The sequence below is a fragment of the Thunnus maccoyii genome, chromosome 6 (assembly GCF_910596095.1).
Source record: "Thunnus maccoyii chromosome 6, fThuMac1.1, whole genome shotgun sequence".
NCBI classification, from domain to species: domain Eukaryota; kingdom Metazoa; phylum Chordata; class Actinopteri; order Scombriformes; family Scombridae; genus Thunnus; species Thunnus maccoyii.
In genome coordinates this window covers 31,050,422-31,122,510 of record NC_056538.1, presented here as the reverse complement: position 1 = coordinate 31,122,510, position 72,089 = coordinate 31,050,422, and the positions used below count along the sequence as shown (strand labels likewise).

The following is a 72,089-nucleotide window of genomic DNA, read 5'->3' as shown; positions in this document are numbered from 1 at the left end:
CGAGCAGTTGAGAGGGAGCTGCTCTTGTGCATTGTTCTTTTTAGCGCTGCCATCGGAGTTTACGAGTTTATTTTTAGTGAAGGAAACACATTGAGAAATAATACAACAGCTATCTAAGTTTCCTGTATGATACATCTTTTTTATGAGCAGTGAACAGACAGATCAATGAAGAGAAACAAAATAAACATTGTTTATGACAACCTTGTTAGTAAAACTTACTACTGTATATTAATTGTGTTATATTGCTTAACATTTCCTCTATTTAAAGCGACAACCTGTTCTATTTAGCAGCATGATAAGATTATACGAGGTGAATAGCAGCAGTCTAGGTGTGCAGGCTGGTGGGATCAGAGTTGGCTCAGTGGATTCAAAACACAGAACGCTGATACTGCCACACAGCAGCCGCTCAGTGTCTGGCAGCACCTTTGAAGAGGAATGTCAACGCTATAAATAAGATGGTTTCTTAAAACTAGATCACCTATGTAGTAGAAACGTGCAGATATTTTTGAAATTGGTGCCCAATGACTAGAAAAAACCTAACGTAACGATAGCGCCACATCTCTGATTCCAACAGTATATCATGAAACTAGTTTTCTTCCAAATATACTGATATTGTCTGCTTTGCCCTATGGCTAGCAAGAAAACAACATGATGGACGTATTGTTTTGGTCCCTGAGTTCAGATACTTCCCTTCCCTGGCATTCTTCAAAAGCACCATGACAAAAAACAAGGAGTAGTTTGTAGTCCAATGCTGATCTTTAGAGACTTCTGCATCTGGATGAAGAGGAGTATTACCATACAGGCAGAGGACAGAGTAAAGTTTAATGTCATTCATATATATTCCCACATTAGAACTATAGGAATCAATGTGAAAATCTGTAAAGTTGCACTTTAAGTCCCTGCCAGCCAGTGTCAGCCGAAGATTGCTTATTAGAGGAGGAAGCACCACTCTGTCACACCACTCTAGGATCACAAGAGGGCTGGTGTTTTCTGCAGTGACTGATGACTCTGCTCTGATGAAACAAACTCAATGACTACATCTCAACAAGTGAACTGGCCCTGAAGCTGTAATGCATATCACACCTGTAATTTAACAACTTAATAGCTCTGAATATGGACCTCCAACATTTGGAGCAAGTACCTCATGAAATTGACCTGACAGCAGAAAATGCAACCCATTAATAAAATGTATGAAAGTAAATTAGGATACTGAAGATGATTTAGGAATTACAAGTAAAATATACAAAAAAATCTGAAATCTTCAGCTGTGGCAAGAAGCAAAAATCACCACTGCGTTCTAGGCTACTAATGGCCGCCATTTTGTTCGGTTCAGTGTATTTGTGCGTGTTTGTGTGTAGATGAGTAGATGACAATGAGTGTGTGTGTGTGTGGGAGCCTACAATATGTGTGTGTCCTGTGTCGGTGTGTGTGTGTGTGTGTTTGAGCAGTTGTGCAGCAGACAGCTGGCTGACAGAGACAAGAGAACAACAAGATAAGAGAGAAGAGGAATCACCTCGCCTTCACACAATAACACCTGACAACAACAACAGCAACCACTGCTCTCTCTCTCTCTCTCTCTCTCTCTCTCTCTCACACACACACACACACACACATAAGCAGTGTATTTGTCACTTCGCACCCTGTTATTCATTGTCTATGTCTATCTTTGTTAGGACTGTTGTTGTTGTTGTTGACAAGATAACAAAAGTCCACAGTGAACCTTTGCGTGGAGGCTGCTGTGTATCACTTTCACACAACAATTCAAATGTTATTTAATTAATAGTGATATCTTGTTGTAATCACGTTAAGCTAATGAGATTATGGTAGAGACAGTTGATGGCCTCATCTTGCACCAGTAGTATTGTCACTGTTAATCCTCGTCTTACACTGGATGCTCAGGATTATCAGGTATAAGTGGTGATAATAATCACCAACAACTTCCCAGACTTATGCAGACCTGAATCAGCTAAAGTATTATGCTCTCAATCCTGGTTTTATCGCACTTCAGTTAAATTCAGTTTACAAAACTGCGGTGACATTCTTCATATGGCAGTAATCAAGGAATCTATGAGAAGCAGGCAGATGAATGAATTGAATACAGATTCAAATGAGGGATGGATTAAAACAGCAAGACAGGTTGAGTAGAGTGAGTCCCAAGATAAAAGACCAAACAACGATGATATGTGGTACTTCAAATATCCTGCACAGTCTAAAGATTTTGAAATAAATATCAAACAACACTTGCATGTTCTGAACTCTCAACCACAGCTCAAAAATTACTTCGAAGACCCAGCTAAAGTAGCATAAAAGCATCCTGCTAACTTGAACAAAATGCTTGTAAAGATAATCTGCTTGGAATAATAATTTGTGTCTGATATGGGTTTTTTCCATTAAAATAAAAAAATAAAAAAATTACCACATCACAAATCATGCTTGTACCTTAAACTCAGATTTCAGGTGAGCACAGAAAAATATTCAACAGATGAACGTGAAAACATCCTTCTAGAGCCAAACTCTGCACATAAATCATTCTGCACAGTGAAGCTCAAACATCCAACTGACGTGACAAGTAGAAAAACACATTTTAGAGACGAGGGAGACTTTAATCCTAAACAGAACAACACCAAGTTTTGGCCATACAAAGATCTGACTAGGATCAATATTTTGCCTTTTTAAATCATTTTGAGGTTCAAAGTTGGTTTGCTGGTGTTACTTTTTTTTAATTGATGCTCGATTCAGATGCTCACATTGGTCCAAAGTTGGTCCAGGTGTTGCTAACTGGAGCTAATTCTTTGTCCACACATCCAAAATCTAGCAAAATCTCAAACAAAGCTGGCTAACATTTGGTTCTCCAGTGCCAGAACACAGCAGAGTGCATCCACACTCAACCTCAGTGGCCAGGCTACACAGGGAATGCTAAAACAATGGACTTGACTGGGTTTAGGACAGCTCAGAGGGGAAAAAATGGCTCAATGGACCAATACAAAGAACAGAATGGGAATATTGCTCCTTATCAATGACTTGGCATTGGTGGAAAAAACAGCTTTTAAACAGGCTTTCCCTGAAGACTTAACACATACACATCCTTGTGATTTTATTGAATGAAGCTGTCTTTAATATCTCAACACTTTCAGATGGAGGAACCCACCTAATACATGTGTAAAGACTCCAGGATCTATGGTGACCAGATAAACGTTGAGGCCATTGTCAAAATTATACTGTGTAATGACCTCCAAAAGTACAATATTGTCCGGATCAATATTGAGCATGAAGCATGACATTGGAACAGTACCATGCCATCAGAAGCCCATCCATCTGTGCAAAGCAGTACCACTTTGGAAATGGATTACTGATTATGGCAAAGCAGCTCTCATGAGGACTGAAACATTGTGCTGTGAAGAGCCGCATGCACATTTTTATTTTATTATGGCCTGTATTTTCTGCACCAGCAGAATGTGTTAAAGTTAAAATGTTCCCAGGATAACTATCTTTCTCTGCTTGGCCACAGGAAACTTCAGCTTAATTGGTGGCTGCATATGTGGATTTTTTTTTTTTTTTTTTGCTGCAGCTCCCAGGGATTAGTGCAAAAAAAAAAATAATTAGTGTTTCCACATCAGTTTGTATCCAGTGGATGAGACTGACAAATATGCAAATCTGAGAGTCACTGTACAGCGTTTCTGCTCATGAAACACAAGCATGTGGGAATTTGAGAAATTCCTGCTCACAAGTCTTGGATCAAAAATGCTTAAATGTTTTCTCTACATATCTGCAGCACGTTCACAATGTAGATACAAAATATAAACTGGGAAAATGATAAAATGTTTAATATAAAGATGGAATTAACTGTTATTATTTAGTTTCCAGCTCAGCACATAAACAGAAAAGGTTGGTTGAGGACAGAAAAGGCCAGAAGGAGAAACTTCTATTCCATTGTACCCATTACAGGATAATGAGTATAATTTAATTTCCAGTCCAGTAGATCAGTGGCTAATACCAGTGGAACAGGATTGTATTTAATGGAATTGTGAAACTAATTGCACAATCTAAAACTGGATTGTCTGACATGTTCAGAGGAGGAGCTTCACTCTTCTAACTGATTAAACTGTTTCAGCAGATTAATTATTTCTCTCAGTCTCCACTTTTCTCCAGACACTTATTCTCTCTCAGTCTGCTCAGTCCGTTTCTGTCACGGCAACATTTTTTTCGGCCCCCAGACTGTGTATATTCTGTTATAGAAATGACCACAAAAAGCTTCTTGGTGTGTTTGCTGATGTCGGCTAATAGAGTAAAATCTGGAAACTGATACAGGCAGAAAAGTTAAGTGCACTGCTGACAAATGATCTATTGAGTCTGTTTAGTCTGTGCTTTTATGCCGAGCAGCGTCTGTGTGCTATGAGGCTGTGAGCGTTACGGTTTTACTGTCTCCGGTAGATCTGCTCGTTCTCAAAGTCATGATGTTTGTTGATAGTTTCTAGCTGCATGCATGGAGGTGTCTTGTTGTAGCTCCGATCATTTTATTTTGACTGTTGTTCGGCACTTTGATAATGAGCTGAACTGATTTTACTTGTACAAATTAGCATCAATATTTACTCATATAAAACTGTGATCATGATCTTTCCCTAACCTCGGGGCTCGGTCTGATTGATTGACTGAAATTCTTTATCGACAATATAAAAGATATACTGTGGTGTCATTTTATAAGACTTATGATGTGTTGAGAGAGACACACAATGCAAATGATTACTGTTAAGATGATAAGCATTAAGTAGAATTATTATTATATTGTATGTATACATCACAGAAAAACTTGTGGCTTATATATGGGCACAGAATATGTTAAAAGTAATCATACCCTTTAAAAAAAAATAACCTCAAGAAAGGATCAAGAAATAAGAAATGGCAAGAGTAACTTGTAAGAAAGATAAAGCCAGGAGAGGATTTGGCCATAATGGTGTAAAGTGACCCTAAACAGTCATAAAAGGAAAAGAGCATGACTGGATAGAACAGATGATGGATATGCCTAGGCAGATTTTGGGTCTACAACAGATGATGTAAAGCAATTATAATGGTATGAATGGCTTGTATAAAGAGGTTGGACAAAAGGTGTGACCTATGGAGACCCAAATGGTATAAAAGACTACGCCCTAAGACCAGGAACTCATAACATAACATACATGGTGAGCCCTGTGTGCACTATATATTGTTCTCCTTTTTTGCCGGCATTAAAGTACATTTTGCTGCTCAGAACTCCTGATGATTCTTTTATTTTTTGAACGTCAAAGAGAAGTTTTGTCCTTGAGCCGATCTGAAACTTTTTTCAACTGAGACCCAAAAGATTTATTACGATAATATGACATATATGTTGTGGATATTTTGAGCGATGGTCAGCACTTCAGTGGAGAAAAGCGTAGACACGAGCCTTTGATGTCTTAAAGCTGAAAATGTTTATCGAAGCACTTGATCAAGGAGAAACTGAAATAGCGAACATTGAAGTCTTCTGCAACTCGGATGCTGTCTCTTTCCGTTCTGCCCCCTGAAGGTCTGACTCTTAGTCTTTAACCTCAACAGATCAGCATACAATATGAAAAATTAGTCTAATTGGTTCACTAGTTTCTAAACAAGGAATTGCGTTTTACCCGTGTCAGTTCAGGTCACCGTCAGCACATTCTGGTTTGAATGTCTGATTGTGTCAATAGAATCTATGCAACCACCTATCTGTGTTGTCTAGGAATGCCCCCTCCGACCTTGGTAACCATGGCAATGCTGATTTACCCTTTATTAGAGAGGTTTCTGCTTTTCCCAAAACATCACAGACAGCTGGAGTCTCAAGGAGAAGAGAGAAAACAGTGTGTGACCTAAAGGCCCAGGCTTGACCCAGTGTAACCCCTAAAGATGGAAAATTCCACAACAATATATAAATAAATAAATAATATAATATATGCACAGCCTCAGCCAGGAGGCATCATATCTTTGTACAGTAGTTGTCAAGAGATAAAGCAGCCCATGAGCTTATTTACATTTTGGTTATTTGAAATAAACAGCTCACCAGCTGGTCACCCCAATTTTTTTTTTAATTTCAGTGGATTCATTATTGTACATGAAATACATTTGTGTAAATGTTTTGTCTGCGGAGATTCTCAGTTATCCAGGTAATGGAATATCCAAAAAAAAGTTGAGTCAAGAGCAACTAGACTTGTTGACAAGTTCAACTTTGCATAAATCTAAATGAAATCGATGTGTTGCTGTGAGCAGCTTCGCCTTTCAAACAGCAGCAGTTCTCCTCAGTGTTTCAGGTGCTCGGCAGGTCGCTTGTTCCTGCATCTTGCAAAAGTTGCTTCTGTGGATTTCGGCGTCTCAGCTGCTTCTCTCTCTTCATGTTAATCTCAGACTGACTCCATGATGTTGAGATCAAGGCTCTGAGGGCTCCAGACCATCTGTTGCAGGACTCCTTGTTCTTCTTCTTCTGCTGAAGAAAGTTCTTTAAGACTCTGGATGTATGTTTGGGGTCGACGCCTCCCTGATGGTGTCGCATTATAGAAGCATATAAACATCTAAAGTGGCTAAAACTTTTGCACAGTACTGTATATTTACCTCAGAGCTTTAAACCATAATGCTGTATAGTTGAAAATGAAAATAGTTTCTACCTCATAAGGTTATATAAGCATGTTAGAAATATACAAGAAGAACTGACAGTTTGACACCGCTGTGACAGTTTACAGTTTTAACTGATGGTGCATTTTAAAAGCAAGAAAAAAAAGTGTCACACACTCTGGCTCCATATGTGTTTCTCTTTTATTTGACTTTTCCACTATATGCAGGAATATAAATAGCCATCTATTGATACTATGACTCAATCACCTGTAATTTACAGTTTGTTTCATGTATGTTAAAAACGTCCAAATCCACAATCAACCAGCTGTTGTGTTGTTCAGTTCACGTCTCATTTTGTTGTTTATGTTGCCTGCTGATGACTCTCTGTGTTATAGAAATTAATAATAATTAAAATAGTTCTGTTACTGTTAGAAAACTCTCTCTCTCACACACACACACACACACATGCGTATCCACTGGTGTCCAGTTTGTAGTCGTTCAAAGTGTTATATCTCCTGTCTGCAGGGGAGGTCACCTTTAAGATAGCAATTTAACAGCTTTGCACTAGAGCACACACACACACACACACACACACACACACACACACACACACACACACACACACGCATATTATACATCTATATACTGTATATATACACACACCCTGCAGCCCACCCGGTCACAGATAGAGGACTTGAACGAAAGAGACAGCAATGGATTGTTCTCAACTCTCACTATGGTTAGTAGGTCTGCCCTGTGTGTGTGTGTGTGTGTTGTGTGTGTGTGTGTGTGTGTGTGTGTGTGTGTGTGTGAGAGAGAGAGAGAGAGAGACTGGAAGAGAAAGAATAGAGAATTAGAGCTGTCACTAGTCCGATAACAACATTAAGGTGAGGAAGTGTGCTTATTACACACACACACACACACACACAGACCTACACACACACACACACACACACACACACACACACACACAGCCTCCTGACAGGAAAGGTGACTTTTGTCCAACAACAGAGAGATAGAGAGCAATAGAGGCCTAAAGAAGGAGAGAGAGAAGCAGCGAGGAGCGAGAAAGAATTCAATAAGTGAAAAAAAAGAAAGAGACGTGAAAAGGAAGAGAAGAAGAAGAAGAAGAAGAAGAAGAAGAAGTGGCAGCACGAGACATGACGGAGAGGGAGTGTGTTGAATTCAGAGAGGGAAAACGTGTGTGTTTATGTGTCAGGGGACGAAGGGTAAGGGGGGATGGGGGGGTTGCTTGTCATTTCTGACTGACAGGCCTCTTCAAAGCGTGCTGGATTAAATGGACAGATATATGGCAGGAGGGAAGGAGGAGCAGATGGGAGAGTGAAGTGGTTAAAAGTGGATAGAGGCAGAGAAGGAGGGAGGAAAAACGGGCACGGGGATGAATGAGAGGAAAGCTGAGGAGAGGAGAGAACTAAATATAAGCAGGGATGGAGAAATGAAAGGACAGATGGATGGATGGATGGATGGGAGGTTGGGAGGAGGAGAACATCAGGAGGAGGATGCACACAGGATGAAAAAAAGAAGTGATGGAGACAAGGGGTGATGGAAACTGTCAAATTTCCATGGATATGACTTAAATGTATTCCCGTTATAGAGAACTACAACACTCAAGCACACAAATCACCATGTTTATTTGCCTTGTAACCTCTAGAACCTAAAATAATCAAGCTATTACAAAATCTAACTTAACGAACCAGTAAATGATGTGTAACATGATCTTACAGTCAACAAATCCAATGAAAACACCAAAAACAACAATGAATTGCCTTCTAATCCCATTAACATGTATTATGTGTGTATCAGAGCCTGATACACCTTATTCCTATGTGCTGTAGACCTCACACACACACACACACACACACCAGCCCACTGCCACAAGTAGGCTGCTCACTAAAGCACTAAATGTGGATTCATCCACCGCTGAAAATAGTCCCCAAAAAATGTGCTATGACCTCCTCTTTGGAAAATGTTTTCCTGCTTTAGGATATTATTAATGAAACACAAGCAGTGTTTAAAGTTTTACTTCGTCAATAGAAACCAATGGACTTGGAGCTGAGAGACATGGCAGGAAGTCCAGAAGTATTGAGAGATGGGTTAATGCACTGTTGGTTATGGTTTACACACTACACTATAACTACAGAGTGCTCTTAAAAAGTAGAACGACTTCAGGATGTAAAACTCTACTTCTTCAAAATTATCAAAATGTCTGAACGTTATCATAGAGATGTTTTTATCTTATAATGATTTTTAGAGAATATCTCTGGGATAATTAGGGCTTTTGATAAAGGACGACTTCACCAATAAAATCACTAACTGTGCTACTTTCAGCAGTAATTGCTCATTGGAAAGGAAAACTGAGTACGGTGGGTCAAAGTTGAAACAGGAAGTCAGTCTGTAAACTGTGATGTGATATTACTGCTTACTGTTTAACTACTTTAAGATATAACTTTGGTTTAAAGTGGTTTTTTAGTGTTTAGATATGGATTTATTGATAGTTTCTTATGCTCCTAGTTAAAAGAAATGGTTTGATGACATGGTATTGGTTATAAGACAGAACTATTTACAACAGAAGAAAAGGTTTATTTGCCATGAAGAAGTCCTTCCCAGCATGACTCAGCTGTAAGTGATGAGGAACAAAATCCACAGTCCTGATATGAGGCTTCAGAAGTCTGAGTCATCCAAATCGAGTTGGTTTATTTTGCAGAGTTACAGCGTTTTTCAAACAAAATGTTGTTCCATGCAGAGCTATGTGGAGGTTATAAACACAAACAGGGAATAACGTACTGAAAAGATTGTAAATTTGGAAGAGGGCCATGAGTTTGAAGGGCTTATCAGACACCATAATACTGAACAGTAGCTGCTGTGGTAGAGTAGTAGAGTGACTCATTTCCAATATTGTTTAAAGTCATTTTGCTGACGTGTTTCATGTTTTGCAAGCATATTGAAATCACATCTTTATCTCTTTAAACTTTTACATTTAAAGAGCAGTTGACTTTTAAGTCACCTGCCAATAAATATAAGCATGAATATACTTTTATGAGTGAATTTCACACTTAAGAGACACAAGCTGCTCCGGCAAAAAATAGACCATTCATGTAAAAATAGCAGAGTATGAGGTCAGAGACAGACAGTGTGCAGTATGGAGAGGGGAGTTATCTCTTTTAACGTGCATATACGCATATGAATAGTGTCTTTAAAATCTGAACCCGTCCTTTAAAATACAAACACCGGTTTAAGAAAAGGAGCTTGTGTTAGAGCCTGTTTGTCCTCTGATACTTCAATAGGAAGAGAAAATTGATGCATTGTACGCCTTCCTTTAGCTTCGACAGCTTTAACTCAGCTCAGCTTCAGGCACCATATGTTAAAAATATGTCAACTTTTAGCAAATACAGACAAACCATTTAAAGGCTTTTCAATCAGAAGTCTGGCCAACACTTTGTTTATATTGGCTCATTTTATTGAGTACTGTTAAAACTTAAAATGAAGGTCTGTAAAAGTCAAACAGGCTTTTTCTTTCTTTCTTTAATGTTCTTTGACCCTCAGAACAAGATGACTTTAGACTGGAAGAAAGGTTCTATTAAGCATCTCGAACTGAGAACTGGGGAATTAATACCCAGGAGTGTTTAAGAATTCATCCTTGAACTGATCTTCAAACACGGTCAGATGATTCAAACTTCAAACACCTGCAAGCTCCGCTGTAATCTGCAAGATGCCGAAACCTGCCACACACACACACACATACACATACACACACTCGCAGCTATTCATGCCATTATTCAATATTACTCTGAGATTAGCAAAAGCCTTTTTTTTTATATTCAGCAGAGCACTCAAGGCAGCACAGGACATTTAAAGTGACAAAGGGCACTTAAAGCAGCTCAGGGAATAAGTCCACAAAAAGGCAATTAATGCAGCAAAGTGCAATCCAGAACAGACAGAGCAATTAAGCCTACACACTCACGTGCCTTTAACTCCTCAGAAGTTCCTATTTAAAGTTGATGATCCATTATAAATTCTGTGAAAATGCTTCAGCTGTCAGTCTTGTGCATCCCCAAATTGAAGATAGCTGTTTGTTTTAGTAGAAATGCTGCTGAAACTCCTGTGAAGTGAACATAGTAAACAAGGCCACAGCAAAGTCACACCGATGAACACTACCAAAAAGAAACTTTTGGTACAAAGTGTGAGACCAACACTCGTCACTTTCCAAAAAAGTTGCAGAGTCAGGCTTTTGAAAAATGTTGGTCATCAAAACTCTTTCTGATCTAATTCTGGTGATTTATTGACAAACTTCTCTCAGCTCAATGAGAATTTTCTCATCAACACATCAATCCCTCCATCTGTTTTACCTAGAAATGAACCTTCTCTGCTCTTAATATTTTAGCAAAACACCAGATCTGAGAACGCAATATGTAAAAGCTCAAAATCTTTAGAATATCTCCGAAAATGCTCAAGACTTCTGCAGAGCCCCTCAGTACACTCATTAAACATACACACCAAAAATGTGTGATATGAATTACATAATATTATTTATTTATTTAAGTTAAGCCTGAACAAAAAAAATTAAGTCGTGGTCAACTTACCCAATGTTTGATTTATTTTTTAGCTTTTTGTGATTGAAAGTTGAAATAGAAAGTGTTGTTGAAAGTTTCAGTATCAGAAAAAGCTAGTGAGTGGAACTAGAGGGGTTGTTTTTTTTGTCAAAACCATTTTTAAAGCTTTTAATGTGGTTTGTCTTGGCTCTTCAACATCATAAACATCAATACACTCAACATTCACATCTTGTGGGCAAAGCCTAACAACTCAACCAACCTAACTGACCTATATTTTCTGAACAAAATTCAAAGCGATAGTTTGTTTGCTCTGGTCTGAATCAGTGGATGAGTTGGTAAACTTTTCACACTGATAAAAAAAACCAAGAGAACCAAAAAGCTTCACTATAAGCCAGGTGAAGACATTCCCTCCTCTCATGTATCTGGAGTGGCAGTGGGATGATAAAGACAGCAAGAAGCTCCTGTGTTCTGGATAAGTGCATATTTCTGTGAGGAAAATTGCTATATGCAACATGGAGCGACAACACAAGTGGCATTTGTTGATATCCATGGTAATCATTTGGGCAATATACCAAGTAAAACTGTACTAGCAGAATGCCAGATCGGACACAGACCACTTCCTGTAAAGGGTCATGGTGTGATTGTTTTGATCCTAATGATGTACGACTGCTGTGTTCAGATCTGCCCAAAAGAACTGTACCATGGAGGAAAACCAACTAGAGTTCAACTGGACTAAACAGCACAGGTTTGAAAACACCTTCACCTATAATGTTTAAGGGCAAATTTACATTTTATGCATCATACACATCTCCAACGCTACTTCCCTGGTACATACTTTTAACCTTTCATATTTCAGAAGATTTTTTATGTCCTGAGTGAGGTTTCTGATCTGAAGACACATTAGTTTGATGAATCTTTTCAACACATGTCATCACATACAGTATGTATGAATATATCAACCCATATCATCTGCCATAACATACAGCAAAACTATATGAACACGTTTTTAGCATGGATCCCATCATCAGTGACAACATAATCGCCATCCACTCCAGAGCACAACAAAGACTGTTTTTACTGAGGAAGCCAAACTCTTTTAAACTGGACAAAACACATATGACTCTGTTAAATAGATCTTTTATTGAATCAATTGTAACTTTTGTCCTGATCTGCTGGTTTGGGAATCTTAACATGAAGAGTAAGACAAAGCTACAGAGTGGTGAACACCTGCTCTAAGATTACAGGGGTGTCTCAGCTCAGTCTCTGTATAACAGACCCCCCTTACACCAGGAGTTCAACCTTCTGCCCTCTGGGCAGAGGTACACAGTATCTAGACTCAGGAGCTCCAGGGCTCCAGCCTCCTTCATTCCAAAGGCAATTGCTGCCATCAACCATTAACTCTAGTCCACCTTTTATTGTTGCACTAGTATATTCTACTACTTGCACTTTTTTACTCATTGCACTTTGTAAACTTGAAGTTTTATAGTATTTTTGTTGTTGTATATACAGTCTATTTCTCCCATGTTTTTATGCTGCACCAGAATTGTAATAAAGAGTTACTGAATTGAATAAAAACAGTGAAATAAGTCGGTAGGTCTTTGATTTATCTATTGAACCACACAGAGAACTGAACCTGTAACCCTGAAAGTGTTGGTGCCTCAGGCTGAGTTCAACCTTTTCACAGTGAAATGTGAAGAGGATCACTGAGACTGATCACTCACAAAAAAATGATGCATCCAGAGGTTTAATTGGTTTGTAATTTAATCTGTAAAACTAGCAATACCTTACCACCATGTCAGTGATCAATGCTGCATATACATCATCATATAATATACAAACAGCACCTGGTTGCAATACAGATTCGATGCACGCTTTTAGCTAATGGGGCTGTCATTTTTTTTATTGGAAAATTGAACTACCTTTCAAATGTGGGGAAATATTAATCTATAATGATGTTAGTGTCTAAATAGGAAGCAGTCAAATAAAGCAGATGTATGAAAGTAAACGATAAACAGGAACACAGGAGAGAAGCTAAACCACAAACCAGTTTTCTTTCATCAGAGACAGAAGGACACTGCAGAGACAACTGAGGATGACTCAGGGGAACATGTTGCATCGGAGGTGGAGGTCTTCATTTGTCCTCATTCATCACAGCTCTGATAGAGACGTTGTTTCCTTTGTGGATCCCTTGTGGAAGTATTTTTTGACACAAGGTAATGTGTTCACTGAGAAAGTTATTTTCAGCCCGTTGTTACTGTTAGTTTATTAGTGCGGCAGCAACGTCAGAAAATAACTGTCCAGTCAGAGTAGAGAATGTTAATGAGCTCAACACAACACACACACAGAACTACAGATTCACAAGACCAGAGAGTGTAGACTAGGGCTGTAGTCAACCAAAGAAAATCTCAGTTGACTGAAATCATACCTATCTTAAACCAATAGAATGGTTGATGGGGGGAAAAGTAAACAAGCCAAGTTAGCCCTAGCATAGTTAGCATGCTACGTTGTTAGCAGGTGATATCTAGTGTCAGCAACATTTTTTATGAAGTTATTATCATAACTAAGTTCAGGAACAAGACCACGCCCTGCTCCCTTCAAAACACCTGTGCCTCGTTAATCCAAATCACCCGCGCCTCTCCCAGCCTCAACTCAACTCCAACCAGCCACCATTCATCCACTTCCTGAATCTTCTTGCCAATCCAAAATGAACCATTTAAAACTATACACAAATGGAGTGGTCTTAGTTAGTGAAACCAACACTAGATATCAAATAAAAGTCAGAGACTATATTGTATTAAGTTGCTATGAGCTGTAAACTCACCACTTCTAAGCAGAGGGCGGAAAGATAACGTGATCTCAGAGCCTGACGAGACCCTCTCCTGGTCTCAGACTCACCCTGGTCGGCGGGTGTCTCCTCGGCCTGCCGCTGGGTGTTCAGCAGCGATATCTTTCTTTTCTGTTTAATGGTGAGTGGTTAAGGTGCAGTCATCTTCTCGCTAAACTTTTGGAGGCTGGAAGCCCCGGACGCAGCGCCTGGAATGGGTCCGACCAATGAAAATTTGGTTGGACGAGAGCATATCGACCAACTAATCAACCGGGAGACTACAGCCTTACTGTCAACTTCCGTATAACTGTATCTGTGAACACATTGTAAGTCGGAGAAGCCTGAGGCAGGAAGATGGAAGTTTGGCAGCTAATCCAAAATCCTCATCCACTGCAGGTAATAAACAATGTGAGATCTCCCTGTGAGATTGAGCTCTCTGATGGGTGACTTCCTGTTTGTGTAGTTTTGAATCCACAGGTCACATCCCTCTGCAGGGTAGGTGTGTGTGTGTGTGTGTGTTCTCATTGCTGACTTCAAAGGAGCGCCAGACTGATCCTCCCAACATGACACCAACGCCTCCCTTCCCTCTGTCTTCTGCTGACTCCTCACCTCATCTCCTCTTTTCTCTCACCTCCTCCGCTCCCTCCTTCCCCTCATCTTTTTGCTTTCTTTTCTTCCCCCTGAATTGGCACCGGCAACACTTCACCTCTTGGTCTTTTTGTTTTTGATTTTGCTTTCTTCTTTTCTCTCCACTCCTCCTTTGCCTTTTCTTCTCTCATCTCCTCATTTCTCTTTCTATAAGGATATGGCTGCTGATTTTCTATATTTTTCTAATTTTCAACAAAAACCAACAATGAACTGATCTACTTGCAAGTATTGTGTGTGTATCCAAAGCCTGATATATCTAATTCCTCTGTTGTTGTCCAAAATCTATTAAAACCCATCAGTGAGTCACACCACTGCACTGGGTGACATGTTCCTTCATTATGGCTCCAAAGACTAATAACAGCGATCACATTTTCAGTAATTCAGATATATAGGTTGGGGCCAGTCCATGTAGCACCTTATAGGTAATTAAAAGAACTTTAAAATCAATTCTACAGTCTATTGGTAGCCAATGTAGGTTGACCAACACTGGTGAGATGTGTGACCTCTGCTGTGTATCAGTTAGCAGTCTGGCTGCTGCATTTTGTACCAACTGGAGGCGAGACACAGAGGAACAACTCAGGGTTGTGAACAGTGAATTGCAATAGTCAAGACGGGAGGACACATGAATTATTTTTTTCCAGATCTTGATTGGATAATATGGCTTTGATTTTTTTTGCAATGTTCCTTTGGTGGAAGAAACAGGATTGGACCACTTTCTTTATGTGACACTCAAAGTTCATGTGACGGTCAAAGAGGATTCCCAAGTTTTGTGAGGCTTGCTTGACATTTACTGCTAATGGACCAATACACTGCTGTACTTTTACAGAAAAGCTCTCAGGGCCGATAATAAGGACTTCTGTTTTGTCAGGGTTAAGTTGGAGGAAGTTGTCATCCAGACATCCAGTTCTTGATAGCTGTTAGGCAGTCTTGTAAGGATAGATAGATAGATAAACTGTTGTGCTGCATACAGTCATTTCAATGAGTAAAGTACAGTAATGTGTTTTCAATGTGCTGCAAATCACAAAGAATATTGTAAAAGAACTCCAAACATTAATAATTCTCTTTAAAATCTCCTTAAAAAACTCACTTTTCATTGTGCCATCTTCTTTACCTGATCGAGCTTTTATGTTTACTCTTTGTGCTGTTTGATGTTCATCATTATTTCTTGTGTTCTTGTATTTTTTTGAGGTGTGTAGTCTTTAATGCCTCACTACAAACCAGATTTCCTTTGGGAAGCACATTCATTTAGCCAAACAATGAAGTCCCAGCATTTGCAACATAATGTTTTACTTTGAAGATAATTCTTTCAGTCTCTTCTCTGTTTTTTTCCAGAGCTTTGAACGTACAACTAAACACAACTCACCGAGACCATTGTGAACAGTTACTGTTGTGTTGCTAATGTGTTGCTAGCATGTTGCTAATGTGATATGACTGCTGTAGACTGCAGGTGACACGCTTATATGGTAAAAAATGTTCCCCAAACAGCGCAGCAGAATTCGACTTTGCCACGAGGAAAGACTTTCTGGGTTAAATCCAACCTCACTTTTCTCACCTACTGACTGCAAGTCACAATGGAAGTCCCCGACCATATCAGCAATTAGCCCCCACCCCTCGACCCTCCCCACATACACACACACACACACACACACACACAAAGGAGGCACAAACACATCGGCAGTAAATTGCTGTCGACTCAATCCCGTAAACTGAGTGACTATGAGTCACAGCCACCCCAGGCGCTCTGTGATTGGCTGAAATACGTCAGCTAGTGTGTGTGTGTGTGTGTGTGTGTTTGTGTTGCCCGAAGCATCCTAATAGGTCTTGATAAGAGTCAATCAGAACAGAGAGAGAGAGAGAGAGAAAATAAAGACAAATTGACTACAGAGAGACCGTAGGCGAGAGACGGACAGTCGCCGAACAGAGTGAAAGAATGAGCGACCAAAATATATAATAGGAGAGAAAAGAGCTATTGAACTGCAGGGACAAAGGGCGAGGGACATAGCAAATGAACAGCAAAGACAGAGAGAAAGAGAGAAGGTTGGAGGGGAAAATTACCGCTCACTCAGGCTCCCGAGAGGAAACGATGAGGAGTGTCCACATCAACGAGAGCTGACACCTGCTCACACACACACACACACACACACACACACACACACACACACACACACACACAGAGTATTGGGGGGATTCGCTTAAAGGGACACCTGAATACACTCCATCAGCTGGATGTGAGCGCTGATGAGTGTAATATGGAGGATTATGAGTTGCAAACGTCTTCATTAATAATTCTGCAGCATTGAGGCAGTTATCACATGTGACAGTAACAGATGTACATCAGCTCCGACAATTAAAAGACAAATTCTCCCCCAAAACACTTTTCCACTGTTGGATGTTATCAGCGTGTTTCGGTTCAGCACATTTCAGAGTGATGAAGAGGTGATGTGCTGTGATTGATTTGAGGTAAAAGACAAATTAAATAATTAGTTTTAATTGCACTGCTTGTTGACTCTTCGTTTGTATTATAAGCCTACACATTATTAGAGACAGGGATGGTTCATTTATAAGACTCTATCTTTATTCATATTTTGTCTCATTACCAAATTGAATTACTTTCCATTTAATTGAGTTACATTTCTTACTATCTAACTTCCCTGATAGAATATAGAATTTATATTATATAAGTGGACACGGAGAGAGGATATATCTATTATACATTTTTTGTACTTATTTCACTTTCTCATAACACTGACTAAACCATTAAAAAGAAATTGATTTTAATTACATTTTGACACATTTTACCCCAAACCTCCAAGCCTCATCAAGGTTTACTTGAGTTTAGAGTGGCAACGATTAGTTGATGAATCGTTAGTAAATCGTGGGAAGTCCCCTGGCAGTCTAGGCCTATAGCAGCATAACTAAAGGCTGGTCCAAGGCGAGCCTGGTCAACCCTTTATAGAACTAATCAATTAATCAAGAAAATAATTGACAGATTAATCGATAACAAAAATAATCGTTAGTTGCAGCCCTTGCAGTAATGATTTCTTACATTCCATGCATGACGGACATGCTACATGTGTGGTTTCTGTCTAAGTTAACACCTTCTTTGCTGTCTGGTTTATGTTTAGTTGCTACTTTTTACAATAAAATTGTTAATTAAGAGTGCCGTATACTGTAGAGCTGATGTGAAGCCGGTCTTGTCAGTGCAAATATACTGTATTTAAGGCTGGATAGACTATAAAAGACCACTTATTGTCTATACAGTTGTGTACAGCCTTTATAGACTGATGCTCTGTTGGTTGAGTATGTTGGATAGGCAGTGTTATGCTGTTGTTGCCTTTATGATGCAGTTACATTACAAAGTAAACTTTTCAGTTTGTCTGTTTGTGTTGTCCACTTTCATATTTGCACCCAAAATACAATTTCTGCCTACGCCACTGACTCATGTTTGACCTTTTTGACATGTGATTTTGTTGTCAAATGGCTCTATCTCCAGAGACAACACTTCATGTTGCGGTTTGAGTGTGATATTTGATGCTCAGTTCATAAAAGTCATTTTTCATTTTGCCTACATTAACTATACTCTTTTCCAGACAAAGTTTCTGTCGTCCAGCTTCTTCGACTGTGACCTGGCAGCTTGTAAAACACGGTGTTCACAGGAACAGTTGAAGCCAAACAACAGCAAGTCACATTAACAGGCGCTCCACTGACCTCTACTGACCTCTGTGTTCACTTAATCGGAGTGTATGTGTATATGTGTGTGTATGTGTTTGTGTGAGTGTGAGTTAGCTGTTCATGACTGTGTGTGCTATTTGTTCGAACCAGTGAATCAGTGATTTCTGTGATGTGTGTGCGAGCTTCTGTGTGCCTCATACATATGCTTAACAAATCTATTTATTACAGAGTGTTACTGGTTACTGTGTGGATGTTTATGTGAGTGTGCGCTGATGAAGTTGATCTCTGCAAGCAGAAGTAAATGGGATGAAATGGGGGGAACATAAATTGTGAAATACTATAAAATATTTGTCCAAATAAAAACAAGTTATGTGAAATATGTAATAACTTCTACTTTGTTTACATAATCCCTACATTTGATTTCTGATTTATTTCTTACAGAGTATAACTGTCACCTCTTATCTCTGTATGTGTGCTTATATTTCCATTTTTTCTATTTCCCAGCAGGATCGGTGGAAAAACAAAAACTTATCTTTTTGATTGAGCAAACAAATCTTACATCCCCCTAAAATTAATTTAAATCTCACATTTAGCTGTCATCTCCTCAGAGTTATCGTATTAAAGCTGGAGAGTGATCAAAAATTAGAACCTGTCAAAATGTCAGACAATTAAATCAAAACATAAACAAATCCAGCGAGAGGGTCCAACAAAGAGCAAGAAGCATAAGTACAACATTTTTATTATGTTTAAACCCAAATAAAATTAGATTAAAGCACAAATCTTTTTGTTTTTTCTCAACAGTAGAGGGGCAGACCACTGTCAACTGATATTTAAAGGACAGTTCTGTCTAAAAATAGGTGCTGTGAGTGTTTGGAACTCATATTTGACACTTATATCCATATTTTTCCATCTATAATCATAATGAAAAGGCTCAATTCTGGGTCCTGTCATGTTCTCTGTGTACATGCTGCTCTTGGCTACATAATTTATTACTTTGATATTGCCTATTAGTGTTGTGCTGGTGACACACAGCTGTATCTCCCTTTTAATCTGCATAACAATCAACCTACATTTGAGCTTCATGTCATATCACTGGTTCATTTTTCCAGCGAAAGAATATTGGAAAAATCAGACCTCTACTACCTCTACTAAGGAAAAAAAATCATCCATATTTTGTTCAGTTGCCTCATCAAATCTTTCCTACCTCGACTGTGACGGGTCCAGAACTCTGCAGCAATGTTTTTAACAAAAATCATGCATTACATCAGGTTTAGCTTCACTCCATTGGCTTTCTGTCACTTTTAAGATTGATTTTAAATCTTTACTCTTGATAAACAAGACACATGTTAAGGCACTTCTGTGCTTACAGAGGTCGTGTTCTCTAATCTCTGGTAGCAGCCTCAGATCTTCAGGACTTCTGGATTGTGCTTTTAATGTTGTTGTTCCTCGACACCGGAACAGCCTCCCACAAAGTCTCACAGAAGTCATATCAGTCCATATCTCTGACAAGCAAAATGCTTTTTTCTGTTCCTGATTTTATACCTTTTATGTTGTGGGATGACACATAATTGTGCTTGTTTTATATGTCATCTTCTCTATCTCTTTCCTTTCTCTCCTTCCTGTAAAGCACTTTATAAAAGTGTCTTTAAAAGTGTTACAAGAATAAAGTAGCTTGTTTGCTATATGCTTGGTTTACACACATAAAAAGGGATCTCAAAATTGAAGTAAAAATCTATCGCTAATCTGAAAACCTCCATAATGTATAAACATAAAATAAGATTATTCCAAAATAAGTTTTTGTGCCCACAATACCCAGTATAGAGAGGAAAATAAATAGTTAAAAAATAGTGTAAGCAAAATAAAATAAAAATTATTGACGCTGTGAAATACAGTGAGGGGTTGATCGATGCAGGACGACCTCGACGTCGACCAGCTGCTCCTCCACGCTGAGAGAAGCCAGCTGAGGTGATCTGAGCACCTGGTAGGCCTCCCTTTGGAGATTTTCAGGGCTCGACCCTACAGGGAGGAGACCACTGGGGGCCGACTCAGGACAGACTGCAGAGGGAGCATCTCCCATCTGGCCCGAGCAGCGTATAGAGATCCCCCCGGAATAACTGATGGAAGCTGCTATGATATAGGACGTATCCTCGCTCTGTTGTTAACCTGACCTGGAAATAAATGAGTGGACACTGAGCCGGTTGCAAATTTACAAACTTATACTTTTTATATGTTGTGACATATAATCTCCTTTGTCCTGCTGTATCAGGGGGATCTTAAGTGCTGACTTTCAGTAAGGGCATGTGAAGGGTGATTTTAAATCTAACTGACTGGGCGTAGAGATAGTTGGGAGTAAATGTGAATTGTTTTGCTTGCCTGGTGATGATTCAACAGAGAAAATTGTAATAAGTGTTAGTCTTGAGAGTGAGGAGTGATTTAAAGTGATTTAAAATACCGACTTTCACGATCCAGTCACGATTCATTTTGATGCCCTTGTAGCTAACAGGCTGTCGACACTGGAGGTGCTTGGGGTTTTTCAGTTGTCCAGTTACTGTTATGATCTGTGGTGTGAGTGGACCCAAATGCAGACCAGGAGACAGTTCAATAGTAAATGTAGAAAGAGATTTATTGCAACAGAGGGGATGAGGCAGGTGAGCAGGTAGGGGAACGGTGACGGAGTCGGTCTAACAGGAGAGTGGTGTGAGCAGCAGGCTGATTGGCAGACAGGCCGAGGTAACCAGATGGTGATGACCTTGAGAGCAGAGGAGAACATTAGTACACAAAGTATAGAACATGAGGAAATAACTCACACAAAGACTGAGCGGCTGAGAGCATGTGACCGCTACCAATGTAGCTGACTGAACGATCTGGCGAAGAGTGGCTGGTAATCCGGGGAAGATGGGATGATGGATGGCAGGTGCGCTGATGAGAGCAGATGCCGTGCATCAGGAGTAATCAGGGAGAAGCCGGAGGAAGGAGGAGCCACGCCTGCCACTCACAAACAAGAACACATGAGGAGACAAACGGGACAAGAAACACAAGGAAAAGGGAAAACACGGGAAACACATGGGGGGACACTAGAGGCACAGCCAGGGCCATGACAGTTACAGTTCTATTTGAATTAATATAGCAGTCTATAGAGGTGGCATAATGGCTTCACTCATGCATGGTTTTCAGGGTTTTGTCATTGTTTTGATTAGTGTAATGTGTGAAAATTAACGTGAGATGAATTAATGTCATGTTTTCTTGCATGACCAAAGGTTTTTTGATATTCATATTTATAGTGAGAAGTATATAGAATGAACCGCATACCACATCATTCATATCTAGCTAGTTGGTAATCCCATTCCTAGATGGGCCTTTAAAATGAATCAGTGCTGTGGCTGAAAGCATCCTGTATAAAAAGGTCAACAGTTCCTACACATCATCCAATATGGATGTGAACACCCTCTGATTAAGGCTCCATTCACACCTGGTATTTACATGTAATCTGTATCTGGATCCATGGATCTTTGCATTTACACCTGGAATTAAAATGTGTTCTCATTTCTCAGTTGTGATGGGGGAAGCTGGCGGATGACAGGTCGCATCACAGGTCAAGGAAACTGCTGCCACTGATGGACGTCATTCATTTCTAAATCATTTTTGTGAGGGAACGCTTCTGGCTGCGACCACTACTTGTAGTTTTTGCAGGGTTTGCTTTAGCTGGCAGGAAGAGGTGGAGCTAGGTGACCTTTCAACTTGATGGGCCAGTGTTTTTTCTTACGAATGTGATCACACTGTACAGATTGCATTTACGCCTGGCTGAGATCACAATACAAGCCTGACCATCTCCAAATGTGGTCTGGCCAATCCAATTGCATCGCGATCACATTAATATGTGTTTTTCCTCATCCAGATCCAGATATCCAGATATAGATCGCCTTTTAATGCCAAGTATAAATGGGGTGTAAAGCTGAAAGTCAGTACTTTAACCTTTTAGCCACTACTTCCAATGAATTTGTTCCTAAAAAAAGACTATAAAAGGATTTCTAACATGGTGACAAGAACAGGGCAGATGGAGGATAATAATAATAATAATAATAATAATAATAATAATAATAATAATAATAATAACTTTATTTGTATAGCACCTTTCATGCAAAGATGGAGCCTGAAGTGCTCAACAGGATGAGATGAAAATAAACAATAGCAATAATTAAAAGAGACGAAATAAACAATAGCAAAAGTTGAGAGAAAAACAAACAGTTTAATAACAATACAATAAAACATTAACAATGATTCAAGATTCAAGATTCATTTATTATCATTTTACAACACAAGATTGTATATTGTAGTTTGTAGTCCCTTAATGCTACTCACAAAAACAAAAAATATATAAAAGGATTCATAATTAATAAGTCATAAAAATAAAACATTTTTGATATTGGAGTGCAGAGGATGAATGGAGGAGTCTCACAGCCTGAGGAAAGAAGCTGCTCTGTAATCTGGTGATATGACAGCAGATACTTCTGTATCTCTTGTGAGACAGCAGCAGGATGAACAGGCTGTGGTTTGGGTGGGTTTTGTCTTTCAGTATCCTCTGGGCTCTGCAGGCTCCTCACCTCACTGATATCACTGATGCTCGGTTGATGGGTACCAGTGATGTTCTGGGTGGTTTTAATCACCCGCTGCAGAGCCTTCCTGTCTTGGGCTTTACACATCCCATGCCAATTTGTGATGTTTCCAGTCAGGATGCTTTCTATTGCTCCTCTGTAAAAGTTCACAAGAAGTACAGTCGTTTCTGAGCTTTTTTTTTTTTTTTTTACTGATGTCCATGACAGGTTCTCTGTGATGCTGATACCCAGGAACTTAAAACTGTTCACCTGCTCCACCTCAGCTCCACTGCTGTGCAGGGGTGTGTGTTTGCCTCCTTTTTTTTCCAAAATTGACAATCAACTCCATGGTTTTGTTGACGTTGAGCAGTAGGTTGTTCTCTGCAAGATTGTTGATTTCCTCCTGATATGAACTCTCTTCATTGTTTGAAATCCAGCCAATGATGGTGGTGGTGTCGTCCGCAAACTTCACAACAGAGTTCTCTTCATGTCTGGGGGTTGCAGTCATGGGTGCACAGTGTGAATAGGAGGAGGCTGAGCACACAACCCTGAGGGACTCCGGTGTATACCAATAAACCCAAATTAAAAGCCAGATTAAGAAGATAAGTCTTTTTTCTTGTTCTATGATTCAAGGGGAGAGTGTTCCACAGTTTAGGGCCATAGAAACAGAAAGCAGCCTCACCAGATTTCTTGTGGGACACTTTAGGAACTTCTAAAGGAAAGGCAGTGGAAGATCTGTGAGTTCTTGTTGGGACATAAAATGAAAGGCAGTCACTGATATATGAAGCTGCTAGATTATGTCGTAGATAAGTTAGTTAGTTAGCAGAGGGGTAAAAATACCTTTTTTTTGTATTGGTCAAAATCCTGGCTGCAGCGTCTGTAACTTCTTTCTGTTGAACACCTGGATATTATGAGGTGGACTAGTATGAGAGGTATCTCTGCACAGTGTTGGTCCTTGCACATAGTGTTTCGAGGATTGTCATGATATGGACAGGAATTAACTGGAGCAATCTTTGTTCCAGTTTAATTAACTGGAGCAACTGAGTCGATGGAACTTCAGTTTGAGGCGGAGGCTCATCACATGGCACTGTAGAGTCTAGCTCTCTGCCTGCCGTAACGTTGACAGCGGGACCCGGGACTACTAGTAAGTCGAGGAGCTGCTCATCTTTCCTCCAGCTCGGCGATCTTCTTGCCCAGATGGACACAGCTGTCACACGATGGTGGAGAGGTAAGTGGTGGCATACTGGAGACCTGTAGTGACCCAAATATCTTAGGAATTGCTGTGGGTGTATGTCTGTGATTTTAAGAAGTCTGTGATCTAAGTTAAATCCAGTCTGTGCCAGAGTTGAAATGCACCATAAACATGTTTTTGAAATAAAAGCAATCAAAGCAGTGTAAAAGCATCTGAAGCAGATCAGCCTGCCAGTATTCAACTGCAACTTTCTTAACTGCTTTTTCTCCAAGTACAAGTCAAAATGTGTGCAAAAAAATGGATGCGGGCCTCGCCTCCTCTGTAGTTTTGATATGGATTAAAAGGATTGATGGTTGGAGCTTTTACAGCAGTTGTTCAAGTCAATACAAACACGGCTTATTCACTGAGTGCTTACAGCAAACATCTGTCCATCTGTAAATCTGTCAATAAACAATCTAAAAATAATGGTAATATCTCTGTATTGTGACTTTGTTCTATCTTTATTAAGTCTTTGGTGTTACTACTATATTTTTTTTCTAATTTTTGCTATAATAATCCAGTTTTCCTTCTAGGATCAATAAACACCAGCATTTATTTCAGTCTTTCAGGGGTTTGAGAGGGATATCTGGTGGGATTTCAGACTTGCTTGGATCTTATGAGCAGCAGGAGGTAACATGATTTTAAATTATATATAAATAAACAGTAAACACACACACACATATAAAAACTTCCCTCAGGATCAATAAAGTTTCTATCTATCTATCCGAGTGAACAGAAGAACCGTGTAGGTGGTGATAGAGGTGAACATAAATCTCCCCTGTTATTTCCATCTGAGATTGCTGCCCCATCTGTTTATTTTTCAAGACTGAAAACGGATCTGCTGGAGAAGAAGAGGAGAGAAACAAACTGGTTTTACATTTCAGATTTTGTCCAGCAGGCATGGCTGCAGTGTCTTACTAAAGGAAACGTTGAGAGGATACACAGCTGTAGGATTCAGCCTGACCTCCGACCTCGAGGAGGTGGTGAGTAATAGAAGTTGAGGGAAAAGAGGATGTGGGGAAGTACAAGATTGAGAGAGATAAAACTAATTCAAATTAAACGCAACTCCAGAGCATCAGATTCCATCAGCTGCTCTGAAACAACTCTGTAAATGTCCTGGATGCGGGAAATTGCAAAGAGGCTTAAAAGAACTGATAAAAAAAATAGCAAAGTACTGTTTCAGGAAATGGTGATATTTTCAGAATGCTCTAAAAGTTTTGACTCTAAATGGTAGATCGAGCAAAACACACTTTTGAGTTTCAAAGTATCGACATGGAGCTGGACATGAATAGATTACCAAATGGGCTGTGCAGCTGCTGGAGCAGTGGGGGCGTCAAGGGCCTTTGTGGTAAATGGCAATAGCACTTTCTAAAATGACCGAAGGCCTGATACATTAGTTTTGAGGTCGTCAGAGGAAAGAAGGCTTTTAGTCTTATTGAGTTGAGGTTCAGTGGTCACCTCATACAGTACAGAAATTTTCTTAAATGTCTTTATGGATCCACTCTCCTTCTCAGCTTTACAATTCAAGTTAAGACTGAACAAAGTTAATTGAAACACAAACCTTTAGAACAAGTTTAAACTACTTTTGCAATATAAAGCACATTTCAGTCCAACATCTTGAGGAATTATGTTCCTAATGGACAGATACACATCTCATGTTTAACATCCAGTGCGAATGCAACAAGTAGCATGTGTGTTATGTACTGAGGGAGAAAGTAAAGGTGTAGAGATTGGGTTGGTGTTTGTAAAAGACTTGCTATTCATCTTTTTATTATCCATAACTACAATTTATCCCTGAACTTTATTAAGTCTTGTAGTTGCCTAACCTTAAAGATACTTTAATCATTTTCTCTCAGACTAAGAGTTGCTGAACATAAGGCTGCCATTAGAAATGGTAATATGGATTATGCCGTTGCTAGAAACTACAAGGAGAAAAACCATGGGTCGGCTACGTCCCTCAAATTTATCGGCATTGAAAGAGTGCGACCCAATCCGAGAGGTGGTAACTTGATTAACCAGCTCTTAAGAAGAGAGGAATTTTGGATTTATCAATTGAATACTATTGAACCTTATGGACTTTATGAAACACAGTATTTGAGTTCTTTTCTGTGATATGAGTTTGTTAACTTTATGAAACACAGGAGTTTTCATCTGAGATATGTAAATATTAACTTGTGTTTCTTTCCACAGGCTATTTGGACTCTTAGGGAGAGATGAGCCACTAGGTCCCCTGGCACTCACCTTCCCATTTAGTGATGTAGAGGGACGGCTGTAGGACCTGTAGTCCATTCTGCTGAGGGAATTTTACTCATCCTATTCAGTCAGTTGTTTAATGAAGTTTAATTATATAAAATGATGTCATTCTTGTAACTTTGTGCAACATTAATCACGTCATGTTTTTTGTAATATGTATATTTTCATTTTCGTGCCCTTTGTAAAATGTTCACTTTGAGAAAATGAAGACTGTGATAATAAGTCATGTGACTCAGATGTATTTATCACACCTGTGAGTACTCAGCAGTTGCACTAAGTGAACCTAAGTGAACCAGGCGAAACGCGTTGTTCGCTCTTAATAAAGTCACAGTAAAGTGATTTTCACCTCATATGTTCCTGCGACCGATCAGCACCTGACTGAAAATACTGGCTGTGCATGGGGAGTTCTGTCCTTTTATATACTTTAATCATTGTTCAGTTCCAATAACCACCTTTTGCAAACCTTAAAACTGCTATAATCAATGTTTTTTTTATAATAACACTGTATAAAGTGTATAATGTGTTGGTTGTTGCTCGTAGTGATGAACCTACAGAGAATTATCAGCGACTCTGCAGCTCCCCTCGGCTTTACGGAGCTTTATAGCGAGTTTCAGCTCATTGTTTAGCTGTCAGGCTGAAACTTTACCATTTTCATTCACTCTCAGTGCTCTCAAAGCACCGTTTTCAGCCGCAGCAGGCAGCTATTTTCAGAGAAAAGGCTCTAAAAAGCAACTGTACACTACCTGCTCAGCATCTGCTCAAATGGCAAACAGACACAGTTAGCTGTAGACTAGCTGGTGAACATAACGGAGCATTTAGCAACTAAAGAGCCAGATATTTCCCTCAGGAGTTGGTAGAGAGCAAAAACAGAGCTAAAAGAGAGTGAATATTGGACTTACGTTCACCAGATGAATGATAATGTTGCTCTGTGACTGCTGGATGTGGAAATAAGCAACCATTTGATAACAAGTCCAACAAATCCACTCAAAAGCTGATGCTGTGTTGTGTTCACTGCTTGTTTCCACTGAAAACAAGTGGCCAAAATATCAGTTAATGGAGGTTTAACCATATAACATAAAAAAGAAAAGTAAAGTTTTAAATATGTTGGCATTGAACATAAACCACGGTTCTGCAGACATGTCCAATATCAATGTTCTTCTTCATTAGAAAAGGATTTAAAAAGTGAGATTTACATTGTAAATAATCAAGAGGCTTTCCTAACTTTGACACTCTTGAGGAAAAATGACATCCAAATTTCACAGTGTGTTCAAATTTTCCAGTTTCATCTTATTATTATATTATTATTTTATCTGCATAGAAGTGGATACTAATTTATCTTAATTTAGACAGAAACCTCGAGCAATAACATAATTTCTTCATATGAAAAGTTTTGCTTCAAGCGAGCATTTAAAAAAAAAAAATTGCATCGACTTTTTTTGCAGCTTGTTTCATTTGATATTGAACCGTTCACAGCAGATAGAGAGATACAGCACAATAAGGTAGTTGAATGGAATATCAAAAAGTGAGAAGGAGACTTGTAAGAGAGAGAGGGAGAGAACGAGAGAGAGAGAGAGTGTGTGTGTGTGTGTTGCATATTTAAGATAGAAATGAGAGAGAGAGAAAAAAGAGGAGAAAGGAGAGCTGCATGGAAAGAGGGACAGGAAGGGAAGATGGCAGACGACTACTAATGTCCCACTATGTAGATGGAGAAACTCATTGCTAACACACACGCACACACACACACACACACACAAACACACTTCCGATGGGCAGCCAAGAGGGGGGTGGGCTATCAAAGAAGGAGACGTACTGAGGTGAATACTGATGCTGCTATCTGCCAGATACACACACACACACACACACACACACACACACACACACACACACACACACAGAGAGAGAGACTCCAAGAACACTGAGGAAAGGAGGAGGTGGAGGTAGGAGACATGAAACATGAAAAAGAGAACAGAGGAAATGAGAAAGTGAGTGGAAAGGAGAAGAGAGGATGAAGGGGCCGGGGAGATTACGAGCAAGAGAAGAGGAGAAGGAGGAAGGGAGAATGGTGAGGAGAGAAGAGGAAGCAAAACAGAAAGAGGAAAAAGGGAGTGAGTGGAGAAAAGAAGAAGAGGAGGGAAATGGAAAAATAAACAAATGGTAAAGAGGAGAGATCATGAGGTGAGGAGGAGGAAGAGAAATGAGGAGAGGAAAAAAGCAAAGATGGAAAAGAGAAGAGAAAATCAGAACAGATGAAAAGAGGAAGAAGTGGAAAAGAAGAGAGAAAAAGAAAATGCACGGAGACAAGGAGAGGAAAGCGAGGAAGGTGAAGAGGATCGAAGGAGAAAGCACAGAATGGAGGTGAGAGGAGAGGACGGGAGGAGAGCAGGGGAAGGATGCAAAGAGAATAAAAAAAAGAAATGGATGAGAGGAGAGGAGAGATGAATGAGGAGGTGAAGTGAGGAAACAAGAGAAGTAAGGAGCAAAAGACAAGAGAAGTGAAGACAAGAGAGGAGAAGGAGGATACAGAGGAGAAGAAAAGCAGAGGATAAGAATAGAAGTAGAGAGTGAAACGGGAGAAGGGAGAGGATAGAGGAGAAGAACAGCAGCAGAGGGGGAAAGGAGGAGGAAGAGGAAATGGAGGAGTAGAGGAATATAAAACATGGGGGGAGGAGAGAAGGTGAGGAGAGAAGAAAAAAAGAAGAGGGGAAGAGAGGAGCTGAGAAAAATCTATGAATGGAAAAGAGAGGAGGAGGAGGAGAATAGATGAGGAAGGTGTTTGCTCTTTTTAGTGCTGCTGTGACTCGTCTGCTCTGCTGCTCTATAGGGGATTCCTGCTTATACAAGGACACACACACTTTTTTTTTACTGCCTCTCAATGTCCACTCTCAGCACACCGCTGACACTATGTGTGTGTGTGTGTGTGTGTGTGTGTGTGTGTGTGTGTGTGTTAAAATCCAGGTGGGCAGCTGTATGGACTCAAACATGTACTTTGTGAAAAATGTCAAGCATATTTAGCAATTCATATCAGCTCCATATTCACTGTGAAAACCTCATCCGACCACCGGGATCATTTATATTGATTTTTTCTGTTCTGTTCATTTTTCTCCCTCCCTGTTTGTCAGTTCTTGTCACAGTGAACATGTGAGGTAAATATAACAGTAGTTCACACATGTGAGGTTAAAATATTGCAGTTTAATCGAGATTTTATAACAATATATCTGACATTATTGTGATTTTTACATTTCTGTTACAAATTTTTGCTTCACCATGTGTCTTCTGGCTCAGGCGTATTTTCTTTTAGTGCAATTTTAATGTTTCTTGTCTCTCAGCATTTTCGACTGTCAACTAAAAAACAAAAAATTATCTTCAGTGAGACTCAAATATGAATGTTTCCTGTACCTGATCATATCAGTGAGCAAGTCACTTGGTCTCCCCTGGCTGTCATTCATGGAAAAACATGACAAACATTCAAGGAATATTGTTAAATTCCTCCTAAACCTTCCTCATTGGTTTCTGAATAGATGTGTGGACTAATTAGCCATTTGCTACACGCACTCGTTGAATGTGTTGATTGACATCATTTCTAGGTTAAATTGCTTCATATTTTCATTTTGCAATAACACGGCAACTCTTATAGGGATGTCAAATCCCAAATCCCTCCACAACTAACCAAACTACACCTAGAATCTGATTAATTTTAAGACAAACTTATATCTAAAGTATAATGTTTAAAATGTTTATTCATGTATAAAACTAAATTTGTTTGTGGTATAAAAAATCAAAAACTGGCAAGTAATAAAAGTTGGCATTTAATGTTCAGTCAGATTTTCAGTTTTGTTTACTTTATATTTGATGGAATATTTCCTGATATTAATCATAGCTTTGGTAAGTTTATTCAGGCAAAATTATTCTTCTCTCTGTGTTAGGACAAAATTAAACCATGATATATTGAGAAGCTTGGCATATTGTGTTAAATGAAAAAATAGATTTGTAGAAAAAAACAATTTTATATTATTATTATTAAATTTTCATTTTGTATCAGCACTGAAAAATTTGAGATGATACACAGCACTGGTTTAGTTGTCATGAGGCTCAGTCTATTCTCAGTGATGGGTTTTTTTTTGTTTGTTTATTTCTCACAAAATATTGACCAAACTAAAGTGAAAACATGTAGGGTCGGCTGTATGCAACATCTGTGCTGTCTCATTAAAATGTATCATATGAAATAAAAACCTTTTGATGTTAAGTAAACAGAGAATTGACTGACACTATACAGTATGTTTAAAAAATGGATGGATATTTTGGATTAGACGCATACAGCAGTGAATCATCTGCATATAAAGATGCTCTACCTGATCACAAGATAGGCCTTTAAAACATGACGTAAGCACTATTGAGAGGGGCTCAAGGGAGAGAACAGGCAGCAGAGGAGAGAGGGAGCATCTTTTACATAACCATTTAGAGTAAATAAACAGAGTAAATTCCAGTTGCAGGTACAGAAACCATCAGAAAGACCAAAGAGATAAATGCGCCCTCAAAGCCAGACTTCCTAAAAACAGCAAAAATGTTATTCAATTAAAATCTATCAAGTGTGTTGTATGTGTCAAATAATATTGCAACAACAGCCTGCTGAGATGGATGTTTGGGGTAAATTACAGAACCAGTCAAAAGTCTGGACACACCTTCCCATTCACTTCAATGAGAAAGTGTATCCACACTTTTGATTGGTACTGTATATTAAGAAAAGTTTGGATGTTAGAAAAAGAAGGCTGATAAGCAGCACAGGGCAGAATAGTGAAAACCTTGTTAATGTAGCACTGAGATGGAGGTTTCAGTTGCATTTGTCTTTCATATTTAATACATGGCTGAGACAGACAGAGAGGAATGGGAGGTGGGAAGCAAGAGAACCAAACTAACTGCTTTTTTAAAACTGTCAAGTCCAAATATATCAAGCTGTCTGAGCTGTGATGAGTTCTGACATCTCCGGAAAATTTGAAAAGTAAGAAATAATTAGAAGCTTTTCTGTCACCCACATTACTTTATAATAAAACCGTGGATACCAAATACTATTTGGGAGGAATCTGCATGAGAAAGGAGCTTTAACTGGGGGCTTATTTTATATCCATATTGAGTCATTAAATACCATCTCTAAGACAAAGAAAATACTTGGTTAGATATAAGAAGCTTAAATATAAATCCATGTATCCTGATGGCAAAAGCAACAAGACATACAGTAAAAGCCTTGATATCATCACTACTAAAGCTGTGACATCATACTCAGGCCCAATGCCATGTGGTCAAACTAGGAGATCTGTTTTCGTATGAGATGTCAACGCAATTACTGTCCTTTCAAATATAAGACCAGATTAAATATTTAAATATTTAATTATGACATAGTTAGGTCAGCCATCGTTTTAAAAAAATCTCAAATATCAGCCTCCCTGAGCCCATGTATTATCCTTTATGCACTAATGTCATGTGTCTGAGAATGAGTTCAGATAACATCCTTCAACACATTTATAAATTTTAAATATTTCACAGAAACATAAAGAAAAGATACCTCTGACAGTTATAAACCCTGTCATCATTGAAGCTATTATTAATATGAGTATCATCAAATGTCATGTAATCAGAGACATTATAAAACTATAGTATATTTCTCAGTAATACTGAAAGTGTGCTTACTTGAAATATCACCAATAATCCCTCATTGCTCAGGAAAACTGTGTCTACTCACAACTTTGTCAGTAGGTTCAGCCAAGAATTCAGTCAGCAAACTTTGATGGATGTCAAAAATCGACAGTCTCTGTAAAAAATGCAATTTTTGTCTGTGTTTTCTCAATAAGTTTAACCTAACCTGGTGTTTGGTTAAAGTCTGATTATCTGACTGCTGTGTATGTTACCTTGTTGACATTTTTTGCGATTTTATGATGTTGGGAGTTGGTTGCTACCTTACTTGTCTCAAACAGTTTCTCCTTTTCCAACACCTGTTTTTGGAAAAAACTTTTTAAAGATACAACAGACTTTCACAGTCGTCCTGTTGGGAAAGTTTCCCAGATATACTATTAAATACTATTAAATCAGAATGTAAATCCCACATTATGTATCAGTCACATATTCACACTCTCCTGTCAGGCTCTTGGAAGCGGTTTAAATTATTTTCTCCTGTAATTTGCATTTATTACACAGTCGTTTTGAGCTCCTCCTCATCCTTGACAAGAGAAGTTCTTGGCTGTCATGAATTTATTTCCTCTGTGGCAGAAAAACACATTACACAAGCCTTCAGAAACTCCTGCAGGTTAAACCGAGCTAACCAAACACTTAGCGCTGACTGACTAACAGACTCACTATAAACAGACTGAGGGAAACTCACTAGCCTAGCAACTTAAAGGCTACAGACAACCCATAATACAACAATCTCCACTCAAAAAGAAAATCCAATGTTGTGAACACATAATTGTCAACCCCAACTTTTTCCAAATGTAATTTCCAGAATAAAATATTATCTTACATTTAGTCCAATATAGTATAACAGCTGTTCTCATTCCCAGGGTGTCAAATACCGACACTTTGTCACGTCCCTCAGAGTCTGATATTGACACACACAGGACCCTTTATCTTCTGTATGGGACGCACCAGGCTTTCAACTCACTCAATTATAAACCCATTTGCATCATTATTAGACGCCATGAGACTGATGATGTCTATATAAGGTGACATTTTCCACTTAGGATGAAGCAGGTTGGGTGGATGGCTAGATTTTTAGATGGCAAAAGGTGGACTTTGCTGCAGGACACTAATGTTTGCCTCCCACTTCCAACTGTGAGTATCATGTTTCCAACTAAGACTTGGGACGTTTTTTTGTTGTGGTGTTTAGTGTTGCCGTGACAACGTTTCAAGTGATCATTTTAACCCAAACCACAATCTTTCCCTAACTCTAACCAAGTGTTTTTTTGTGCCTAAACCTAACCAAATGTTTTTGTGCCTAAACTTAAACAGACCACACTAGTTGCTCTGAACATGTAATATTGCCATGGATGGGTGTACACTGGATTTAGCTGTGAGCCTGGTACGTCACTATGCAGACACCCAAGGGTGCCTTGTGTGTCTGCATGAGATGCCAGAGGGATGTGACAAAGCATCAGTATCCGACAAACTGGGATTAGAACGGGTTGAGTATAATGTTGGCATAACTGACATAAGACACATGAACCGAGCTACAAATATAAAGTTGTTACACTTTTGCACTCTTGTACTTGAGATCACCACTTGAACGATGTGGGTAGAAAAGTAACCTTTTTAATTTTAGTTGATGTAACTTTTCTGTAAGTGGTAGTCCTTTCATTAACTGTTCAGCCACAGTGACTTTTTGTCTTACTAATTACTAGTTGTTATATTCAGTCCAAATAAACTTGAAAATATAATTTCCTTTTTCGGGGGACATTTGATCAAAAATAGCTGCCTGACAACACATGATATAAACACCAAATGGAAAAGCTTTAACTTCAAACGGGAAGAATTACTGCAGAAGCTGTGCATCTCAGAGCGCTGAGCCATAAAGATGTCAGGACTCACCAGCGATGGCTGAACCTTTTCACTTTTACCCACACCATAACTCTAAGACACATGGTGCACTGACAAGCTGCAGAATTTCTCGGGTGTCAAAGTTTGGTGTCATTTCTTTCAACTGTCCTCCTTTGGATCAAGGAAAGTGGGTTCACCCTTAGAGACACAATGAGCAGCTCTGACATCTGGAGGGAGCTCAGAGTAGAACTGCTGCTCCTTCACTTCAAAAGGAGCCAGTGAAGGTGGTTTGGGTATCAGATTAAGATCCCTACTGTATGCCTCCCTTTAGAGGTTTTCTAGGCACATCCAGAACACACTGAGGGATTACATACCCCATGTGGCCTAAAAACATTTCGGATTCCCCAAGACGAGCTGGAAGACGTGGCTAAGGAGTAGGACCTCTGAGCTACCTTGCTTATTAGAAATGGATGTGTAGATAGAGGGTGACATGTTCTTTCCCAGAAACACTTATTTTTTTAATATAACAATTACAAATGAGACAAAAATTAAGAAAATTTTACTTAGCATCACACACAAATTACTCCTTAAAGTTGAGCCATTAGATACAGTATAAATTTGAAAGTCATAAAGAGCTGCATTATTATATTTTCTTCTGACAGGAGAACTTGAATGCTGGTGCCTCATTTTACAGAAGTCTTTAGACTCTCACACTGTACCATCACAATGGAAAAAGGCTATCATGACACCTGTCGCAAAGAAACCCTGTCCACAGAAGAACAATGACTTTGGACCTATTGCTCTAACCTCTATTGTGATGAAATGTATGGAGAAGCTCACGGTTAGCAAACTACAGCTGGATGAAGGTCCACAATTAGATCCCTACCAGCCCAGATCACCCGACTAACACAGAGAACCATGAAAATCATAGGAATCACGCAACATCCCACCCATGTCCTCCACCCTGGGTACCAGCTCAGGCAGATGCTACAGAGTCCCCCAGTGCAGGCTCAACTGCTTTAAGAACTCCTTTGTCCCCGTCCATCAAAGACCTGAATGGAAAGCTAGCCAAAGGCTAAGCCCTGTAATGCTGCTTCTAATTTAAATGCTTACTGAACACATGTACACTTTATGATGACTTAAGACGAGCAGTGTACAATTTGTTGGTTGATGGCAGTCTGTTTATGTGCTGTAGGTACTGTGTGTGCATGTGTATGGGTGACTGTCTGTGTAGGTATGCACTATGTGATTTTTATTTTTAACAGTAGATAATGTATGTGTCCAAGACAAATTTCCTTCAGGACAATAAAAGCCTATCTTATCTTATGCTCTATGGGACCAGATTTGCAGAAAACTGAAGAACTGTTTTAAAGTATGTGCCTTGTCAGTCCTGTTAAAGGAGATGCATCATGCAATGATACAGGAATATCTTTGCATGATATACAGTTCAAAAAACTCTAATAAAGAACAAATTTATCTTATACTGGCCCTTTATGCAGCCCCTCAGTTCAGCCTCTGTCTGAAACAGGCTGTTCAGGCCCTCTTCCTGGTGAGCCCACTCTGTTCTGATTGGTTAGCATCTGAAAGCTGTGTCAGCAACAGCTTGAGAGGCTACATAAACAAACAGTAGTAGTCAGATTTCATTTCTTTTTCTCGTTCTTTACTTGAAATGGAAACTTCCCAAATCGACTGTACATGTGTGAACTCAAATCTGATCTGAAATATGTGAGAGGACAATACAAGCAATCCATTGAACAACCTTAGCAACAAAGGCTACGGGACAGACAACTGTCTGATGTCATCACGAGGAGAAAGTAGAGGTAACATTACAAACAAAGCAGTCAGAGCAGGTTGAAGCCCTGGCTTTTGACTTGCAGGGAGCATTTCCATACGTTCGCCTCAAGTTTGGGAACTTTGACCGTATTTAACATGCAACATCATAACAATTCAATTCAGTTAAGACTTTATTAAGGACATAGCTCAATAAAATACAAAGAAGAAAAAAAGTACTATCTAAAAAAGAAGAAATCAACAACAACAACAAAAAAGACATTCCACAATGATCAGACATTTGTATACAGGCTGGAACGCTAATGGTTCCACGTTCTAGACAAAAACCTAATGGAACTCAGTTCAGGGTTGGTTATGGCTAAATTAATACCGTTTGCAAAATCAGATACCCTACAAATACATCTATATTGTCAGATTTCATATTACAGCAGAGCAGGTGGGATTAACATTGAAAAACATTTGACTTGCACTACAGATTCTTGGAGCTTTAAGCAGCAGCCTCACACTGTCATTATAAGGCACTGTTAGTCTCCACATGATGCCTTTTCTGTAGCAACGCCACAGATGGGGAGTATAAAATAACAGAAAATCACAAAAAAGTATGTTATGTCCCCTTTGATACATCCAGTTGATGCAAAATGTGAAAAAATCATGTCATAGACATATATTTTCATCTTGTATACTGTCGGCCAGTTCAAGTGATAGTGGAAACTTGTATTTTAACCTGTAGTATCATGAAACTTCCTTGTTTAACAGTGGTGGCAATTTGAGCACAGCTTCCTGGTGATACATTTTTAGTTTTGTCTACGGTTCTGCCTTCTAGTCCTCAGGACTGCATGATTCGGAGGATCCACCCCTTGAATTGGGATGCAGCTCTAGACTGCTTGGTGTACTTGAGTGTTCTGTGGTTGACTTTGACCTCTGATTTCTCATATGGATGGTTTGGGGAAGGGGGTGTGCCGAAAAAATATGGTTGCCACTACAGGAGTTTGACATCACACATGCTATAAACAGAAGCAGTATCAGAGAGGAAGAGAAAGATGACCGCTGATAATGAGCATCTGCTTCAAGAAAGAAAGTGTGGATAGGAGAAAAAAAAAGAGAGGAGATATGTAAATAAGGCATGTTTTGATGAAAAAAGGCGTGTGTGTGTGTGTGTGTGTGTGTTAGTGATAAGCACAAAGAGTGTTAGTGGGCTGGTGCAGCACTGGTGCTCATCTCTATTGTCTGCATGGTCCTGTGTGTATGTGTGCGCATGCATGTTTTTCACCCTAATCGGCATGGGAGGCCAATTAGGGGGAAATGTTGAAATAAGTGCAAATACAAATTGGCAATGTGCATACACACACTGAAAATGTGCACATACGTATAGAAAATGTGCACATACACACTGAAACACCCACCTTCACACCCACCTTCACACACAGTGGGATAGAGGCTATTTATGTGTGTTTGGGTATCTGAGTGTGTGCGTGTAAAATAATTTCAGTGTGCCCAGAAGTTGTTGTAGTGTAACAGGAAGGCAGGTTGAGTTTACAATCTAGACCTTCCTGTTGCAATGAACTGACTTCAGGACAATGAAGTGATGTGCAATAAATATCTCTCCCCATAGGTTTAGGAATGTTGAACTAAATATTGTTCCTAAATCTGTGAGCACAATGAATTGTACATATTGCCTGGATACACAATCTGTCACTACAAGACACATTATTCGCTCACAAATCAATGTTTTATCATGTTTACCCTGGTTTTATTTTGACAGTTTGGACAGGAAGTGATGGTTTCTAGTCCATCGTGTTGATGTTTTTTTCAGGACATTGGTAAAATGGCGCATGCACAACTAACATCTATGGTTGACTCAGATTGGGCAGTGGCACAGTGGACCACCAATGACATTGGAGAAAACAAAAACTTCATGGACAGTAGCAACAGCATGCAGCCAGTCACAGAAGGCTATCGATATTTTGAGGGTTCTTGGTTCACCTTCTTGTGAAGTTGTGAATTGTGTAGTAATTATTGTTTTACAGTTGTTTAGTAAGGCTGTGGTTGTAATTATTTGGTTGGTTGTTTGTTTGTGCATGAATACATTTTTTTTTCCAGTTTGGAGATGTTTATGCTGTGTGGGAACAAACTGGTTACACCCACACTTGGCAACGGCCAGCAATTAGATGCTTTTATGGTCTGCAGAAGGGCTCTGCTATATGAGGCCATCAGTAGACCTTGAGGTAAGCAGCAAAGGACACATCAGTGAGACCCTGAAGTCTGTCTCATGAAGCGGGATTAACGTTGGTAACAGTCATATAATTTTGAGCTTAAACCTGGGTCAGTGGCTCTCTTTCCATCAGGTTGTATCGACATGATAACTAACGCTGTGAACCTAACCTAAGTTCAGGCCTCACTGTTGTCCACTGTAGTACAGGGAATTGGATTGGAAATGAAAAAATGGGTTAGGGTTAGGGTTAACTTTCTGCATTAATTTGAATGTATTTCCATTAGTGTCAGATGAACAGTGTTGGAGCTTTAGCCCTTTCTCTGAAAGTTCATCAATGAACCCCCCAAAGACAGAACCACGCTCACTCTTTGCTGATAAGATGAGAGACTCCTGTCATTGTTCATGTAAGCAGTTACTGATAGATCTATTAATCAAATTTTTAGGCAGCAAAAAGAACACATCCCCATTAGTTAAATTCTGAGTGAACTCAGTGACAGAATTGATAACCTGTAGTGTGCAAGTTCAACATCAATTGTTCTGCAGTCTTTGATGGAGCAATAAGAGGGTTCAGACAGCTCTCCATAAAGTTTTACGATGACACGGAAGATGCTGTGGACCTCAGTGGCCCCCGCCGAGAGTTTCTACGCCTGCTGATGGAAGCATTGGCAGAGTCAGACATGTTTGAAGGACCAGAGGGAAACCTCAACTTGGCTCTCACTTCCTCTGGTGTGTATAACTGCATTTTTTCATAATATATGTATTACAGGTGTATTTCTTTGTCTGTTTGTTCTTCTTTTGATTTATTTTAACAGTGCTTTTGAGTTTTGGCTAGTGGTTTCTGAGGTGTAGTCTTTCAGGATAAAACACCATGTCAGGCAGCATCACATCCCATCATAATCAAAGTGATTCACTGCTGTTGTCATTATAATCCTCTAGATCACTGATCTAACCAGCCATGGTGCCAGCCACATCTTCTTAATATGAATGTGCTGTGCCTCCCCAGGTATTTACCCATAAGCCACCACTGATTTGTTTTTATCCTGTTTATCGTTGACTTTTTTAGCTGTGCGGGAGGACAGGCATTCCATAGCTGGCAGAGAAATTGCTGTCAGCCTGGTGCATGCAGGCCCCCCACCATGTTTCCTCTCGAGAACGCTGTTTGCCTGCATAGCAGAGGGACTTGATGCATGCAGGCCTGTGCTAGAGGACATCACAGACCTGGAACTCTCTAGTAAAATAAAACAGGCTTGTAGAGGGTTTATTTTTGTTGCCAGTACCAGTAGTATTGTGCCTGGTTCCTGGTTTGCTTAAGGTATGTTATATCTTTATTCAAACAACCCCCTTCTCTCTCTCTCTCTGAGTGGAAGGAGTGAGCGTGCAGGGCGGTCATGTGTAAGCAGTTGTGAGTGGGTTTCTTTATCTGTAAATGTTGTAAATACTGTGTAGTTTTGGGTATGTTAGGTGTTGCAACCTAAATACACCAAACCCAAAAGGTTGTGATATGCGTTATATAGGTAAAGTGTGTGTGAGTTTATACATCTAACTATATTGTTGTTGATGTCCTTATTGAGATTAGGCTACTAAATATTTATGCCCACCTCCTTTATTTTTACATTATTTATATTGTCTTGTTAACTGTACATAGTGTGGTTGCTTGAAATTATAATTGTGTGAACATACCCTTGATAACTCTGTAATGAATTTGTGATTCAGCTTTTATTACAATTGATTATGTCTTGCTTTATACTGCTGTACTTACAAAGTGGTAAGAGAAGAACACTACAGGTTATGAGTTGGAGGTGAGGTGATGGTTGTTGGGATGGAGGGGGGGTGGGGTGGGGTACACAATGCAAGAAGAAGCTGCCATTTTTTTCAAACATTTCAAGTTTGATTTTTGCAAAGTTTACTGTATGAAGCAGGGTATGAAATGACATCAATAAGCTACATTCAAGACAGTAGCCCTAACAATTACGTTTTGTTACCTCAGTGTTACAGCAAGCCTTTATTTTGGTTTGATGGAAGCTATGAAGTTAGTGTTTTGCCTTGTAAGCTCTGTTCCAATGATAGACAGAAGATGATCCATTTGTTGTGGAGTCATCCTGAAGTAGCTGCACTGTCTAAAGCCAGCTCTGCAACCAGGTCATCGAAGGTCCCCTGCTGTCTTTTTGTAGATTCAGTGGATGTACCCAAAATCTTCCCCTTCTTTGTATTCTCCAGAGTAATAAAAAGATGGCAACCGCTTTCCTCCTATTAATAGTAGGAACTGTCCATGAGTAAACACAAACAGTGAAAATAACATGAGTAATCTGTACTTTGTCTTTTGCAATTTGAAACTTGGCAACGCTCGGTCAACTTGATTACATAATGTTAAAAGGCAATATGGTTTGGTTCACACACAGCTGAAAGCACATTAAAAATATATTTACAGTGGACATTTAGACAGGTTTTATTTTGTAATAGTTCAAGTGGCAAATGCTTTAAAGCCCCTCTGTCCCACCTATGTGACGCATCACATCCACGCCTGATGTATTACAGCTGTTACTGTGTTGGTGTGTATATAGGGGGTTATAGGGAGGTTGTGTGTTTGTTTGCAGTTGGCCGTCATTTCCTGGTCAGTGTGCTAAATGCCGGTATTGATTTGATCAAACTGACAAGGAAGCTCGGTATTAAAATTGCGCCGTCTTTCTCTTGTTCAGTGGAGGATTGCAGTCTGGCCGTGGGGCATGTTGTGGGTCACAGCAACATTAAGTCCGCTGCTCAGATGAACAATGTGGTGGTCATCTTTGTAGACAGCATTGAAAAGGTGAACACGGTGGTGAAGAAAGGGATTTTGGTGATTGAAATGTTTGTATCTGTTGTGCCTCTGACTTTGTGACTTTGTCAAATATGCCCTTGTTCATTAGAGATGAAGTGCTGACATGGGAGTTATCTCGACATGGAAAAAAAATAGTCTCCCAGATAAGGAAAGTCCCCTTAGGCTGTAAATCTCCTCAGTTAAAATATGTAGTGTCACACAGAAGGCAATCACAATTAAAGAGTACGGTCTAGACCTGCTCTATGTGAAAAGTGCCCTGAGATAACTTCTGCTGTGATTTGGTGCTATATAAATAAAATTGACTTGACTTGACTACACATGATCCTGAATAATAGCAGTGAGGAGCTGAGCTTAACCTTCAAACTGAGAGCGGGTGACTTTAATTATGTCATTTTTGCAACATCAGATACTATGAAATGTTTTAGTTGTGGTAGAGAAGGACAGAGAATACATTAGACCACTCTTCTTGGCTTGGTTGGATTGCTTCTCCCGTGTGCTGATGGTTTTATCAATGCTGTATTGATCCAGGGACTGCAGCTTCTGATAAAAAGAAGGGAAATAAAGTTTTTTGTAATATTTGGAGCAAGAAAAAGTTGAGAGGGCTCCTAACATGCTTATCATCAGGAAACTTGCAGGTAGTGAAAATAAAATGTCTAATCTGCAAATATGCAAAAAAGTATGTGGGAGATATTTCATATTTAACCTGGAGCTGCTGAAAGGACGATTGTTTAAACACCTTTTGCAAACCATTTTTCAAAAACACATTTCCCATGTCCAGGTAGAAAGAAATTGTTATTAATTACTGGTTGAAAGGATGATGAAAAATTGCCAATTTAGAAATATCATACCATGATTTTAATGTGGTGAATACAATCACATTTTTTAAAAAATATCTGTAGAGAGCTGGACATAACTTCACAAATAACTTAGAAATGAATGTGGGTGACAGCACTAGGAGTCAATGTGGTGTTTTTAGGCCTCTAATAAATTATGTATCCAGTTATAAATTGTTCGAGCATGGCAAGCCCAATTATAGCCCAATTCTACAGGAAGTTGCAGTGTTTTCATTTTCACCCTTGCTTTCCTCCCATGACATAAGTATCTAGAGATAAATTTTTCAATATCATTAATTGTGGTTTTTGTAATATCAAGTGGGAACATTTGCATTGGGTAGAGAGACCTTAGAAATATGTTCATCTTTATCAAGCTTGGTCTGTACATCAAGATATGGATAAATCCAGCCAGTGATTCAGATCTGTTTTAATTCCTGTGATGATATTTGTAAAATTCTTGTTTATAAAAATGATTGAGATTTGCAGTTAGCAGGTAAGTTAATTTTGTAACCTGAGATTTTAGAGAATTCATTTATAATGGAGAGGATTATAAGGATTGAAGATTCAGGGTTTTTGACAAAAAGCAAAACATCATCTGCACAGAGCGCAGTTCTGTAGTCCACTCTTGCCAATTCAACTCCATTAATTTATTTATGCCTTCTAATAATTTCTGCAAATGACTTAAGAGCTAGTGCAAAAAGGAGGGGTGACAGGAGGCAACCTTGGCACATCCCTCTCTGGAGGTAGAATGGGTCTGAGCAGGTTTCATTAACAAGAACTTGGCCATTGGTGATAAATACAATATTTGCATCCAACTGATAAATGTGTCACTCTCTTAAACCTCTTCATTACGTTAAATAAGTACTCCCATCCACCCCGTCAAATGCTTTTTCTGCATCTAATGAAATGGCAAGAGTTTTGGTTCTGGTGGTCTGAGAGTACTGGATAACATTTAATGATCATCACATGTATATAATAACAAGTCCTGTTTGGACGGGACTGATCAGGTTTGGAAGAAATCTCTCCAACCTGGTAGCCTGGGCCAGTATCTTATAGTTTACTCCGATCAGACTGATTGGTCTATATGAGGAACAGCTCTCAGTTGGTAGGGAGGAGACAGCCATTTAGGAATGACTCAGAAAACATATTGGTTAAAGGTTCCACTAAGCAGTTAGCAAATTACTTGTAAAACTCCTAACTAAACCCATCAGGTCCTGGTGCTTTCTCAGTTTGTAAGTTCCCAATAGCCTCTTTTACTTCCTGTTCAGTAATTGGAGAGCATAAAGTTGCCCTTGCATCATCAGGCAGAGTTGGTAGTGCAGAAAACTGTTAATCAGGGTACAACTGTATTTACATTCCGATGTGTATAGTTTTCCATAAAAATCCTTCATGATTTGAATAATATGTTTTGCTTCAAAGAGTCTTACACTATTTTTGTGTAAGTGAAGATACTATATTGTCTTCCTTTCAGCCTTTCACTAAATGCACCAGTAGACTTCCTGGTTTGTTCCTACACTCAAAAAATGTATGTTTTGCACAGAAAATTGCCTTTTCTGCCTTTTCATTAAGAAGCTCGTCAAGGGAGGAGCAAGCCGTTTCAAGTTTCTGTCAGATTTTCTTAGTAGGTGAACATTTAAATTCATTTTTTAGTTTATTTATTATATCTTCTAATTCTAACTGTGCCTTTAAGTTGTTGTTTTTTCTCTTGGTAGATGTATATGAAATAATACCCCCCCTCATGTAGGCTTTGGCCGTTTTCCATAAAGTTGATGCAGATCTAGACCTTCCTCTTGCAATGAACTGATTTCCAGACACTGAAAATGGTCTTGCATGGAGTCATGGTGCCACAGCTCAGTGAAGTGTCTGGCTACTGGGTTACCTTGTATAGATTGGATGCAGTGCAGAATGCAGTTACCCATGACTGAACACAGGCTAAAAGGCCAACTACAATTAACAGTTACAACTGCGTCTTTATCTTTGTAAGAACAACACCATAGACCTATGGAGGTCCAGGTTGTACACTGAAATTATTTTACATACACACACTCACACACACACACACACACATGCATGGGGCTCTGTGCCAACCGTTTTCAGTGTGTCCAGAAGTCAGTTCATTGAAACAGGAAGGTCTAGATTTAACCTGCCTTCCTGTTACACTTCAACAACTTCCGGGCACACTGAAATTATTTTACACACACACACACATTCAGATACCCACACACACACACAAGTAACCTATATGCCACTGTGTGTGAAGGGGTGTGAACATTTTCAGCATGTATATGCACGTTTTCAGTGCATATGTGCATGTTTTCCGTGCGTGTGTGCACATTGCCAGTGTGTATGTGCATGTATTTCAGTGTTTTCACCCTAATCAGCCTCCCATAGTCCACAGGATGTAGAGCGCACAGCAGTCTAGCAGCCCCCACACACCACCTATGTCACACACATACACAAGCAGACACATACACATAAAAACATCTATCACACCCCACAAACAATGCTGAAATACACACACACACACACACACACACACACACACACACACATACACTCAGATATAAATATAGTCTGTTACTATGAGTAGACAGATGGACTGACGCTTGCTCACTGCTGTCAACAACAACCAAATTAGACCATGCACCTGTATGTGTGTGTGTGTGTGTGTGTGTAAGAGAGAGAGAGAGAAGATGTGTGTTGGTGTGTGACTACCTGGTTCAGTATGGAACCTATTAAATAAGTCATGCAGGGGGTCACAGAGGAGAGCTTGAGGCACAATAACACCGTCTGGACCGTCACACTCTCTCACACACACACACACAAAATAATATGTTATACATAAAGGATAAATATAGCAAAATCAGAACCAAAAATTGTGCTGCATGACTAAGTGCCATGTTGGTAGTAGAACTGTACAGTAAGTGACGTTTGGTGAATGATCAGCTGACACTGACTGGTGAATCATAGCAGCAAGTACAAAAATAAACATATTTTCACCTTTTATTATGTGTGATTATCAGCCTAAAGTTGGAATACTAATGCGTTTGTAAAAAGACATGTTGTAACAGCCATGCAGAGCTTGTTATACTAATAGCAAACTGTTATGAACAAGCTCAGAACAAACATTAAGTGTATGTAATGAGTGAGTCTAATTAGCTAAGTATCTTAAAATTAGTAGAGCAGCAGCCCCTCCAGTCTACTAGCAATACCTGCAGCAGCAGCAGCAGCATATTTGTATGTTTTTTTTCATCTTTTAGTGTATTTGCGTAACATACAATACACTTTGTCAGTTCAAACATGTTTCCTTCATTATGCATTCATGTGAGAGAACATGGCACTATCAAAAAATCGGTTGTTCTTCTGCCCCCTGGTGGCCAAACATAGATTAAAACGACTTTTAGTGGTTAATAAACCCGTTGTTCTGCAGACTATAATAACACTTGTCATGACTGGCTCAAAAATCATGCAGATGACGGGAGACGACACAAAAAAAAGTTAAAGCAAAACACCATTAATTTGTTTGGAATAACTAAAAATGTCAAAAAGCTATGAGGTGTTGCAGTCAGTATGTCAGTGTGTCGGCGTGTATGCGTGAGTGATTAAATAGTAAAAGGAAAAGCAAAGACAAAGATGGAGAGCATGGAGAATAGGGAGCAGGGTTTCCCTTTTCTCTCTCATTATGGAATAAGTGGAGTGTGCTGTCATAGCACTGGGAACACTGGGCCCAAGTGTTCCCAGTAAACAATTACCTGAACACACCTGCTGGGCATCTTCAACACAAAACACAAAAGCAAAGACAAGCAGCCAGCTCAACAGCCAAAAAAGGTGGGGTTGTCACACACTGTGCTGATTTTGTATGAATGGTTATTCATAAATCCCTTTTAATGTACTTTCATTTCATTTCATTTATTCCTGTCTGCTCTTGTTGAAAGACTAATTGAAAAATCATCCGCTGCTGTCCTCACAGTACCTTTCTTCTGTGTTTTTTAATCAAGCTCATCCTCTCTGTTGTCTTTTCTTCTTTTTCTCTTTATTCTTATCTCCCCCTCTTTCTCTCTGTTCTTCTCATTCCTGCACATGGTCTCTTCATTAATTTTAAATGATCATTATAAAGAAAGATTGTTATTGAAAGTGTGCACACTGTAAATAAAATATTGATATAAACATAGATAATTCTTCAAATATGTTCTGTATTCTTCTTTCCATCTGACTGAACAATACAAATAATATCGTTAACAAGAGGTCTTTTGTCTGCTTTCTTGGCTCTTATCTGCTGCAATAAAGGAGCAATGTACAACACATACTGTGTTTAGGTTAATTCTAGATCTGCCATTGTGCTGAGAAACTACCCAGTGGTATTAAAAGAAAGCTCCCTTTCTTTTTACTTTTTCACTGAGACCATTTTCCTTCATCCCACTGTGTCTAGTTCTACTTAAGCTCATGATATCCTACATGAGTCTCAAACTCCTTCATTGAACCCCTGAAAATCTCAAATTCATGTATGGGAATGTGTTTTTTGAGTTTGGTGTTATCATATCAGATAGAACAGATTATAATTTGACCTTTTCCTATATGGTCTCTTTGAGGGAGATATCTCTATCTTTATGAATTTCTGTTCAAAATGTTTTTAGCATTGACGTATTTTCCTCCAGTTTTTCTCTCTTTTCCCTCCGTGTTGAGTCGTGAAGTGGTGCCAAACAGATTTGGGGAAAGTGTGAATGCTATGCTTCTACTTTTTCAATTTGTGATTTGTCTTTGGCTTGATTGATGCTGCAGAGAGAAAATCTGGCTACGTTCTCATCTTTCCACCAACTCCCCATGTAATCACACTATAAAAAACAACAAAAAGCACCTGCAATCTCACCATGACATGTCTCATGACTAGTTTAGCATTCTTGTGTATTAAAGCTGCTGCCAATAAATTAGTTTTTAAATCTCTAAAAAAGAAAAATCCTTCCATCTCTGATTCTAAAGTAGTAAAACTGGAACCTGACTTTTTAGTTTGAACATTTTACATACACAAATGCAAGATGACAGTGTTCTTAGAAGGATTTCACCATTAAATATGTTTTGCTGCCAATGACATGATCTACTCTTAGTCATCATGGAGGCTTTTCTGTTGCTTATTTATCAACAGGAAATGTGGACATGTGGAAATGTGTGATTAATGTGAATACGCCTTCAGGGAGACCCTTCGAAAACTTGTGTCTATTCAGGATCTAATTTGAATGACAGCCAGGCCTGCTGTGCCTCCTACATGAGAGTGACCGCAGATAGAGCCTGTCATTGTGAATGCAATATTACTGGAGACCACAAACAGAGAGAAGAAGTGCCAAACGCCCCCACCTGCTCTGCTAACAGAGGAGAAAAACAATTGCTAGCTTCTGAACTTGTGGTGCAGAGTAAACTACGGTCTGTCTAAAAGGAAAATAGCTACAAACACAGAAGGGGAAGTACACTCACAATCAATTATTGACGACCAAAATATAGCACTGCAAAACACAGAGTAATTTAATATGCAATAAAAAATGCAGATATCCTGCATTATAAAGTGTAAAGATGCTTTCAAACAGCAAGTGGTCACCAACAGACTGTATATTGGATTGGATTGGATAGTCTTTATTGTCCCTGAGGGGCAATTTGGTTTGCATACAGTAGTCAACAAAAGACATAAACATATATAATAAACATACTGTAGATGTAATCATAATAAATTTGCAATAAGCTATAAAAGCACTAAGAGTCCATCAGTCCTTTGTTAAGGAGTATGTGCAATAGCAACTGGGCCTACAGCTTGTTTTAAAACCCAACATCTGAGGGAACAAATGATCTCAGATATCTGTTTGATTTGGCCCTCCTAGGAAAAGTGTACCTACTCCCTGCATGAAGAGGGTGTTGAGGGTCCACCAGGATGGCCTTTGACCTTTGAGTGGCTACAATCATTCAAGTTAGTGCCAATGGTCTTTGGCAAAGTTTAACAATCTTTCATGGCCTATTTTTGTTAACCATGCTGAGGTTGCCAAACCAATAAATCATTGCAAAAGTTAAAATTGACTCAATAAAAGATAAATAAAACATTTTCAAAAGCAATCTGACAACATTAAAACCCCTCAGCTTTCTCAAGAAAAACAGTCTCTGATTGGCTTTTCTGCAGATGGAGTCAGTGTTGGCATCGAAAGTCAGTTTGTCATCCTAGGCTTATATATTGGCTTGCTGTCTTCACAGCTATGCCACTGATCAAAGAAGGTGCCATAACAGGAGGGTTTTGGCAAAAGTTCATAAGCATCTCTTTTGTCTTAGAGACAGTGAGTCATCACACAATTTGATGAAACCGTCCAAGGCTGGACCGTGGCCCAACTCATGGTCCTGCAGTAAGCAGACAATCACAAAATCATCAGCACACTTGATTATGTACCTTGACTTAAACATACTTGCCAGTCGTACTGGCAGTCATTGGCATAGGGCACAAATAAGGCCACTCTCAAAGTGTCATTAACACCAGTTCTCTGTGACCTCATTGTCAGGAAGCCGACTAGCCAGCATATAGTGCCAAAGTCAATGCCAGATATTTCAGAAAGCCCACGAGCTAGAATATGGGGCTGCATGCAGTTGAAAGCTGACAAGAAATCAGCAAAGCACAAGTGAATATGTGTCTTCTTGCCCTCCAGGTGCCCAACAAAAAAGTCCAACAATGTTGCTGTGGCATCCTCTACCCCCTTCCTTGCTTGCTTGTGTCATGGCCAGTAAGCTCCTCTTTACGATTCATTCAAAACCTTTCATAACCAATGAAGTAAGTGCCATGGGGCAATAGTCATTCAACACCTTTGGTGGTGGAACTTTGGCCACTGGAACAACCATAGATTCTTTCCATAACATGGGAACTTTATTCTGTGATAAAGAGAGCTGGAAAATAAATGTGAAAATGCCACACAAGAACAGAGCACAGTTTTTAAGCAGTTGGCTGCTGATGCAGTCAGGCTCATGACTTTTCTTCACAGTAGTCTATTCAAGAGTTCTCCAAACATCCATCTCATCGATCTGAATCAGACCTCTGAAGCAACTCTAAACTCGGCAATCAAATCTCAAGTAAAACTGGTTTAACTCCTCTGCCAGGACTAAGTCAGACTTATCAGGGTAAAGATGATAAAGATGAGGTAGCGAGGTGTGACATCTCCCAATGGCCTGAATTTAGTGGTTGAGACTCATAAAAAAAATTAATTGACAGTATTTCTAGAGAAAGGTTGAAGCTTTTTGAATGGGGGTCAACTGGAGTATCTAACGGCCGTTGGTGGCACTTGAATGTTCCACTGGCTTGAGCCTCAAGCTGTGGTAGTTGCCACTTGCTGCTGTATCTGTGATGTTAATGTTTTGTATTTTGCATTCGACAGCAGCAGCAGCAAAGTGATTCTACAAACAACCTGTACCATACACTACAGGATGCTTCTATCCACCTACTCTAGTCTTATCACGCAGCTAAATAAAGCAGGTTGTAAATAAATGATTATTACTGGATGATCTAACTTTGAAGCTCAGGTTGTAAATGCCAGGTACACATAACCCTGGCATTGAGCGTTTGGCGCTGCGGGAGATGGGGTAGATCTCACCTGTAGAGGTTGGTGCTGTTGGTTGTTTTGTTGCCCAAAGTTGCCCAAATCTTCATTGACTTGTTTGAGGTGCATAATTCAGGGAACTAAAGTACAAATAAATTAACTTCTGCACCCTCGCTGTGATTTCTGTCTTGCCTTGTCAACCTGAAAGCAACGACGACAAGTTGAACCATCATCAACTCAGATGGCAGTGGCAAAGAGCCATGTGTGTGTTCACGAGAGCGACAGTCGCCTTTTATCTGCCGGTGCCATTATGTTAATATTGGACACAATGGAGGTTGTGGCAGCAACAGTTCGCTGTCTTGAAAGCACCTCAAGGATAATTCTTTTAAAGTTTTTTGACAACCAAATGTTGGATGGATGGCCATGAAATTTCATTAAGACATTCATGGCAGCATTTTATTTGACATGTGTCAATTAAGGTTCATATAGCAGTCAGCAGTGGCATCATACAGACAGAGGTAGTCCAGGTACAGTTGCCAAGATGTGTCAAATATAGTAAAAAATGTTGCTTTTATGGAGAGTTGATGCGTGTCGATACAAGGAAAAAGAACAATGGCATGTGCTGACGCATTGATGCAGGTCAGCCCTTGATGACGTGCATCAAAATGCCACTGATGTGTGGGCTTACATAGAAAACAATGAATGCAGGGGTTTAGTCATGCGAAACACATTGTCGGTGTGTTATGTTTTGTGACAGTAGGTGGGCAGGTACCTAAAATGTCACCAAATGTTAGCTTAAAAAAAAAAAAAGCAATTATTTTATTGATGCACAGAACAGCAGAGTTTCATTCCCCATCAAGCGAGTGTAAAGCTAGGGAACGTTAATGACCATTGCATAACTGGAAGATAAATGGTTAAACTGCTTTTCTGTCTCTGCAGTCAGACAGCAATGAACTGACGGCTGAAAATTAATAATTAAAAACACTGCCCACTCACTCAAAACTCTGTTAATGTTGATGATGTATGTGTGTGGAAAAAAAAAAAAAAAACATTCTCCATTCTGTGTGTTTGTCCTCTATCTGTAAGCCTGACCAAATGGATGCAGACTTGACTTGGAGCCAATCTCATTAGACTGTTTTCCACCTCCAGCACTCGTCCAGCTCATCGAATCATGATCAGTTACTGAAAACTAATCTTGTTTTCTCTTCAGGTAAATCAGAGCGTTTTTTTTTTTCTTTTTTTTCTGTCTGATTCTCATCTTTGAAAACTTTTTACTTTTGGGATTAATTTTCTCTGATAACAAAAGCCTGTTAGTGTCGATTTTTTCCCTGCCGGCTATTTTCTGTAATCATAGCTGAATCTGTGAGATTCCGTAAATCAATTTATATTTTAGGATGCATGGTTTAATAATTGAAACAACTTTGTTTGTTGTTGTTTTTTTTCACGGAAAGAGAGACACAGGAGTTGTCTTGAATACATACATTTGTGTACAGTATGCACATACTTCAAACAAACATAACAATATATTTTTTCCATACACAGATACTTTTAGAACTAAAAAGGTTAAGCTTTGATGAGCATATGCATTTGTGTGTTTGTGTGTGCTCTACAGACTCTCGGGATACTGGGATTAATGGGAATTGCCATTTTCATCTCTGTGGAAACGATGCTGATGATGGTAACCACGACTACAGCTACATCCAGCAGATTCTAACTAAACACACATCTTTGTCATGTAACATTTAAGGCACTCACAATTTGCAACATGCAAATGCAAATTAGGAAATTAAATTCTCTCTCATTGTCATGTGTTACCGGTTTTTAATGAACGTCAGGACTTCGATGATTAAGATGCCAGTGAACACACATTTATTTCTATCCCCTCACAGAGTAGATGTTAACTCATTTCTTATAGCAGTTATAGGCTTGCAATTCCTCTGTGTATGTGTGTGTGTGTGTGTGTGTGTGTGTGTGTGTGTGTGTGTCTTACCTGAGATTGATTATAATGTCCAAAAGCTATAATCAAGAAAATGATGAAAATGTACCCAGACAAAAGAGGGAAGTAAATATTTAATGCTCAAAACAAGAATGACTGTAGATAACAGACAAAAACAGATACAAACAAAGAAGAAAACACAGAAGAATCCATGTAAATGTTGGGGACAGTAAAGGTTATGCAAACAACAAAACAACTGACTACATGACTGCAACCATATTTGCAATTGAAAACATGTAAAGTCTAACTTATAATTTGTCCCAAGGCATATGTTCTAAAAATAGATGAAGAGTTTTGGCTATGCCTCTGTTGATTTTAAACAGCATTTTCAGAGCTATTTACTTTGAAGATAAATATGAAGGGAACTCATTTGAGCTGAGGCCAATTCCGTAATGATTCTGTAATAATTAAGGAGGATTTGAGGGTGTACTGTGCTGTGTTGATGAGAAGAGTTGCTTTCAGTGTATGCGTTAACCCCTCGGAAATGTTTAAAGGGAAAGGAAATATTTTATATACATATACGTCCAGGAGTGTATGTAAATCAACATGCAGACTTCAGTTGGGTGCAGACTCTCTGATGGGCTCCAGGTTGTTTCAATCAAAAGGTTCCTTAAGATTTTATGTGCTGTGTTTTAAATCAATGTACAGTCAAAACAATAGATGTCTTTGAACGTCATAAAAAAAAGCTCATTAATGAGTGAAATAACTATTATTGGTTAACTGTCTGTCTGTAATCAGTTACCATACAGTTTATGAAAGGACTGACAGTCTGAGATTCGGATAGTTGATCAATAAACATAATCTAGTCTGTTTGTGGATGTACTTTATTTTATTTATTTATTTTTCAGTTAAATGAAGACGTGGCTTCCAGAGCAATTGTACAAAATTTATTAAAAAACGTAAGAATACTACAATAAAACTAGATGACCACTTTGTTGTTATAAAATTAAATACTTAACTGCCAAAGCAAGTACTCTAGTAGATCTACTACTAGTACATTTAAAATAGCAACTGTGATCCTAAAATGTCATGAAATGTCATGTCTGAGCAACAAGTAGGTAAAAAATTTCCTAGTCCGAAAAAAATAAAGGTTATAATTAATAAAACGAAGAACTAGACTTTATCCAATTGTATTTCACCATGCATTTCCCTTATATTATGCGCACACACACACACACTACCACTGCAAACAAACACCCTTAAGCGTCGTGCTGTATTTATCTGTATGCAGGTGCACAGCAAACCAAATGGCCAGTGCCCCCAACAGTGCAGCCTGAATATCAACATTAAACGAGGGAGCACAGACACAGCATTGGAACATTTTAAAAGGATGGAGAGGGCACGGTAGGTTCACATAGACAAAATATAAGCAGTAGATAGAAGTAGGCAAAACAGTAACACACTATCCTCTACTATGGTCACACCTGCCAAATATAGCGCAGCTCAAATCCTGGCTCACTGGACACCTAAATGAAACTTGTAATTTTTGGTAAAAATCAAGACAGGTGGGATCTACAACTGCAACTCTAGTACATGTACGAATCTGTCGAGCCCAAACGTGTGGTCAGCATAGTGGGTATGTGTGGAGGGCAGTGAGTCTGTAAGAGAGCAGGTATCAGTATCAGCAGTCGAGTTTAGTTTACGGGTTTTTAGCACAGCAGCGAGGCAAGCGCACACAGCTTTGGTAATCCTTGAGGGCAAAACGTGTCAGTCATTCAGTCATCACCTGCACTGCTTAAAGTCCATGTAAAGCAATAACAGATATGTGTTCTGAGCTTGTCACACCACAAATAAAAATGTGTAATTAACCACTTAGCCAAATTTGAATGGTTAAGGAAATTGCCAAGTATCTAAGAAGAAAGAGGAAGTGTGTGGGTGTGAGGGACGGTGGGTTTACATGGTGATTGTGTGTGTGTGTGTGCATTTTTATGTGTATTATCTCCTGGCTAGGAAGAATGTATTTTGTGGCTCAGTCCATTTGAGTGTGTGTGTGTGTGTGTGTGTGTGTGTGTGTGTGTGTGTGTGTGTGTGTGTGATGGGATTATTTGGCTGGATAGGATACCGTCTGGCATCTGGGAGGTTCCTAACCGAGGCTGCAGCTGAAATACATAAATTGTAAAGAGGGTGAATCACCTGGGATTGCACAATCATATTTCACATACACAAGCACACACACACACACACACACACACACACGCACGCACAGCAAGCAAGAAACTGAAGCACACATTAATTCACACTGTCTTGTAGGGGCATGAAACACAAAATGGCTCTCAGTTTTTCTTTTATCCACACGACCACACACACACACACTCCTCTTTACTAATTCTCTCTCTTACACACACACACACAAACTCATTCACAGACTCAGTCGGCTGAGTAAAGGCAGAAATGCTTCTGTAGTACCAAATATTAAAGACTGTCAAGTACCAAAAGCTGTCATTAATGTGTGTAATCTTATTTACATATTATCTGATCAGATAGTCCCAGATTCATATTGAGATATTGGTCATTTTTTTCAGCGTTGATTTTCTAAAATTAAAAGCGTAATGCAAATAAAAACAGAATTTTTAAGCCTCTCTCCACTTTTATTCAAATACAAATACAAATAATTTTGCTGTATACCTGTATACAAATACAAATACTGTGCTCTCTGCACATCCTTAGACAGAACTCAATATCCTTTTGTAATCGCGTGATTGTGGGACATCACAAAAAGCAGTGGATGCTGTCTGGCTCGACAGAATAGAAGGTAATGGAGAATGCAGGCATCGATCCCGCTACCTCTCACATGCTAAGCGAGCGCTCTGCCATTTGAGCTAATTCCCCTCTTAAAGACAGTTATGAGAGAGGTGCCAACAGGTCGCAAAATATTCAAAAGCAGTTGCTTCTCTGTCATTGTATAAGGGACGTGGTTGTAAGAGGACTCTCAGCAGCAGGCCAGTTAGCTCAGCTGGTTAGAGCGTGGCGCTAATAACGCCAAGGTCACAGGTTCGATCCCTGTACTGGCCAGTAAGTGCTGTCGTAAAGGGAGAAGTCCTTGTGTCGCCTGCAGATGGAATGAAATTTGATGTAAACTTCCCACTCTTTCTAACCCATGAGTTGACCAACAGTGCCACATCATCTCACATGTGTATCCCATGACGGCGAAAGCTTCATGTCCTTCTTACTCTAGACTACTACCAACGTAGCCCCATTGAAATGCACATGTCCTTTTCCACACGACCACGTGGCCTAAAGGACAAGGCATCTGACTTCGGATCAGAAGATTGAGGGTTCGAATCCCTTCGTGGTTGGATGCCCCCACTTCCGTCGGATTCGCGTATGTGTCTGTTGAGTGAGGAAAATCCCAATGAGAGGCTATGGACATCAAGCAATGCGACGTTGCTGACTATGGGTAAAAAACTACTAGTGGTCACAGAGATGCAGGAGATTACGCAAGGTGCGTGGTAAAAGCTTTGGGAACTTAGAGGAAATATGTTTTTTCCGTGATTAACATTTGTGTCAGAGGGTGTATCTGTAAGAATTCAGCACTCTTGTTCTGCTTATTATGGGCACAATCAGCAGGAGTAACGCTTTAGACATGTTGATTTTCTAAAATTAAAAGCATAATAAAAACAAAAAAAGGATTTTTAAGCCTCTTTCCACTTTTATTCAAATACAAATAATTTTGCTGCCTCAACAAATACAGTTACAAATACAAATACTGGGCTCTCTGCACATCCCTACTGTACAATTTAATTTTATCAATATGAACGTACAATACAACCTTTCACTGCTTAACCTATGAATGTATGGTAACCGTTGCATTGCATTGTTAACATGAAATGTCAACTGCACTATTATTATAGACCGCTTAATTGTAAAGTGTAAACAAAACTTTTAAATAACTATTATCTGAGTTGTAGATGATTATGAAAACCACTTACAGATTAAACATTAAATGCTTATCACAATACTGACACCTTGTGCTTATGCACACCAACAGCACAGTAATGAAAAGAATAAAACTATTTTCATAACCTATAACTCAGCTAAATGATCCGTATCTCTGTTCACACAATGTAAATAATGTACACATATACTGATATTACATATAAATATCCCTGTTTGCTTCTATCACTGGAGAAATACCTAAATACCATAACCTTACGCTACAACTCAGTGGCTAACACACCACGAGTGCTATGCTACTTGACAGAGCAATTTTCTAGTGTGCCATCTGCAGCGAATGCTTTGCTGTTTGGTACCCACCAAGAGTAGAAAAGAATAAAATGAAGATCCAATGTTCTCAGGGTCGCTTCAGTAGTTGACTGAACACTTAACTTGCTTGAACAGTTTTTTGTTTTTTACTGTACAGCACTATATCAAGTACAAGTCACAAGTAATATCTAAACTATATTTCAATGTCTCTGCTGTCCTCTCACCATACTGCGCCTTTTTCTTTCACACTAGACATCGTCATCCTACCCTAGAGTGAAGAAGACGGGATTTGGGTTGTTTTACACCAACAGCAATCAATTATTCCACTTTGAACCAATAAGCTAAACTGTCAAATCCATTTTTGCACAAAATGACTGTGTGGACACACTGGATTTACATTGTAAGTGTGTTTTGAAGGAATCTTCTAATGGTCAGTATGAACAGGATGGATGATTACAGCAAGAAAAACCTGTTTGTTGTTTTAAGACAGACATGAAAAAAATGTGACCTTGTCATTTACTTTAATTGCAGATCTGTGTCAGTAGGCGAACTCCAGTCTTGTACATGAAAGCTGGACATGCTACACATCCATTAAGCATCCTGACACCTTCTTTCCATCCCACTACATATAAGGCATACAACTCTCTGCTTTCACACTGGACTTTGGAATTGAACGGGTAAGTCGGGAGGTGCAGAATCATCCAATATAGATGTAACGCCTAAGGATACTGGGCAAATCTCGACACATCCACATCGAGGAGAAAAGACGAAAGGCGAATAGTTCAAAACAAAGAAAGGAAGAACCGACTGAAAAGAGGAGAGTGAAGGGAGGGAAGGAATAAACGAGCAGAGAAGACATGAAAGGAGAGGAGAGGGAGAGATCATTTGTGATACGTAGAAAGGTAGCCAGGTGTTGCTGTCTCTTTGCTCTGTAGAACCGGACCCTCCAGCACATCCCTGCTGTGTGTGTGTGTATGTGTGTGTGTATGTACTCACGTTGAGGCTACTTCTTGCTCTGCTCATTACTCTCTTAATGGAACAGAGACATCTGCTTCATCTCTCTTTCCCTCTTTCTTTCGCTGTATCTGTCTTCAGTTTCTTTCTTTCTAGGTCTCCCTGGAAACTTGGGAACAAGGGAGAAAAAACAGAGAGAGAGAGAGAGACGGAGGGAGGTTGTGTTTCCAGCGTGCAAAAGAAGGATGAAAAAGAACGATGGTGCTAAATGACCAAGTGGGACACTACTGAAGAGAGGGGGGAGGAAGACAGGATAGCGGAGAGAATGTAAGATGAGTAGAGGTGTGAGGAAGAGGGGAAGGAGGAGGAAGAGTGCCAGCTCTTTGCCCCAGGCTGGGTAATAATGATGCTAATGAGTTAGATCAACACAAGGTTTGAGTGCCACGATTAAGATATTTGCTGGCAAACAGCCTGAGCTGCCACACTGTAAAAAATAACGCAGTTTACAAGGAAAATGTGGTTTGTGTTTCAGCATCTGCAGCATTTTACAAAGTCTGAAAAAATCAATAAAGAAAACTACGTTTTTGTACTGCAAGTCTGCCAATGCAGAAACCAGTGATGATATTTGTATCCATAGCATTCATGGATCCATAACCAGTGAGTGCAGTTATTATGTTTTTATATGTGATGCTCATGTTTGTAGCAGTTAATATGCTTACTACTGCCAACACATACACACAACACACAAAGAAGACCACAGATATTGTGCTCTTTGAACACATTCCTATCTGCATAAAGTTTTCTTAATAAACGTATGCTATTCTTTTGCAAGGTGCAATTAAGAACATAAAGTGGGGGCAGTATATCACTATATGAAGTAATGTCAGCACCAGACTCAGAGCTACAGAGAGCTTTGCTCTTGATTTAATGGGATTCACCTTCATGTTATTCTGTAGTCCAGCGACACCCTCACTACGGATCACTTGGATTTATATGATTGTGTTTTGATCTTGGTTTAAGATATGTGGATATACTTTCAGCACAACACTGTTTTATCTCTGAGATCCTTATATCCCTTATACATTTATAAACCACTAATGGCTAATGCTAGCTATTCTATGCAAAATTTCCATTGGGAAACAGTCATTTTAGGGTTAGGGTTAGTTTTTGAGTGAAACTAAATGTTAAATTAAGTGTATTTTTTATTGATCAAGTTTACCTAGATTTGGACTTGGAAAAAAAACAGCTTTATTTGATGGCGAGCTACCACCGAACCTCCATGTGGAATTGAAACTAACTGAACCAAACTCAAACTCAAACAAAGTGTGGTAAGATTAATTAAACTTTTCTGAACTTTCACTGAACTCTTTGGAACTCAAAGACCAAAACCTGAAAGGCCTATTTTGTGTTTATGTAATTATTTTTTGGTGCTGGCATTATTTCAATATATCATTTTAAAACATTGGTATTCATATACATTGGGCTCCCAACCAAACCTATCTTCTATAACGCAGCTGGTTTTAAACATTCAAACAATAAACAATTCAATAATGTTGAAGCTAATCACATATGCTACACTGGCCTAACTCTTCAGAGCAGTCAAGAATATCTTTGTGTATGTTTGTGTAATAGCTATATCTTTATAAAGTTAGACTCAATTTTATGTACTGATTATGTTTGAGTCATTTTAATGTACAGTAATGTTTACAGAGTTGGGTGAAAAAACACAAAGGTTTCTGTTATGTAACATCAGTTTTTGGCAGGTTACCAGACCACCCATCCACCTTCAGAGGACGTCTCTAGCTATGGCTCGACGGTGGTGATGGATGTTTCTTTCACTAGGGTGGAAACTTCCCCACTTATACACACTGCATGAATTGCATTTCCACCTGGCTGACACTGGCTGAAATGTGATTCCCCTCCAGGTTTTCTCCTGACAGATTCGATCCCATTCTCATCTCTGTGGACACTGTGAGCTTTTAAACCTCATCCGGATAAGATATCCAGAAGCAGATTACATCTCAAAAAGCTAATGTAAATGTAGTGAAATCTGTTGCAGATAAATAAGGACAAACAATGTAACAGAGAGTGGTGGCTGGGGTACTTTTGCAGTATACACATGGACCAAAGAGGAAGGAGGAAAACAGTGAGGAAAGAGGAAGTGGAGGGGAGGAGATATTTATATTTATTTTTATGTATTTGAAAGTGAGGGGAGGAATATAGAGAAAATAAGTAAAAGTAAACAACTGCCTGAGAAAATTACAGGATGAAGAGATGAAAATGAGACCGAAATATTAAACATGAGGGAGGTAGGAGTAGAAAATACGCACAGTGAACAGGTGTCGGATGGACAGATAGAGAGATGGAAAGAGAGAGGAAGTAGGAAGAGGATCAGGGAAGCTGAGAGTGACAGGAAGATATGAAGCTGGAGAGAGAAATGAGGAGAGAGAGAGAGAGATGGGGGGGGGGGGGGGGGGGGGGGGGGGGGGGGGGGGGGGGTTGAGGTAAAATGACAGAAAAACAGGGAATCCAGAGAGAGAGAGAGAGAGAGAGAATACAAATGAGGGAGGTGACAGGCAGCTGCGATGATACAAACAGAGCAGAAAAAGAGAATATAATAGATAAATGAGGGAGATCTGATGCATTAGTCATGTACATTTTGTATGTGTCTTATATGAAATCTGTCATTTGTTCCTGAGTACATTATGAATATGCATGCATATTTATATTTAGCTGTGTTCATCAGAGTTATTTTCAGGGCAAAAATTAAAACGTTACGGTTTGTTCTGAGATGAAAAACATGTTATGAAAGATCTTTTTTATAAATTAACAGATTTCATTTCAAGCTGAACACAGAGCTGTTGGATATTTCTTTTTATTCAAAAACACATACAGTATATCTACATAATCCATACAGATATATATTAACCCTCGACTGAGCATCGTAAACAACATTTTCAGCTCCATAAAATGATCTTGGATCAACTGTTAATCATTTGTAAAACCTTCAGTCAGATGCAGTGAGGTCTCTTCTGTGCATGCGCCGATATTTGGGATGCACTTAAAAATGAATTCAACTGCTTGTAGGTCAAGACATTTACACCTTGTACTGCTCTACCCTCTGTGCCCCTCTGCAATAGCTGATAAACTGAAGCCTGAGTATATCCCTGTCTGTGCAGGATATTACCAAGAGAGGTAGGCTTCGGTTTTTACCTCAAGAGCACAGGAATTTTTAATTTAGTGATGTAGTTTCAGTGATTTTCTCTGCCAGGTGTTTAATTTAGCATATGAGCAGAAAGCCACAGTTGGCCTCATCATATTTAAGCTTTTCAGAAAAGAGATGACAAGAAGTCTTTATGAGGAATTACACTGAGAACACAAAGTATGTGTAACAGGAGCAATGTTGGGCAAGTTACTTGGAAATCATCATCAATTAATGATTAAACATTACTGATTTTAAAACTTATCACTCAGCAGCAAAACTAACATGTTACATTCTTGTTACTTTGATTTCAGCTCCATCTAAGAATCCTCCATGTACTTACGCTGCATCTTTTGTATTTAACACATGTGAAAAAAGAAAATGATGTTTGTGGTTTAACAGCAGCCTCAGTGATGCACACGGCACTCCAGAAGTCCCGACCTCAGCTGCACAATTCACATCCTCCAACTCTGAACTAAACTAGCGTCAGGTGACTCTGAATGTAGACGTACCTGTGGCTAACGTTAGCAAGCCGGCTAAGAACACACAACATGTGGATAAGACAACATTCCTCCTCCTCCAGAGCGTCTGTCAGCTGAACACAGAGACCAAAACTGATATCAACCCTCCATTAATGCAGTAAGACAGCAAGCACACCGACCTCAAAGTGTAAAAGCAACAGAGTTACTGCGATTAGCAACAGTGATGTAATTACTGAATTTCAGATTGTAATCCATTACACTACTTGTGACTGAAAAAAGTAATTACATTAAGGACAGGTAGTATGGCAGGACTTTGACTCTGTAGTTCTAGTTTCTAGCCTCAGAAAAACTAAAACAAATTGCAAAAACACAAAAAAACACATTCAAACACTGGTGAAACTTTCACCCACTTCTGACATTTATGGATACCTAGCTGATGGCAACACTATTTTATTAATTCTGTGCAAGCTAATCCTTACCTTATACACAACAGCTACACATAACCTCAGCTCTTTTTCTAAAGTTGTTGTTGACTAGACATACATGTTGTTCATAATCAGGCCACATTATTCTTTAATTATAATCACAAAGGAAATTATGCTTCCATTCTTACATTTCCCCCGTGTTATATACAGTGACATGAGTGTAAAGTCGTGTTATTTGTATGTAGATTGAAGAGACTGGGTTCGGGTGCTACTGCTTTGCTTTATGTTGGTCCGTTCACTGTGACTGAGAATGAGAATTGTGGCGAACAGGTTTGCAGTGAAAATGGTCTTTGCTAGAGAAGATTATTGAAGCTTTTTCTTCCACCTGATTTAACTTGTCTAAGAGAAAAAAAACAAAAAAACAAAAAAACACTGGTGAGGGTCCAAAAAGGTGACAACTTAAATGAGAATATAAGCATTACATGACAGCCAGATCTTCACATATATTTATTTTGCCATCAACTGTTCAGCATATATTATTCAAATTCAACAAAATTACAATAAGCAACCAAAGCACAATGTCAAAAGCATGACTTTGAAAACAGACTGCTTACTTCAAACATGTTTTCCAGGCTGCAGCTTATGTCTGTAAAAGTTGTTGAAAAAGCAGCAGAGGAGGCGTCACGAGAGCCACCAGAATGATGGTGTAATGTTTGCTCACAAATATGACTATTAACACAGGGTGAAGTTGATGTACGTCATCACTGAAAATATGTAAGATGAGTTGGATAAGTTGTAAACACCCCCAACCCCTAAAATACTTTTTTTTTTTTTTTTGCAGATCTGCACAATTTATGTGGATGACCTCGTTGGACGTAAAAACCATTTGGTAACAAGTTTGCACCCCTGAATGCTAAACCGAAGGGTTTTCATGATGTGTTATTTGTGCAGAAACAGAGCAGAACCGTTTAGTTCTTTAGGTTTCTTTTCCTGCTATTGTACCTTTCAAGTCTCTCACTGCAGAAACTCATAAATACACAAAACAACAGTGTGTGCGTTCCGCGACACTTTCTCCAGACACAACAAAAGGAGGTTAATGGGGTAACCTCTATCTGAAAACCAAAGCATTTCACACACTCGCTACAGTTAATGAACACTAACACAAACACACACAAACACACTGAAGGGGTTGATGGACTTATCGGGTGTTGCCCTTGAAACTGTGATCACTGGCTAATGATAACACTCACGCATACAGGCACTGGAGGACGTCAATGGAATGGACGAGTCTACAGCTGTGAATACGACCCACTGCTCATGTGCACGCACACACACACACAGTGCTGCTGTATTTCAATGATGTTTCAGTGTGCATGTGTCTAAGGCAAAGTGGGTATCAGAGATAAAACATTGACACAAGAAATGAGGTGACGGAGAGGAAGAGATGGCGGTCTTGATTATTCTGAGAGACAGAAAGATAAGAGAAGCCAGAAGACAAAAGACAAACACAAGAAGGAAAATGAGAATTAAAAGATGATGAAGTAGAGATACGACAGATGGGGAGACAAAAAGACTGAAAAGAGAGACAGCGAGCGCTATCATTACTCAACGTCTAAAGCTAATGATGTGCGTATCATGTCAAGCGCTCGGAGATTAATTAAATAAATCAAATTAAGATCCCACAATAGGTTTGGATGTAAAGGTCACAGTCAGAGCTTCAACCTGTTCTATCAAATTACCATCTGAGCTGGATTAACCCGCATGTTGATTACATGCTGAGGACAAAGCGAGAGCCCAGGCGGCATCGACACCAGATTACCATGGAGATAACAGGAACCACTTAGATCCACACAAGTGTTACATTATACCAGTCTGATGAAAAACATATTCTCTGTGGTAGCATTTCTCTAAAACGTGAACCACAAGCCAATAAACCCAAATGGTTCCATTGGAGATGTTTCTGTCATGTAACTGTGGGTTAGGGTTATGTAACAATCCCCAGTAGTCTACCTGGTTCTTGGATGGGTCTGACCCATAGACTGTATATAAAGATGGACGACACATGCCCACTTCCTGTTGCTATGCAAATATCTAGTTTCCAGGGGTTGCCATCTTGCTTGTGGGATGTAGAGTTGGGAAGGCTGGCAGGACACACCCCCTTCTGTCAAGGTCAAAAGTGAAGATGGTCCTGGTCTTTCGGTCATCTGCAGTCGTCTCGTCGAACTCTTCGTTGAGTTTGGACTTGATCTCTGTGGTCTTGAAAGTACTCTGAGACTTCGTTGAAATGAACCCAGCATCATCCACACTGATAGGGGACATGCAGGAGCCATGATAGAGGTTCAGTAAACCAGCCTAAACCAGCCAAAACCAGCTGGTAACCAGCAGCTATATCTGGTAATGAATCACAGATGAAAACATACGTTAGCATCTCTTTCTTCAGAGCCTGCTGCAGTCTGCTGCATCTGACGGAGGGCTGATTGCAGCTGTCAATCATGACGTCACACCCCCTTTTTATATCATCAAATAACTAATTAAAAACAAGCTTATCAGAAAAATGAGCACATACATCAGCACTACCTAAAATGACATTAGTGTAGTAGTGTAATACAGAATAGTTGTGTCATGTCATCACTTTGTGAAACAGAACCATCTCAAGTAATTTTGTGCCCAACGGTGGCGATCATCCTTTGTTGTTTTAGAAATAGAACGTCTGAATCACATCACAAATGGTGAGCATCAGTCAATAACACAATGGGTCTCAAGTCCATTTTTATATGTATAGCCCAGTAACACAAGTGCAAAAAGCACTCGTACAAACATATTTGTTCTTAAGAGGCACAAGTGATTTAAGAAATTTTGTGGCATTCGTCAATTTTCTCGTACTTTGGATTTTCTCTTGGGGATTATACCTGTCACACAAGTTGATTCTCTGCAAGGGGAGAAACACTTGTTTGACTTGTTTGTACTATAATATCCCTATCTGAATGAATTGGGACTTTAAGTATGATACTGTTGTCAACTTGAATGATATATAGAACTAAAACAAACATGCAAAATTAACATTCTATTCATGATATTATCATCATTATGGCTGCCAGTTTACTGAGAAGTTTTTTTAGATTTGAGTAGTTTCCCTCTTTATTTCTGTCACAGTACAGTGCTGCTCTGATGACACGTCACTGCTTTTGTTTTTGTCTACTGATTTCTGACAGCAGGACTTGAAGCTCTGTGATGATTCTTTGGGAACATTTCTGTGACTGAAACTCGCCTACAAATGGAAGGGAACAGCCAGCCTTATACGGACATTTTAGGCATGTTGATGATGCAAATGATGAAATCTCAGGAGCGTTCGCCTCCTCACGAACAGGTGACATTCATCAGGCTGAAACAAGCCAATTACAACTAATTTGTGCAGACTTGGAACACTCGTACAAACAAACCTCACGGGATAAAGTCAGAGAGTTTCAGGATAATAATACAAAGAATGATCTTGCATGAGGTCCGTCGTGTTCTCCTTTCCACCTGTGGCCATTGTATAATCCCACAGAAGGGATAAGCATACACTAGTTGGATTTACTGAGTAAACTCTCAGTGCAGAACATAAAGTATCTCATCATGTCGAAGGAGTTACCACAACTAGAGACTGTAATGTGATTTCTTCATCCTTGACCAAAGAAAAGGGATAAAACAGTAAATCTGCGCTGGAGGGGAGTTGACATTTTATCAGTCGAGGTTTCTGCGTCTCTTTCAGTTCAATTCAAAGGTCTTTCTATCTCATTCTTCTCAAATCTTCCTCCTCACACTCCCTTTTTATCTCCTTATCATCTCCTACTCTACATCCCTTTGCCCATCTCTCTTCACTTTCTCTTCTTTTCTCTCTAAACCATTTATCTTTCTCTCCTGGCCCTCTACTTTTTCTTCCCAAATCCCTGTTCTCTCTGCATCTTCTCCAATTCAATTTAAAAAAAACCACCCCCTCCCTCTTCTCTCTGTTTCTGTAACTGTCTTTCTTTCCTCCCTCTCTCGCTCTCTAACGGAGTGTGAATGACTGAAGCAGAGTAATAAAGTTTGAGAGAAGCTGGCCAGCCACGTCTCCCACCTCCACTCAACAGTCACGCTCACCTCCATAACCAGGTTAGACTGTGTGTGTGTATGTGTGTGTGTGCGCTGTGGCTCAATTACCTACAGTTTAGTGTGTTACAAAGTGTGAAGTGTCTATCTGCCTCAGCTCAATAATCATACTACACACACACACACGCACACACACACACACACACACACTGCAGCAGGTTGTACTTCATAACTAAGTTAGTGTGTGTGTGTGGGTGTACTGTCTGGTGCCTGCCTCCTGACAGTCATGCAACATACACAGCTATATAACGTGATTAGAGTGTGTGTGTGTGTGTGTGTGTTTTCTGGTCTTATGTCTTACAGTTGTTGTCTGCTATGCAATAAAGACACAAACTAATAAAAACTCAGCAGGATTTTTTTCCTTTTTTTTCAGAAATGACAAAAACAACACATGTTGGCCTGAATTTCTACTCAAACAGCAAAACAAAATTATGACTCCTAATTAGTTCACTGGAGTCACCAACTGGAAAGTTGAACTTTAAACATGCAGGCTGTAGTTTGTCTTGGCATCTCTGTCAGTAACATACAGAAAGGTACAGCCTGTTTGTTTCCTGCAGGCTGTAATGTTACAGTAACTTACATACATGTTTGTTTACAGAGACAGGCTAGACACTAATGCTAACTCCTAACACAACTCATGCACATCCATTGTAATAATATTAGCAACAAACATATGATATCAATGTTTTGATCCTGCTGCAATAACATGGAAGCCTGAAGGTGTACGGTTGTGCCAGTTTTTTGGGTTTTTTTTCTCCCAATTCAATTCAATTTTATTTATAAAGCGCCAAATCATAATAAAAGTTATCTCAAGGCACTTTTCACATAGAGCAGGTTAAGACCGTACTGAGACCCAACATTCCCCCATGAGCAAGCACTTGGCAGCCAGGCATCCAAAGGCTTCGTGGCGGACAGTGGGTCAGGAAGAGACCAGTGACCTTTTCTTAGTAGTATGCAAATTATATGAAAATCACAGTGACACAAAGTTGACACTGAAAACAACTGTCACTGGAAAAAAACTGTCGGCATAAAAAAAACACTGTAAGGTTAAAAAGAACGACAACAAAAAAATCTGAAGATCGTCATTGAAAAAAAACATCAGAATTCAAAAAATATTAAAGTGAAATAAGATAATAAGTGATGACTGTGTTTTATTTTTCAGTGCCAGTACAACTTTTTTTAATGCCAATGTTTCTTTTTTCAGCTCAGATTTTGTTTTTTCAATGCCAACACTTAAAGGGGAACTATTATGCTTTTCCTTATTTTCAGTCATATATATTTATATATATAATGTTACAGTATCAGATGTTCACATTAAACGTGACCAATATGTCAAATAATGAGGTAAACATATGTAGAAGTAATCCCTGTAAGCAAAAAGCACCGGTTTCAGACTGCTCTGAACACTCGGTTTCCAACATTTTTTTCTACTTTCAGCCTGAGACGACGTCAGCTCATGACGGATTTCTTTATATGACCATCTGCTCTACATAGGGCACATGAATTTACTGCTCCGCTCCGCTAAGATTATGGCATTTTTCCATTGTTTTGGTGGTAGTCATGCTGAGAAGGGTGTTAAATAAAATAGTAGACTTCCTCCCCTTACATGTTATAGGCACCTATTTCCATCTTTTATTAACTCAAAACTATTTAACCTAGCCATCATCAGTTCAAAGGAGGCATTTTCAGTTATCAGCTTAACCCAGTCAGTAAATTCTGGTTGAGTCTGACTCCAGAAGAATAATTACAGCTGCAGTGATGAAACCTGTCAGTGCTGAACCATATTCTGCTTTAGATATTCCTGGTGGTGATTCTGTTTTATCTCCCAGTGAACAAAACTGTGGAGTTTCTGTTAAGAATTTTTCAAACCATTCACCCAATTTTCCAATAACATCTTTCCAGAAAGGAAAAACCAAACAACATTCCCACAATGAGTGTAAGAAGGTACCTTCCTCTATATTACATTTCCAGCATAAATTGTTCTGTATCAAGCCCATTTTATGGAGTCTTACTGGTATATAATAGTACCTATGAATAATCTTATAATGTGTAAATTTACCATGGACATCCCTAATGACCATTCTGTATTTGTTACTATGTCTTTCTATGTAGTTTCCTCAATGTTACAGGTCTTAAATTTTCATACTTTCAGCATTGAGCATCTGCAACCATATTGTAGAGGACTGAGGCTGAATCAAATCTCAAATCAAATCAAATCTCAAAGCAAATCTAGGTAACTCAAAAATATATTTTTTCCCCCTTCGCCTGGTTTGATGCCTTTTGCTTTGATGCTACTTCTTAACTGAAGGTAACGCCAAAAATCCCCCTTCTCTTTCAGACCAAAATGTTCACTAATCTCTTGAAATGACAAAAACTCCCTATCTTTATCCAGGTCTCCAATCTTATTCAAATTCCCCTCCCAGCCAGGATTTCCACAAACAAGGTTTCTTTCCTATTTTAATAGATGGATTATTCCAAATAGAGGAGTATTCTTGTCTGAATCGGGATACCTTCGCCCACACTACTCTAGAATGCTGCAAGATTGGATTCCTCTCCTCAACAATCAAACTAACCACAGCATTCTGCAACAAGGTCATGACTGGTTTGAATGGGGCAAATAGCTTTCTTTTCTATTTGTGTCCATCCGAGGTTTGAACCATGTCAGGAAGTGAGAGGAGCAGGTGGACCCAAACGCGGTAGACGGCAGGCAGGCAGGATCAGATGCATAATATTTATTGAAACTCTCAAAAGACACAGGAAACACTGAGAACAAAGAACACTAAACGCAGACGACTCAACAAAAATGGAAATGAGCTTGTAAATTGCTTGAAAATTTCTATAGAAATTGTCACTGGTATCATTATTGATATGTAGCTAAACTTTAGAGCAACTACAAGTTAAATGGTAATGATTTTTCCACACAGAGTAAGATTGATTTATTTCCATTTATCTAAGTTATTCTTTATTTTCTGACACAATGAAAGCATATTAAGTTGAATTATATTGTTCATGTCAGCGCTCAGTTGTATCCCAAGATTCTCCATCCCTGATGGTATCCATTTGAATTTGAATGCAGTAACTGCTGCAGGATGACACACCTTGGACACCGGCATAACCTCAGACTTGTGAATTAATTTTACCATATAATTTAACTTTTCAATTGTTTCCAAAAGAATAGGAGCTGACAAAGTCAGGTCTGAGGATAGCCAAAGAATGTCATCTACACACAAAAATAATTCATGAGCTACAGAACACCTGCCCAACCCAGTCTATTAAATTTAACCTCTGAGACAATCAGGTTAGTTTCCTGGATAAATGCCACATCGGACTGTTGAGATTTTAGATAACTTAAACATTTCCTCCTCTTTACTGTATCTTTTATTCCATTAATATTCCAAGAAAGTATCCTTACACACTTATTTGTAAACCATTGTTTGTGTTTTACATATAGGAGCCTTAAACAGTGGAAGACAAATAGATGTAACTCAATCATGAAGATGTGTGTCCTGTCCAACTAAAACACACATTAATTCTCCTCTGTGTGCAACAAGCTCTTGCATATGCTCTTAACTGACTATTACAATAAAATAAACCAACTCTGAAACTTAACAAAAACAAACATGAACCATGAACAACAAATAAAACCCAATCCCCCTCTGCTCAACTACTACAATTTACACTACATGTCATAATTTGCAGCATTGGGTTATCCCAGCTTCAGCCCTTTTAGAAAGAGGTAGTTAAACAAAAAATGTTTTAGCTTCATAGATCAGAAGAAAAAAGAGAGAAAAAAATAAAATGCCCAAAAAATTCTATGGATGCCTATCAGTTTGTCAATTAACTACAGTTTACCTTCAACCAAAATACTCAACAATCAAAACCAAAATATATCAAGCATAAAAACAGCTTTACAGTGGTAAACATCCAAATCAAAGCTATCCATCTATAGATTAGCCCCTAGGTTGCTTTACGTCCAACAAGTGTCCATCCATAGTTCAAATACAAATCTACTGCCTTGCAAGGATTATCAAGTGTCTATAAAGGTGCTGGGTTATATTTGGAGTAACAGAGTTTGTCCATCTTCTTAACATAGCCTCTGCTAAATCACTCTGGTACTGCTTGCTTTTGTAATGAGTTCCATGGCTTTACAGTGATCCTTGCAACTCACCCTCAGTCCTTTCCTTGAAAAGTGTATCACCGCAGGGTCGGCCAGTGTGATTCGGACATCCATCTCATGGGACGTCTTCCTGACATCAGAAAGCTTTCGTCTCTTTTCCACCACTTCCTTGGTCATGTCAGGAAAAAAACAAAATGTTGCTGCCTTGCCACTTTATGTCTCTTTTCTCCCAGTATTTCTCTCTCGCCACATTCAGCACGTGTTCCCGCTCCAGGTAGCTGTGAAAGCACATGATAAATGGGCCTCGGTAGGTGGCCCTCGTCGGGCGTCTGTGCCAGAGAGTGATGCACTCGCGGGAGCTCTTTTTCAGCCAGGCGTATTCCCAGGGTATCAGAGATGATCCGTCTCACATTTTGCCACTGCGCAACACTCTCCAGCTTCTCCTTAAGGCCAACCAGGTGGAGGTAGAGACGTCTGTCTCTGTTAGCAGCATCCTGCATAGCTCTCTGCAGGTCTTCACTTGTTTGGCTCTCTGTTTTATTTGATGACTTAACAGATGAAACATCAGACTGCAGGTCCTTAAGGCTATTGCTAAATCGAGACATTTCCTGTATGGCCTTTTGGAGAGTCTCTTGAAGCTCTGTCAGCACATTTATAGCGATGGCTGGTGTGCTAGCTTCCATTGTCGAGGATGCTGTCTTGTTAGCTGGTGTGCCACTAGCCATATTATCATAGCTAATGCCTTGTTTAGCAGACCTTGGTTTGGAGCTCGACACCACCATCTCCATGGTTTAATCATATGATTTAACAAGTGGGCTACTTGCACAACGCTTCTTCACCTTTTCACTCAGTGTTATTCCTCATGTAGTGGATATTTCCATCAAATTAGGACGAAATTCGGTGATTCCTCGGGAGATCAGCCTTAGGCGACCATATTGGTCAGCGGTCCCACGTGACTCCCCTGCATTATTTCTAACTGATCTGCTGAACAAAGAGCTCCAAATATGTCCATATGTTATGTTGACCAGTTTTTAGCGCTGCTAACAATGCTCTGCTAATTTGGTGAGGATCACGTTTCATTTCCTGTAAATTCTTCACAACATAAGTTTCCTGTTCTTTAGTCATTTAAAAATTTTAATATGAAGCAGCAAAGTAGGAAATACTGGGTTTTCATCGGCAGTAACTTAACACAACTGTCATGGACTCATGGTTTTTGGACTCTTTGTGTTTTTGTTCTTTTGGGTTCCTGTGTTCATTCTGTGTGTCTGTTTAATTTCAGTACGTATTTATAGTTATTGATCCTTTTAAGTTTTCAGTCACAGTATGGCTCTGTGTCGCTTCGTTGCTATTCTCCTCAGTTCCACCAGAGACCTCAGCCTTTCTCCCTGTTATGTTAAGACTGGACTGTGTTGGAGAAGACTGATTTGAGTTGTTTCCCTAAAAGACTATCTGGCATGATATTAAGTTGCCTTGCTTAGTTTGTACTCACACAGCTTATTCAGTCTTAGTTATTAAGAGGTTTATGTCGTCTGGGTTTTGAGTTTTCTGCTTTGTGTTTCCCTTCTGTGTTCCTGCACTCCTCCCCAGCCTGTTCTTACCTTCACACCTGCCCTGTATCAGTCTTATCAGCCCTGCCCTGCTCTCTGTGTTTCCCTCAGCCTATTGGCTCTCTGTTTGTTCTCCTGTTTTGTCACCTCACTCCCCTGTCCTGAGCTTCTCCGCCCAACTCCCCACCTGCACCTCATCTCCTCGTTAGTTCAGTTTGTTTTTAAGTCCTGGTTTTCTGTTCAGTCTTTGTTGGATCCTTTGATATATATTCAAGTTTGCTCAGCTTTACGTTGTTCAGTGTTTGCTTTGAATCTGCCAGATTTGTTTTTTTGCCTGCTTGAGTCTCCAATAAAGAAGTTTCTTCAGCTTCACTGAGCCTGCCGTCTCTGTATTTGAATCCATTCCTGCTACTCTTCATGACAACGACTCTGATACAGCTGCCCCTCGGCAGGCTTATGAAAAGCTGGCCAATCTGAATAGAGTGGAGCAGTTTTAGCATTTAGCATATTATCTTCCATATAATTTTGACTTAACCTGGGGGTATAATGTACTCTGTTTCCCTGTTGAATCTATTTTTAGTCTCCTTCTGCCAAAATCTCAACAATCACTTTGAGTACAGATATGGATAGAGACGATGGCTGGAACTATGACAGTCAACTTCACATTGTAATATGCTGTAGTTTTCCATAACATTTGCATTTAACATCGACTCAAATGATTGTTCGAAATGGCAGCCAATCCCACTGAGAATGAACACTTTCCCGTTTCAACATGACAATACCCTCATGCACAAAGCCAGGAATTATCCTCCAAATAGAGCACGTTTTTCTCTTAGGATGCAGTCGCTGGCCTAAAATATGGATAAAAAACAGCTGTGATGTTGATGAAAAGCATAATGTTCCTCCTCTCTGTTCTGCTGTTAACTCCTGTTATCTTCCAGTGTCTCTTATGGGCCGGGAGCCAGACTTTGCACAACACAGTTTTTTTTTCTCTTTGTCCTTTTCTCTCACCTCAGTACTATTAGTCAATGTATGAAGTTGCCAACTACTCATCTGGACATTAGCACTAATTGGTCTTAATGATCTTAATAACTCTCCTTTTAGTAATGCACTAATGGACATCTGTTTCTTTGTGGAGAGAGCAGCTCTCATTACTCCATAAAGGAGGTCAGCTCATTTGGATTGCACGGATTTCCATCCATGAGGCTTGCTCTCTCTCTCTCTAATGTTGTGGAATTGTCCCTCTACCAGGCACTAATGAACAGGAAGTATGTTTTAAGTGTATGCCAGGGAGTGTTCATGTAAGGCACAGAAAGACAGATCACGTGTTCTGTGTGTTGGATGTTGTGTTTGTGCATACATGTCCTGTAAGTCTGTTTAATTGTGTATGAGAGTGTGTGTGTGTGTGTGTATGTGTGCATTTATATATTAGCCTGCCGTGGTCCAGATGAAAAATGAGCAAACAAGGCAAGTGATTTTCTTCTTTAACGGTATCATGTCTCTGTCTGCAGGATTTCATTAGCGCTCATTAATTGAATAACAGAAGCTAATTAAGCTATTAATCATCAGTTTATGTAGACATGCTGCCCACCTCTTTCTCCTCCAAATCAAACTCTCTCTCTCTCTGTTGCCTCTTATCTGCTTCCTCCTTCCTTTCTCTCTTCTGTTTAGACTATACATGCATCTACCAAACGAAGGGTCTCCACAACACATTCTTACTCGTCCTGCTTCATACTTTTGCCCTCTCCTGTCTGTCCTTTCTCTGCTGTCTCTCCCAAATGTGTTTAGGAAATGTTAAAACAACTTGCAACGATTTAACAACTGGAAAATGTAGTAGGAAAACTGACAAGCAAGTTGGTTTTTACCGATTTTTATCTTGACCAGGTCAGAAAACATAACTTCCTCTGCAGAGGTAATTGGATTGA

The 72,089-nt window shown here is 39.3% G+C and overlaps 2 long non-coding RNA genes and 2 other non-coding genes across 4 annotated transcripts; 3 read left to right on the top strand and 1 right to left on the bottom strand.

Annotated features, from left to right (window-relative positions):
• Positions 1 to 20,914: 20,914 nt before the first annotated feature.
• On the bottom strand, positions 20,915 to 21,481 carry LOC121899521. The gene is made up of 2 exons (XR_006096736.1): positions 21,150 to 21,481; positions 20,915 to 21,055 (listed from the first exon to the last, which is right to left on the bottom strand). It is a non-coding gene; the product is annotated as an uncharacterized LOC121899521 (long non-coding RNA).
• A 28,717-nt stretch (positions 21,482 to 50,198) lies between these two features.
• LOC121898224 lies at positions 50,199 to 50,910 on the top strand. Its single transcript, XR_006096385.1, has 2 exons — positions 50,199 to 50,317; positions 50,720 to 50,910. It is a non-coding gene; the product is annotated as an uncharacterized LOC121898224 (long non-coding RNA).
• A 3,131-nt stretch (positions 50,911 to 54,041) lies between these two features.
• trnai-aau lies at positions 54,042 to 54,115 on the top strand. The gene has a single exon. It is a non-coding gene; the product is annotated as a tRNA-Ile (tRNA).
• A 211-nt stretch (positions 54,116 to 54,326) lies between these two features.
• On the top strand, positions 54,327 to 54,399 carry trnar-ucg. Its single transcript has one exon. It is a non-coding gene; the product is annotated as a tRNA-Arg (tRNA).
• Positions 54,400 to 72,089: the final 17,690 nt, after the last annotated feature.